This window comes from Suncus etruscus, chromosome 18 (genome assembly GCF_024139225.1).
Source record: "Suncus etruscus isolate mSunEtr1 chromosome 18, mSunEtr1.pri.cur, whole genome shotgun sequence".
In the NCBI taxonomy this organism is placed as follows: domain Eukaryota; kingdom Metazoa; phylum Chordata; class Mammalia; order Eulipotyphla; family Soricidae; genus Suncus; species Suncus etruscus.
This window is the reverse complement of record NC_064865.1, coordinates 2,287,798-2,344,940: the sequence shown is the minus strand read 5'-3', so window position 1 is coordinate 2,344,940 and position 57,143 is coordinate 2,287,798. Positions and strand designations below refer to the sequence as shown.

Here is a 57,143-nt window from a genome sequence, read left to right as displayed (position 1 = left end):
CTGGCTATGCGCTCAGAAATCGCCCCTGGCTTGGGGGACCATATGGGACGCCGGGGGATCGAACCGCTGTCCGTCCTACGCTAGCGCTTGCAAGGCAGACACCTTACGTCTAGTGCCACCTTCCTGGCCTCGCTCTTTTTTTGTGTGTGTGTGTGTGGTTTTTGGGTCACACCCGGCAGTGCTCAGGGGTTTTTCCTGGCTCCATGCTCAGAAATTGCTCCTGGCATGCACCGGGGACCATATGGGACGCCGGGATTCGAACCGATGACCTTCTTGCATGAAAGGTAAATGCCTTACCTCCGTGCTATCTCTCCGGCCCTGGCCTCGCTCTTTTTTTCTTTTCTTTTAAATGCTTTTCTTAAGTTCTCTTTTTCTTTTTTATTTAAATTGGTTTTCTTAAATTTATTCCATTCTTTTTTTTTTTTTTTTTTGGTTTTTGGGCCACACCCAGTAACGCTCAGGGGTTACTCCTGGCTATGTGCTCAGAAGTTGCTCCTGGCTTGGGGGACCATATGGGACACCGGGGGATCGAACCGCGGTCCGTCCAAGGTTAGCGCAGGCAAGGCAGGCACCTTACCTTTAGCGCCACCGCCCGGCCCCTATTCCATTCTTTTTTATTGTCATTTTGTGTGTGTGTTTTTTGGGTCACACCCGGCAGTGCTCAGGGGTTATTCCTGGCTCCAGGCTCAGAAATTGCTCCTGGCAGGCACGGGGGACCATATGGGGCGCCGGGATTCGAACCGATGACCTCCGGCATGAAAGGCAAACGCCTTACCTCCATGCTATCTCCCGGTCCCAAATTTATTCAATTTTCTTTTTTTTTTTTTTTTTTTTTTTTTTTTTTTTGTGGTTTTTGGGTCACACCCGGCAGTGCTCAGGGATTATTCCTGGCTCCAGGCTCAGAAATTGTTCCTGGCAGGCACGGGGGACCATATGGGACGCCGGGATTCGAACCGATGACCTCCTGCATGAAAGGCAAACGCCTTACCTCCCATGCTATCTCTCCGGCCCAAATTTATTCAATTTTCTAAACAAACCACGAGGAAGGTTTGTTAAAACTGGTGTAATAGCTCAATAGAATAAGTATTACAGATTTTGGGAGGGATGTAGGAGGTTGATATTCAGAACCCTTCACCAGAAACCCCCAACTTGATCATAGTGCAGGCAAGTGTTCTGAAAACCTGTCAAAGGGCGCGTGAAGAAAGGCCCCGCCACTGCAGCGTGGCGCAGGAAAAAGTCCCGTGCATGCTCTCTGCGCATGCGCGGAACTCCCCCGGTTAATTTCGGGAGCCACTTGCTTTCTCTACGCATGCGCGGAATCTCCCCGGTCAATTTCAGGCGCCATTCGCTTTCTCTGTGCATGCGCGGAACCTCCCCGGTTAACTTTGGGGCGCCGTTCGCTTTCTTTGCGCATGCGCGGAGCCTTTCGGTCAATTTCAGGCGCCAGTCGCTCTGTGCGCATGCGCGGAACACCGAGGGGACCCCCTCACATCGCTCGCCCTGCCCCGAGAGGAAGCGGAAGTGATGCATGTGTGCGCCGGAAGTAGTTTCTCGGCGCCGGAAGTCGCACCCTAGCATCCTCCAGGCCGTCTGCTGTCATCATGGCGCTGGCGGTGTTGCAGCTCCTGGATCCCTTCCCTGCCGACGCGCCCCCGCTGGCGGTGCTGGTGCCGCCGGGGGGTCCCTGGCCCGTGGCGGGGTCGGGGCCGGGGCAGGGCTCGGTGCTGGCCCTGCGGCCCGCCGCGGAGAGCCCCACGGGCCCGGCGCTGCTCGTGGTGGCCCTGGAGGCGCCCTCCCGCAGGGACGCCGAGAGCGCGGGCCCGGGCCTCGAGCCGCCGGCGCTGCTGGCCAGCCGCGCGCTGCTGCGGCTCTTGGCGCTGCGCCCCGGGACGTGGGTGCGGGCGCGGCCCGTGCGGAGGCCCCCCGCGCTCAGCTGGGCCCTGCTCGGCGCCGCCGCTCCCGGCCCGGGGCTCGCCCCGCGGGTCGGGCCGCTGCTGGTGCGGCGCGGAGAGACGCTGCCGCCCACGCCCGGACCCGGGCCGCGCGTGCTGGAGACGCGGCCGGCCTTGCAAGGTCTCCTGGGGCCCGGCACGCGCCTGGCTGTCACCGAGCTCCGGGGCCGAGCCAAGCAGGCCCCGGACACGGGGGGCACGAGCCGGACCCCGCCGCAGCCCCCGCTGGTGTCTTCCTTCGCGGCCCCCCGCCGTGCCCGGAGGGTCCGGGGCCTTCTAGGAGGGATCGGGGAGTCGTTGGGGGTGAGCCGGCGCTGTCTCCGCAGCCTCGGCCTCTTCCAGGGCGAGTGGGTGTGGGTGTGGGTGGCCCGAGCCCCAGAAGCAGCCGCCGATCCCGGCCAGCCACGCCTGGCCACCATAGAGGCGCTCGAGTCTCCCTGGGACCTCTCGAAGCGGCTGGGCCCCAGCGCCGGGCAGCTGGAAGAGCCGCTGGCCGACGGACTGGCTCTCGTGCCTGCCACTCTAGCTTTTAACCTGGGCTGTGATCCTTTGGAAGTGGGAGAGCTCAGGCTACAGGTAGGACCCAGGGCCGGGTCAGGAATGAATCCCCTTCCTTCTCCCCCCGCCAACCCAATTAACTCCTGGTTGGTGCTTAGAGAACCATATAGATTGCTACCCAGTTCAGTACCTCTGTGGCCTCTGCTGCTGCTTTTTGTTTTTGCTTTTGGGTCACAAACGGCAGCGCTCAGGGGCTACCCCTGGATCTATGCTCAGAAATCACTCCTGGCAAGCTCGCGGGACCATATGGGATGCCCGGATTTAAACCACCATCCTTCTGCATGCATCCCTTGTAGCCCTACCTCCATGCTGTCTCTGGCCTCGATAGTTGAGTTTTAGACATACATTGTTCTAGCACCAGTCACACCATACTGACTTCCCTCCACCAGTATACCCAAGTTCCCTCCCACACCCAGCCTACCATCATGGAATTATTCTTACTTATCATTTATTTTGGGGGCTTGAGGGCCGTATTTGGCGGTGCTCAGGGCTTACTCCTTGCTCAGCACTAGAATCTCTCCTGGCAGGAGACTCGGGACCATATGGGTGCCAGGGATAGAAGTCTGGTGCAAAGCAAAATAGCCTCTATACTATCACTCCAACCTGGCAGACACACTTTAAAATTGGGTGGTTGTCGTTTGGATCTTCTATTTTCAGTGTTGTTGACTCTGTGGTTTAGATATAAAGCTGTACTCCCCCACATCACAGACTGTACTCCAGGCCGCTGACTAATTCACTAGACCAGAGCTGGTGAGTGGAGGACCTCAGATCTTAGACCTTCCATTCACTCTCCAGTTTTGTAATCATACTGGCATCAGCCTGTGCCTTGTGACTGTGCTTGAGAAAGGCTTTCATCCATTTGGGTGAAAGGTTAAAATTGCAGGCTGTGTATTGATCTCAGTTCTTTTTTTTTTTTGGGGGGGGGGCCACACCCAGCAGTGCTCAGGTGTTACTCCTGGCTGTCTGCTCAGAAATAGCTCCCGGCAGGCACGGGACCATATGGGACACCGGGATTCGAACCAACCACCTTTGGTCCTGGATCGGCTGTACTCTCTCTCCAGCCCCGATCTTCTCAGTTCTTGGTTGAATCACAAGTATATTAGGCCTGGGGCCGGAGCGATAGCACAGCAGCACACGGCTGACCCAGGACAGACCCAGGTTGGATCCCTGGCATCCCTTATAGTCCCCCAGCCTGCCAGGAGCAATTTCTGAGCACAGAGCCAGGAGTAACACTTGAGTGCTGATCGGTGTGTCACACCCTCCCCCCCCAAAAGAAAAACCCAAGTATATCAGGCCTTGTGCATGGTAATCTGGAGAATACTACTTCAATTCATTTATTCTTGTTTATTTATTTTTTTTTTTAATTTTGGTGGCCAAACTTTGCTGTACTAAAGGCTTATTTCTGACTTTATGCTCAGGGTTTACTCCTGGCAGGGCTCAGGGACTATACAGGGTGCCAAAGATTAAACCTGGGCCTGTTATGGACAAGACCTATCTGCTCTTTTCTCTCTCTGGCCTCTACTCTTGCTTATCTTTGGCCTCAAAGTCCTTCCTATTCTAGCTTCCTTATCAAATCCTTTCTGCTTTTTCTAAGGTCCATTTAAAAATGTCACTTTTTTAGAAGGGTTTTGTTTTGGTTTGGGGCCACACCTGGCTCAGGGGACCAGGGATTGCTAGGGTTCCCTGAACATTTGTGGGATGTATGTAAAGCAAACGACCTACTCCCTGTACTATTGCTTGGACCCTAATTTTTTTTTTTTTGTGGTTTTTGGGTCACACCTGGCAGTGCTCAGGGGTTATTCCTGGCTCCAGGCTTAGAAATTGCTCCTGGCAGGCACGGGGGGTGGGGGGCATATGGGACGCCGGGATTCGAACCGACTACCTCCTGCATGAAAGGCAAACGCCCTACCTCCATGCTATCTCTCCGGCCCCTGGACCCTAATTTTTTTTAAAGATGGGCCACTCCTGATAGTTCTTTACCATGTGCTCTGTCATGCCACTTGAGCTGTCTCCCTGAAGCTCTTTTATTTTTTTCTTTAATCAGGTTCACACCTGCAAGGCATGTATATGCTCTACTGCTAAACCACATTGCTTCCCAAGATGCAATTCCATAAAGCCTTGCATAACTTATTGTCATACTTTCACAGGACTTACTTCTCAGAGAATTTTTGTCACTGTCTTAGGGCATTTATTTAGTTCTGCCATAGTAGAGAAGACATGAGTCAGTGTAGAGCACATGCCTCAAATGAGCATGAGTTCCATACTCAGCATTGCAAAACAAAAAATAAGATCTGGGGCAAGGAGTGGTAGTATAGTGGGTAGGGAGCTTGCCTTGCACTTGGCCAACCCTGGTTTGATCCCTGGAATCCATGGGTCTAACTCCCACCAGGAATAATTCCTGAGTTCAGAGTCAGGAGTAACCCTTGAGGATAGCAGGGTGTAGTCCCAAAACAAAATCAAGAAATTGTTAGCTCGAACCAGAGAGATAGCATGGAGGTAAGGTTTTTACCTTGCATGCAGAAGGTCGGTGGTTCGAATCCCGGCATCCCATATGGTCCCCTGAGCCTGCCTGGGGCGATTTCTGAGCGTAGAGCCAGGAGTAACCCCTGAGCGCTGCCGGGTGTGAACCAAAAACCAAAAAGAAAAAGAAAAAGAAAGAAATTGTCAGCTCCTAATTTGAGATCCACCCCCACAAAGACCACCAAAGAGATGCAAAGAGATGAACAGCACTGTAATAAGGCATTCCTGGCTCCATGCTCAGAAATTGCTCTTCGCAGGCACGGGGGACCACATGGGAAGCCGGATTCAAACTGATGACCTTCTGCTTGAAAGGCAAACGCCTTACCTCCATGCTATCTCTCTGGCCCCCTAAGTTGATTATTGTCTAGTGTGTTTCTTTTTGGGCTAGATATCTAGAGTGGAATATTGTGGTTTTAGGGCTTTGGAGGCTGTGTCAGCTGAAGTAGTAGAGGAGAGTCTTGGGTGCCCACTGGACACTCATGACCTTATCTACCCTCAGGCCCCTGGATGTTGCTAGTTTAGCTGTTTTGGTACATGCCCTCAAAGTTCCTGGAACTAGCTGTTCTGGCCTAGTCTCTGTTTTTTTTTTTTTTTTTTTGGTTTTTGGGCCACACCCAGTAACGCTCAGGGGTTACTCCTGGCTATGCGCTCAGAAGTTGCTCTTGGCTTGGGGGACCATATGGGACACCGGGGGATCGAACCGCGGTCCGTTCAAGGCTAGCGCTGGCAAGGCAGGCACCTTACCTTTAGCGCCACCGCCCGGTCCCTCTGTTTCATAAAACTTGAGCCTGTCATGGCTGTACTAGCTAAAGCTAGGTTACAGGTAATTCTTTTTTTATTTTTTTTGTTTTTTGGGCCACACCTGGCGGTGCTCAGGGGTTACTCCTGGCTGTCTGCTCAGAAATAGCCCCTGGCAGGCACGGGGGACCATATGGAACACCGGGATTCGAACCAATCACCTTAGGTCCTGGACCAGCTGCTTGCAAGGCAAACACCGCTGTCCTATCTCTCCGGGCCCGGTAATTCTAAATCAAACTTTATTTTATTTTATTTTTGGTTTTTGGTTCACATCCAGCAACACTCAGGGGTTACTCCTGGCTCTATCTATGTTCAGAAATCGCTCCTGGCAGGCTCGGGGGACCCTATGGGATGCCGGGACTCAAACCACCATCCTTCTGCAAGCGAGGCAAATGCCTTACCTTCATGCTATCTCTGGCCCCTAAATCAAACTTTAGATCCTAACAGAACAATAATACGCACTGGCTTTAACTTCTGTACTAAGATGATGCTGACTATGCAGTTGATTTTGGTTCGAATCCCCAGCACCTTATGGTTCTCTGAGCACCACTGACTGGTCTTCCAAGTGTTGATAGAACAGTAACCTAGGATTATGGTAGAAGAGGGAATAAGAAGCAGTGGCAGTGGGGCCGGAGAGATAGCATGGAGTTAAGGCGTTTGCCTTTCATGCAGAAGGTCATTGGTTCGAATCCCCTTGTCCCATATGGTTCCCCGTGCTTGCCAGGAGCAATTTCTGAACATGGAGCCAGGAGTATCCCCTGAGCACTGCCGGGTGAGACCCAAAAACCACACACAAAAAAAAAAAGGCAGTGGTAGGAGCCACTTGCTTGTGGCCCATCCAGTTTCAATATCCATCATAACATATCCTCACTGTTCCCCTCTGAGTATTAGCCAGGAGTTACCCTTGAACATCGCCAAGTGTGGCCCAAAAATAATTAAAAAAAAAAAAAGCAGTGGGGTTGATTGTATGTGGAGGATAGTCATTGACATGCTGGGGACTGCTACAGGAGCATTACAAGTATAAAATACACAGAAATTGTTGTAAGCCACTTTGCCTCCTGGGGGAAATATTTTCTTTTCTTTTTTTTTTTTTTTTTTTTTTTTTTTGTTTTTTGGGTCACACCCGGCAGTGCTCAGGGGTTATTTCTGGCTCCAGGCTCAGAAATTGCTCCTGGCAGGCACAGGGGACCATATGGGGCGCCGGGATTTGAACCGATGACCTCCTGCATGAAAGGCAAACGCCTTACCTCCATGCTATCTCTCCAGCCCCGGGAAATATTTTCTATTGGGGTTGGAGTAAGCACTGCTGGCTAAGTGGTTTCCTTACTCTCAGCTGAACTGGGTTATAATCCCTAGCATCTTCTAGGTCCCCTGAGCTCACTATGAGAGATCCCTGAGCACAGAGATAGAAGTAAGCCTTGCATTTTAAAGAATGTGGCCCCAAAACAAAAGATCTGTATCCTTGGGGCCGGAGAGATAGCATAGTGGTAGAGTGTTTGCCTTGCAAGCAGCCAATCCAGGATGGACGGTGATTAGAATCCTGGCATCCTTTATGGTCCCCCATGCCTGCCAGGAGCAATTTCTGAGTGCAGAGCCAAGAGTAACCCCTGAAAGCAGCCGGGTGTGACCCCCCACACCAAAAAATAGATCTGTATCCAAGGGGCCGGGAGCAATCCCACAGCATACGGGTATTTGCCTTGCACATGGCTGACTGGGGTTCAATCCCTGGCATCCCATATGGTTCCCTGAGCCTGCCAGGAGTGATTTCTGAGTGCAGAGCTAGGAGTAACCCCTGAGCATTAGCAGGTGTGGCCCAAAACCAAAACAAAAATCTAAGATTAGTTTTCTTTCTGCCTTCAAAATTTTTTCAAGACCAGAGTGATAGCACAGTGATAAAGCATTTGCCTTGCACTTGGCCAACACAGGATGAACCCCAGTTCAAATCCTGGCATCCCATATGGTCCCCTGAGCCTGCCAGGAGCGACTTCTGAGCACAGAGCCAGGAGTAGCCCCTGAGTGCCGCAGGATGTGATTCCCCCCCCCAATTTTTTTTTCAAATTGAAAATTATTCCAAATTGTATTTGGGGAGATAAATACAATCTAAGGTTTTATTAAGCGTCTAGAAATAGATTTATGTCTGCAAAGACCAGCATGGAAAACCACGAGCCACATTGTGTCTCTAAATTAAATCAAGTTAAAACCTGAGGTCCTTGGGTGGCTTTAATCACATGTCAAGTGTTAGTTGCCACATGCAGATAGATGCAAAACATTCCTGATACGTTGATCCATGCTGGCAAAAATCAGGTGATGTAAGCACCTTCGGGATGGGTGTGAGGTGTGGGTTTCCTGGAGGGAGGAAGAGCTACTGTAGAGCTCACAGCAGAGATCAACTCCTTCCATGTGGCCACACCCTTCCCCACAACCTGAATTTAAAGTTCACAGTAGTGCTTACTTGCAATCAGTCCTACGGGCTGGCTGGTGTCACTATAGGGAAGCAAGAAGGGGAGAGGTCTTTACCATCTCACTGACCCTGGGATAACTAACCGAAGGTGTTCTAGAAAAGTGACATTTCTCCTGGCTGGGCTCAGAGGACCATATGGGGTATCCAGAATCGAACTCAAGTCAACTGCATCTAGTGTCCTACCCTCTACTCTCTCTCCAGCCCTTCCTTGGTCTCTTCTGTTTTCTCAGGCTTATGGATTCAGCCCTGGGCCAGCCGGCCACACCTCCACGTGCCAAGTGGTTATAGGCAGGCTCGGGATTGAGATAGATCAGTGTGTCAGAGAGGGCAGAGCTGGCCGTTGGGAGGCAGGTTATGAAGTGGCAATTATTTCTCTGATAGAGGTACTCGGAAGGCAGCTGCCCCCCTGAAGGACAAAAGAAGCCTGCTCTGTGCTGTCGCAGCCCCCGTTTGCCAAAGAGCTCTGCACGTCGAGATCGTGTCCTTCCCCCATTACAGCACTCGAGGGAACTATGACCGAGTTCTCTACCGACACTTTCAGACACCCAGGTTAGCTGCACGCCACTTTCTGGAGGAATATGTTCTACCTTCGCTGCTCCCTCCTACCCCCGTCATTGGGCCTTCAGAGGGATCAACTTTTTTTTTATCACTTGCTTATTTGGAGCATCAGCAGTGCTTATGAGGCCTTGTGCCAGGGATGGAGCCGAGGGCCCTTTGTACATGCTGTGCCACTTCCTCGGCCTTGAACCTCTGTTCCTTTTTTGAGGGGTGGAGTGGGGCATACTTGACATAAATCAGAGCTCAGGTGCTTGGTGCTCAAGAAACCCACTCCTAGCAGGGTTGGATGCTGAGGATGGAAACCTGGGACTGCTGTCTGCAAGGCACACACCTTACCCACTGGGACTGTCTCTTTGGCCAGTAAACTTTGATTTTTGGGAAGATGGCGCAACCATGGTGTTTGGGAGTTAGTTTTATTTATTTATTTTGTCATGCCTGGTAATGCTCAGGGGTTACTCCTGGCTCTGAACTCAGGAATCATTCCTGGCAGGCTCAGGGGACCACATGGGATGCTGGGGATTGAATTTGAGTCTACTGCATGCAAGGCAAGTATATACCCACTATATTACCTTTCTGACTCCAACCTTTGATTTTTGTTGTTGGGCCATAACTGGCAGTGCTCAAGCATTATTCCTGACACTGCAGAAATCACTCCTGGCAGGCTTGGAGGATCACATGGGATGGCAGGGATCAAACCTGAGGTCAGCTGTATGCATAGCAAATGCCTTACCTCCAGTGCTATCGTTTCTGCGTAAACAACCTCTGATTATTTTGGGGGGGGGGCGGCCACATCCGGTGGTGCTCAGGGGTTACTCCTGGCTCTCTGCTCAGAAATCACTTCTGGCAGGCATGGGGGACCTTATATAGGTCCTGGGATGGCTGCTTGCAAAGCAAACACCCCTACAGTTGTGCTATATCCAACCAACCTCTGATTTTTTTTAAGAGGCTTAAAATTCTTGTCTTTGTTTTTTGAGCCTCACCCAATGCTGCTCAGTGTTTATTCCTGACTCTGCACTTAGGAGTCACTCCTGATGGTACTGAAGGAACCATATGGGATACTGGAGATTGAACCTTGGTTGGCTACATACTTATATACTGTTTTACTACTCTGGCTCTGAGGCTTAAAAACATCTTTTTAAGGAGCCAGAGAGATAGCATGGAGATAGGGCACTTGCCTTGCATGCAGAAGGGCGGTGGTTCGAATCCCGGCTATCCTGTCTGGTCCCCCGAGCCTGCCAGGAGTAACCCCTGAGCGCTGCTGGGTGTGACCAGAACAAACATCTTTTAAATACTATTTTGGATGCTGTTACTGGAAATTTTTTTACTATGTCAGACAGATAGTAGCAGATATCTGAACTATGAGGTGTTTCTAGATGTGTTAAGTTGAGATAAGCTTCTCTGATGTGAGAATCCAGAAGGAGCCAGCTTTGCCCCTGACTGGCCTGATCCTCCGCTGTTTCCCCAGCTCTATTTTTTTTTTTTTTTCTGTAGCTCTACTTAGGACTTCTGGGATGGAAAGGAAGCCCTTGAGGAGGAGGGTGCACCACTGAGGGTGGCATGGGGGAATTCAGTGCCAGTCCACACCCCTTGACTGCCTTTGGGAGCTGACTGGTGGCCACTGCTGTGTTGCAGGGCGGTCCAGGAAGGAGATGTTCTGTGTGTGCGACATTTTGGGCAAGTAGAGATCCTGGAAGGAAGCCCAGAGCAGCCCACCCAGGTATGCAGCTGGGACTTGGGGCAGGCATTCACACACACCCTCCTAATAAGTTGCACAGATCAATCCTATGCATGAGAACACTTTGTTACATACAGGAATTTTTGTTTGGTTGGGGCGCCCACTCCTCGAAGTATTAGAGGGTGATTCCCTGTGGTTCTAGGAGAGTTGATGGACTACCATCTGCAATACAAATTTCAGTCCTTTGAGTTATCTCCCATGGCTCTGTCACACACATTCTACAGAAGAGACGAGGTCTATACCTGTCGAATTTTCAAACATATGTCACAAAATTAGGAACCACTGACTTCAGAGCAGATTGCTGGTTTTTCTAGTAAAGGAAAGCACTAATAGTTTAATAGCCCAGGCCAGGAGAGATTCACTTGGGTTCAAAGTACAAGCATAGGGGCCAGAGCGGTGGCACAAGCAATAGGGTATCTGCCTTGCATGAGCTAACCCAGGACGGACCTTGGTTTGATCCCCCAGCGTCCCATATGGTCCCCCAAGCCAGGAGCGATTTCTGAGCGCATAGCCACGAGTAACCCTGAGGCGTCACTGGGGTGTGGCCCAAAAAGCAAAACAACAACAACAAAAAACTCCAAGCATAGTCTTGGGACCAGGATTTGGGGGCAATACCCCCGTATAGTCAGCCTGAGGTGTGCAAACAGAGTTCTCTGCCTCAACTGATGGATTGTGTACAGGTGCTTCTTGGGTGAGGAAGCTGTCCTGGACATTGGTACTGCCCTGGACTGTTCTTTCTCCCCAATCCTCCCCTGAGAGGGAATGTAGTGCCAAGCCAAGCCAAGCCAAGCCCCCAAACAGTGGCACCAGCCTTGCTTTTCCCCTTGACTCTGGCCACAGAGATTCTATAGACTAGAGAATGGTGTGGTGAAGCGACTGTGCCTTGAGTGAAGGGAGAACTGGTAGACCTGGGCCTCAGCCAGGTCTTCTCTTCAGGTCAGGTTTCCTATAGGGTCCTGATCACCATGTGAGGTGGCAGAAGCAGCCTGCCAGGAGCTTAGATGTGAGACTTGTGCTCAGAGCCTCTAACCTCACCAGGCCGAGAGTGAGTCTCAGCCTAAAACCCCTGCTTGGCCCTACCCAGTGTGGATCTGGCCAGTGTTCGGTCTCTTCCATCTCAGCATGCGCCACCCAGACAGCAGGGCCCTGTAACCTCATGTAGGCCCTGTGGGACCCTGAGCTTTCCCAGATCAAATATCTGAGACCTGGTAATAAGTGCCAGGCTGGCCCTTCTCAGTCAGTCACTACCCATTTCTATTTTTTTGGGGGTTGGGGGTGGAGGTGGGAGGCCCTTAGCTTTGTGCTGAGGAACACACCTGGTAGTACTTGGGTTCATCTGGGGGATTATATTGGGGTCAGTACACACAAGACAAGTACTTTCTCCACTGTCGTATCTCTTTAGCCCCCTATCTCCACTGTTTAGTTTTGTAGCCATACCCAGTGATGTTCAGGACTTACTCCTGGCTCTGCACTCAGGCTCCTTCCTGGTGGCTGGGGGTGCCGGGGATCAAACGTGGGTTGGCTGAGTGCAGTCCATTGTGCAGGCAGAAGGTTAGACACCCTGCCCATTGTCCTATAACTCCAACCCTCTATCTCCCATCTTCCTTTTTTTTTTTTTTAAACTAAATATGTGCTTTATTTGAAATGTCTGAAGAAGGAAAGAGTAAGTAATGTGCTCAAGAGAGAAAACTGACTTCTCTAGAATGGAAAGAGCCCCACTATACATCCTACCGTTAAAGTATGAAAGTACACACCTCAAGAAGGAAGGTAGGGTGACGGATGTTAAGGCAACACATGGGCTTGTGCAGCACATGCACACTACCCTCTGTCTTAACTCAGACGCATGTCTGTGAGCAGCTGCCTTCTGTAGGAAGACAGAATGCTCGTCCTTTGAGAGGGCATTCATTTTTTTGTTTGTTTCAGTATTCAGGTCATACCCAGTGGTGCTTACCATGTTCCATATCATGTGGGGGTCAGGGCTGGAACCTGGAACTCTTCCATGCAGACATGAGCCCCTAATTCCTCCGCAATCCTCATGCAAAGGAGGGTTACCCTCTTTGTACTTTCAAAGGAAAAGAGGTGCTCAGCTATCCTGAGACCTACCCACAGATCACTTTTGGTCTTGGAACTTTGCCATCGTAGTCTGGAGAGACATGACTCCTTTGGCTGGAGCCAAACTCAGTCGTTTGTCACAAGCTGGCCCTAAAGAGAGCAGGGTGGGATGGATGGGGGAGGGAGAGGAAAGATGAGCACAGAGTTGGTAGGGGAAGCCTGCAGAACAGTTTCTTGGGCTGCTAGGGAGGAATTTCCCTGGAAATTCACCTCCAGCCAGATCTGCGGGCCACATCTGGTTACCTCTGCTTCCAGGGAACACAGCCCATTTATTCCCCAGCAGTCTTCTTGTCCTTCTGTTCACTGAGGTGGTCTCTCTTTAGTCTCCCTTGCAGAACATTACCACCCTTTAGAATCAGTGTGCATAAAATTCAGGGTTCCCAACAAATCTCTCAGCACTGGGATGAATCACACACAGCAAGGCAGGCTTTGCTCCTGTCCCTTTCCCTGCTTTCTACAGCCACAGGTGCCTTTAAGTCTTTCAAGTCTCCCACTGCTATGAACCTAATGTGTTCCCTCTTCACATTGAGGCACCCTCATTTCCCCGCTGCCAGAGGGTGCAGCCTGGTGGCTGGGGGACACCGAGCAAAGGAACTGACCCCTCACTGCACCTAAAAGGTGTGCAGGTGAGTCCATCTCTGGCCTGCCTAGCTGCCCTGAGGATTGGAGAGGCTAGCTCATTTCTTCCATTTGGAAAAGCAGGCAAGTGACTGTTGCCTACCTCTGCCTGCTCACAGACCTATGAGTAGGATGAGGAACTAGCTGACCTACCAGCACTCGCCCTACCCACCCACACAGCCTTGCTTAGGGCGGGAGGAACTTCAGGAGAATGCATGTACCTGAATGCTGCTCCAGACCATTCAGAGCAGAATCGGGCAGGCCAGGACTGGAGAGAGAACACAGAGGTTACGGTGTTTGCCTCGCATGCACCCTAACCAGTTGTGATTCCTGAAACCACACATGGCCTCCTAAGCTCCATCAGAAGTGATCCCTAAGTGCAGAGAAAGAAGCACACTAAAAAAATGAAAACAGGAAAATGTAAAATTTAAGGACCAGAGAGATGGCTCAATGAACTGAGCACAGGCATGTAAGAAACCTGAATTGGATCCCTGGTACTGCACTGTCCTAAGTATTACATGTAGGACAGGTGAGGTGGAACAGGTTAACCTCTTGCCTTGCACGTGGCTGACGCTGGTTAGATCTGGCACAGCGTATCACTTCCTGAGCACCACAGATGATCCCCAAGTACCTCCAGGCATGGCCCAAACAGTCTTCCTTTCAAATAAAGTGAAAAAGTAAATGGCTCTTATGGAAATTTCAAGGTTACACAATCATTACTACTACTTTTAGCACATTTTCATCAGCCCCCAAAGAAACCAGCCCATTAGTATCACTTCTTATCTCAGCCCCTGACAGCTACTTATTTTCTGGATAAACATGTGAGAGATGTCAGTTTTCTACTTGAACATTTCTTAGATAATGTTAATGTGCCATTAGAATACAATTTGATGGCTCAGGGGTCTGGAGACACTTTGCAGGTGGGTTTTATTCCAGCACCACCAGGACTAGTTCTGGGAGTTACTGGGTTTGGCCCAAAGACCAAAATCCGAAGATGGAGAGGTATTACAGTGGGTAGGTCATCTGTCTCACATGATGCCAGCCTGGGTTCGAACCCCAGGACCCTACATAGCACCCCAAGTACCCCCAAAGAGTAATTCCTGTGCATGGAGCCAGGATTAAGTCCTGAGCCCCTCCAGGTATGGCCTAAAAAGGCAAAACAAAACTTGAATAATTACTCTTTAATGTTAGATGTCATTGAGTTTTGTGGATTATTGGTTAAAGGTCCAAGGATCTTAGGCTGGAGAGAGTATAGCAAGCAGATAGAGCACTTGCCTTGCACCCAGCATGATGCTGGGTTTGATCCCTTCATCCCATTTGGTCCCCTAAGCACTGCAAGGAGTAATTCCTGAGTACAGAGCCAGGAAAGTCTAAGGACCTTCCATAATGTTTGGGGGAGTGTAGATCTTTGAAGATCTTCTGAAACTAATGCAAGTGGTCAGACAGACCATCATGCTTAGGTGAGCAGTGGTCACTAGAACATAGGGGTAGATCCTTTACCCAGAGAACGGCCACAGGCGCGCAGGCCCAGCACCTGCCCTCAGTGCTTGTATGCAACCTGGCCCAGAGCTGAGGAAGCATCTGTGGTTTGGGGTTTTAATTTTGTTTTGGGGCTACACCCAGCTGTGCTCCAGATTTATTCCTGGCCCTGCACTCAGGGATCACTCATGACAAGTGCTCAGAAGACCATATGGGGTGCCGGGAATTGAACCCCAAGCGCTTAGCAAGTGCCTTACCACTGTATTGTCTAGTCCCTAAGACAGAATATGCCCCCTTCATGCCTGTGGGGATTCTTGCAGGGTTCCTTCAGAGGGCCTTGGTAATGGTGTGGGGAAGCTCTTCTCTTGGGCAGGGGCTCATTGAGGTCTCTCCACAGGTGGTGGTTTGTGTTTTTTAAAGTGAAGAAAACAGTTGGGGAAACTGTGACCGGGCCAGCCAGTGCCTACTTGGCTGACACCACCCATACTTCCTTGTACTTGGTGAGGCCTCAGGGCGGGGACCTGGGGAAGGGAGCCCCAAGAGTGTGGGAATGACCCAAGCTTCCTCCCACTTTCCCCAGGTGGGTTCTACCCTGAGCCGTGTTCCTTCCCCTCCGGCCACTCTCTGGAGCAGCTTGTCCCCTCCAGGCCTGGAGGTCCTGGTGACGGAGCTCTGCAATGCCCTGAGGCCTCGCCTCTGCCCAGGGTGAGTGAACGGCAGCTTGCAGCCAGCTGCCAGGTTGACAGGGTTTGGGAGGGCGTGACACTTCCTTCAAGTCAGGGGACCCAGTTCAGATCTTTCCCACCAGCAAATTTCCTGGCACCCTGCTTGGATAGTCTTCATCCATGGTAGACAGGTCATGGAGAGAAGAATGTTCCCCAGGGTGGCTGTTTCCTCTTGAGGAACCCTAGCCGTTCTGGCTTTCACTCCCTGAGCATCCCAGTATGGACAGCAGTGGAGGGTGGGGGGGCAGTGTCCCTCAGAAAGGGAGAAACGGAGTATGCGCACTCTAGAGCAGTGGGTCCTGTGTCTCTGGAAGGTTAGGACAAGCAGGTGTCTTTTCTCTGGATACAGGGGGGCACTGCTGACGGGAGTGGGTGCCGCCCTTGTGTGTGGGCCTCCAGGCAGCGGGAAGAGCACAGCCGTGGCTGCTGCCTGCAGTCGTCTTGGACTCCATTTACTGAAGGTGAAGGCAGCTGGGAAGGAGACCTCCCCCCGCCCAACATATCCGGCCCCACTTCAAACTCTTCCTCCCCCTTTCATCGACCAGCCTGGCTGGACCAGCAGATCAGGAAGGAGGGGTCATGATTTGGGTGGACTGTCCAAAGAATGAGGCTCATATGGGAGAGGGTCAAGAGGAGGTAGGACTTGGCCAGCGTTCTGGCTCCTCCCTTCAGAGGAAGGTGTGTGTCCTCAGACTCCTTCCCCCACTCTCCTGTCCCCCTACTCACCCTTGCTCACAGGCCTCTACTCCCCAGGTGCCCTGCTCCAGCCTCTGTGCAGACAGCAGCGGGGCAGTGGAGACAAAGCTGCAGGCCGCCTTCACCCGGGCCCGGGGCTGCCGGCCGGTGGTTCTGCTACTGACAGCTGTGAACCTGCTGGGCCGGGACCGTGATGGGCTGGGCGAGGATGCCCGCGTGGTCGCCACTCTACGCCGGCTGCTCCTGGACGAGGCCCCCCACACCAGGTACCAGACAGGCATCTGCCCACCTTCCTCACTTCAGACTTCTTTTGGGTCAGGGGAACCTGCTGGTGCTCAGTTCCAAACCCTGGTTCTGTACTCATTAGATCACTCCTGGCAGGGCTCAGGGGACCATATGTGCTTCCAGGAATGGAAACGAGGTTGGCTGCCTGCAAGGCAAATGCTCTCACTGCTGCACTATCTCTTAGGCCCCATCACCAGTCTTTCTTATTTTACTTTCTGTTTCTGTTGGCAGGGCCACACCCAGTGGTACTTGGTGGGTTGTGTGTGTGTGTGGAGTGGCTGTGTGGTGGTGATGGGATTTCAATCCAGAATCTCACTTGTGCAAGTCATGTTATTTGCTCCTGAGCCATCTGCCCAGACCCTCCCACCTCTGTCACCTCTGAGCTGATGATCTTAGGGAAATCCCGAGGGATGGGTCAGGGATCTTACATGTTTTTGGGGAACGTTGAATTGAAGATAAAAGGGAACAGACTTGGGCCCGGAGAGATAGTACATCGGCGTTTGCTTTGCAAGCAGCCGATCCAGGACCAAAGGTGGTTGGTTCGAATCTCGGTGTCCCATATGGTCCCCCGTGCCTGCCAGGAGCTATTTCTGAGCAGACAGCCAGGAGTAACCCCTGAGCACTGCTGGGTGTGGCCCAAAAACCAAAAAAAAAAAAAAAAAGGGGGGGGGGACAAACTGGAGTGACAGAACAGTGTGTGTGGGTGGTGCTTACCTGGCACATGGCCAACCAAGATTCAACCCCTGGTATCACATAGGGTTCTCTGAGCCCCTCCAGAAGTAACCAAGTGTAGAGCCAGAAGTCAGCCCTGAGCACCACCTGGTATGGCCCTAAAACCAAAACCAACAACAGAAGAGAATAAAGGGGAGCCTCTGTCCTCTCCCACCTGGAGTTCATCCAGCAGCCTTTGGGGCACTCTCCCACACTCTGCCACCTCCCAGCCCTCAGTGCTGCCATCTGTCCCCAGCGGACCTCCCCTCATGGTGGTGGCCACCACCAGCCGGGCCCAGGACGTGGCCACCGACGTGCTCACAGCCTTCCCCCACGAGCTGGAGGTGCCGGTGCTCAGCGAGGGACAGCGGCTCAGCGTCCTGCAGGCTCTCACTGCCCACCTCCCCCTCGGCCAGGAGGTGAGCCTGGCACAGCTGGCACGGCGCTGTGCGGTGAGTACTGAGGCTGGCAGCCCCCTGGCACTGGGTGTCTGCTATGGTGGAGGAACAAGACACACACACTCCCCCTGTTTCCTGCCTGCCAGGCCGGCTCAGCACCCTCTCCCGTTCTTCCCCAGGGCTTCGTGGTAGGGGATCTCCAGGCCCTGGTGACCCACAGTAGCAGGGCAGCCTGCAGCAGAATTAAGCACACTGGGTGAGGAAGGTGGTGGAATGGCAGTGGCAAGAGCTGGGGGGCTGGCTGGGGAGGAGGGGAACTGGGCCTGGGCTTGGTAGGGAAGAGGGGGACTGTCTGGACCCCAGCAGTTTTCCTGGTCTCCCTCTGCAGCTTGGTGGGCAGCAAGGAGGAGGAAGGGGAGCTGTGTGCTGCCGGCTTTCCCCTCCTGGCCGAGGACTTTGGGCAGGCCCTGGAGCAGCTACAGGCCGCTCACTCCCGGGCCATCGGAGCCCCCAAGGTAGGGAGAAGAGCCGTGGAACGTGCCCTGCTCCTGCTCCCTGCCAGCATGACCCCAGCTGCTCACTGTCCCGCCCATCCTCCAGATCCCCTCAGTGTCCTGGCATGACGTGGGCGGGCTACAGGAGGTGAAACGGGAGATCCTGGAGACGATCCAGCTGCCCCTGGAGCACCCGGAACTGCTGAGCCTGGGCCTGAGGCGCTCGGGCCTGCTGCTTCACGGGCCCCCAGGCACGGGCAAGACCCTGCTGGCCAAGGCCGTGGCCACCGAGTGCAGCCTCACCTTCCTCAGGTGGGGTGCACAGGTCAGGGGAGGGAGGGGCTGCCGAGAGGCCCCGGGCCTCACTGCTCTCTGTCCTCTCACTCAGCGTAAAGGGGCCTGAGCTCATCAACATGTACGTGGGCCAGAGTGAGGAGAACGTGAGGGAAGGTGAGGCGGCGGGGCGGCCACTCGGCCTCCTTTATCCTGGCTCGGTTCCGGTTCAGTGGGGTACCCAGGATGCTTGTGCGGGATGGTCAAGCCTGGATTTTCCACATCAAGCCCCTCTGAGCCACTTCCCCCGAACACTCTCCTCTCTGCTCAGTGTTTGCCAAGGCCAGGGCTGCAGCTCCCTGCATCATCTTCTTTGATGAACTGGACTCCCTGGCCCCGAGCCGGGGGCGAAGTGGTGATTCTGGAGGTGTGATGGACAGGTGGGGCCTGAGGGAAGTCATCTGGGTGTCAGGATGTGGGGATGTGAGACAGGGACCTGTGAAAGGTTTCGGCTGTCTTGAGAGCCAAGTTCCTGTATTACTGTCCTGAATTCCCAAAGAGGCCCTGCCCATGTGTTTGGGGGTGGGCCATGAAGGCGTGCGGGCAGAGGCCTGAGAGGAGGAAGAGCTGGGTGGAGCAGGCTTGTGGAGAGGCCAAGTGAGGCCCCAGTATTTCTGCTTTTTCCCTGCAGGGTGGTGTCCCAGCTCCTGGCTGAGCTGGATGGACTGCACAGCACTCAGGATGTGTTTGTGATCGGGGCCACCAACCGACCTGACCTCTTGGACCCTGCCCTTCTGCGACCTGGCCGGTGCGCACCCCAAAACGCCCCCCCTTTTCCACCTCCCCTGCTCCTGCCTCCATCAACCAGCCTCATTTGGGCCAGTCCCTAAATCCCAGCCCCTGCTGTTGCCTCTCCCACTGGGAGTCCTGGCATGGACCCTGTCTCTTCCCATAGGTTTGACAAGCTGGTGTACGTGGGGGCAAGTGAGGACCGGGCCTCCCAGCTCCGTATCCTGAGTGCCATCACGCGCAAGTACGTCTCAGGGCAGCCCCAGAGGGCAGAGTGGGGAGCCAGCAGGAAGCTCAGCCCTTTCTCTCCGTGTCCTCCGCAGGTTCAAGCTGGAGCCATCTGTGAGCCTGGTGAATGTGCTGGACCACTGCCCTCCCCAGCTGACGGGCGCCGACCTCTACTCCCTCTGTTCGGATGCCATGACCAGGGCCCTCAAACGCAGAGTCCAGGAACTGGAGGACGGTGAGCGGGGCTTTAAAACCAGGCGCCCATCTGGGTACAGGTGGGGGTGGAGGGTTCGGGTTAGGGACTGGGGAAACTCGGGGCAAGAAGGTGCTTCTCCTGGGACCCTATCCTGTGGGGCCTATGCTGCCCAGCTGAGACGAAGCCCCCAGCCTCATCTGCTCCTTGTCCCCACCAGGGACGGAGTGCGGGAACTCAGCCCTGCTGGTCACCATGGACGACCTGCTCCAGGCTGCGTCCCAGCTGCAGCCCTCCGTGAATGAGCAGGACCTGCTGCGCTACAAGCGCATCCAGCGCAAGTTTGCCAACTAGAGGCCTCAGCAATGTGACAGCGTGACCTAGAGTGTCGAGCGTGAATTCAAGCCCTAGGACTGCAGGGACATCATTGATCAAGTTTCCCGGGTACTATTGGAGACTGATAACTGAGAGCTCTTCACCAAACACTGGAAGGCTCCTGCCCCACCAGGAGCGCCTCTGACCACCTGTCCCTCCTCCCAGGACAGCCCAAGACTGAAGCTCCTCTCCAGAGGAGGACGTGGGCCTGGGGTGCTTGGGAGGGTGCGCTGAGGGAGTGTAGCTGAAAATAAAGTGTCTGCTGCCCCCTTCTGGAAATGTGCTCTGAGGGGTTGGTGGATGGGGAAAGGGGAGGAGCCCAAGGCTGTGGGCAGCAGAAGCCCTTGAGGAGAGGGCAGGGGGGCACTGGCATCATCTTTATTTTTTCTTTGGCTTTAGGAAACATACTCAGTGGTGTGCAAGGCTATTACTTAGGAGCAATCGACCCCTGGCAATAGTAGGGACCAGAGGTGACTGGGACTGAACCAAGGTCAGCCGCATGCAAGGAAAGAGCCATAAACGCTGAACCGAGAACCCCATCTTTAGACATACACATAGGCACGTGGGAGCTGGAAAAGTGCAGGCTATTATATATTGGTCACCCTTCAGAGGCTGGAATCTAAACATTCGCTCCTTGGTTGTCAGCTGTCCCCACGCCTCCAGGATGGGCCAGGGGTGACAGAGCTTGACGCAGGGCTGCAGGTCTTCGGCCTCTCAGGACAGCACCTGAGGCCCCGCTCAGCCCGTCCTTTTGAGCACGTGGATGAAGTAGCAGGGGACGTAGGTCTGGTCGGGCTTGTAGGGCTTGAAGTCACCCAGGACGCTGTGCTGGCACTTGCCCCCGAAGGCCGCACGAAGCAGCTCCGAGAAGGATGCCAGGCAGTGTGGGTAGTAGGAGAGCCGGAACTTGCTGCAAAGGAGCCCCGGCAAACCTGAGGACAGTCCCCGGGCGCCCCTGCCTCCTCCACCCCCCCTCCCCCGTCGAGTCCATGGGATACCTCAGGTCAGCTCCGGGCACCTGCACCGTATAATCCAGGGTGACCATGTGCGCCTTGTTGTTCACAGTCAACACCGACGTGGTGATGTCCTTGGTCAAGTCACTCTGCAGATGGGGACACGGAGGGAGGGCGGCCTCAGCCTCGGCCGCCTCTCTGGGGCCTGCACCCCAGATAGCACCTCCCCTGGCAGCCCCACCTTGTAGTAGATGTTCTTGCCGGGGGGCGCACAGCCTGTGCTGAGGATGTGGTCGTAGTTGCGGTGGTCGATGACCAGCACGCCCCCGGGCCGCACCATGCTCGCGATGTTCTTCAGGGCCACCCGGTGCTCGCTCTGGTCCCCTGAGCTCCAGGTAGGGGCAGAGGCAGCGTCGGCTCTGGGCCCCTGCACCCTCCCGTCTCCCTCCCAGCTCTCCTCCCTGGGAGCACGGTGGGGAGCCTTGCTGAGAAGGAGGGCACAAAGGCTGAGTGCTGTGGCAGGAGTGTGGGTCTCCGGAGTCTGTGGGACGTGGGGGAGCCAGCGCTGGGGCCCTGCCCAGATTTCCTACTTGTTCCTACTCCCACTCACCTTTGCTGTCCGGCAAGTGGGCAAAACTGTTTCCCAGGCAGATAACGGCATCAAAACCACCCCCTGGAGGCCGGGACACATCTTTGTCAAGGGTCATCCAGTTGGCTTCGTCGATGACTGGGGCCATCAAGGGGAAGAGAGATCAGGGTGGGACCGCTGCCCTAGCCCACATATCCACCCAGTGTAGTTTTGCTTCAGTTTACCCTCAGACACATGAATCCCATTTAAGATGTGAGAAAGGCCATTGAAGGGAGGAGGGTGGAGTAAGTGGGAAAGGCGGGTTTTGTGTTTAGGGGTTTGGGGAATAGGTTTTGGGGGGGGACCCACACCTCGTGTTGCCCAGCACTCACTTCTGGCTCTGCGCTCAGGGGAGACTCCCACTGGTACTGGTACTCGGGACCAATCATTTGGGGGCTGGAGCAAACCAGTGTCAACCCCGTTCAAGGCAGCGCACTATCTTTTGTATTTGTTTTTGTTTTGGGCCACACCCAGTGATGCTTAGAGACTACTCCTGGTCTGCATTCTAGAGTCACTCCTTGGGCTCAGGGGACCATATAGGATGCCAGGGATCAAATCTAGGACCACTGCGCGCGAGGCAAGTGCTATGCCCTCTGTGTTATGGCCCTGGACTGGCAATATGTTACCCAACCCCTATGCACTATCTCTCCAGCCCCTTTTAAGGGTTTTTACTGGAGAAAACCAAAATGCTATATTGTTAACAGTAGGAATCGGTATAGAAACATTGTATGCGTGAAACCCAATCATGAATAACACTAATATTACAGAGACTATAAACAAACAAAAACAAAAAACTGACCCCTCAGTGGAGCAGGAGAGATAATCAGGAGGGAAGGTACCTGCCTTGTATGTGGCTGACTTCAGACCCCCAGAACCACAAATGGTTCCCTGAGCAGAGGCAGGAATAGCCCCTGAGTGCCACTAGCTGTGACCCAAAAGCCCCCAGATTACAATAAACAATAATAATAATGGCCCCTTATACTCTATAACTCATTCCTGTGTAGACAGCTGACATACTTGGTCTGAGAACTGTGCATTGAACCTCATGCACCTGTCTAGCACATTTTTCCATCCCCTTGAAGAAAGCAAAAACTCTGTGAGATAAAGAAGTGCGGTACAACAGAGACCCTATCCCGGAGAGCTTTGGACCCACCAGCTTACCCCACTTGTCAAAGGCAGGCTCATGGCGTCGATTCCAGCGCTCCTTCAGCGCATACTTCAGCATCTTGTCGCTCGCGTCCACGCTGGTCACACTGAAACCCTCCTCTACCAGCATGATGGAGTCCACCCTGGGAATGGGCATGGGGTTGGGGTGGGGTGGTCAGGGCACCCGGGAGGCAAGGAGGAAGCCCTGGGCGAGTCTCAGCTGGGGAATTCCTGCCTCTCTTCCTTTCCCAGATTGCAGGAAACTCCTCAATCTGTGTCTTGCTGCCCAGAAGCCTTTACTGGGAGGAGCCGCACAGAGAAAGAACCCTCTGGGCTATCCTGGAGGGAGATGTGCTGTCCCCATTGGGAGGAGGGAGGAGCGAACTGAGGTAGGTGCCTGTTACAGATGCCAGGTCTGTGCTGGAGTGAAGCAAAGTGGGTGCGCTCTTGGCACGGCCCAGTGTGTGTGTGTGTGTGTGTGTGTGTGTGTGTGTGTGTGTGTGTGTGAGTGATGGGGTGGGGGGTGGACTTGGGCCCCTCCAAGATAGGTTTTCCACACCTTGCCTACCTCGTGGAGTTTTTACCAGGCTTTTAAAAGCCACGGGTGGGTCCAAAGCTCTCGGCCCCAAGGGCTGGCTGGCTGGCACGGGCCGGGCAGGGCAGGGCCGGGCAGGCAGGCAGACGTAGCCAACAAATGCCAACCGGGAGCACCGACCAAGGCCAGCCAGCCAGCCAGCCAGTACCCGGGGCCAGAGCCAGCACGCAGAGGCCAGCACCCCACTCACGTCGGAGCCTGTCGGGGCTGCCTCTGGGCCTCGGCCCCCCGCGACCCTCGTCCGGAGGATGCGCCCTGCGCCCTGTGCCCCGGGGGTCAGGCCCGGCCCGGCCCTTCTCCCCGGCTCTGCTGCCCCAGGAGGCCTCGTCCGGCCGGCCCGCTCACCCGGTGCCGCAGGCCACGTCGAGCACCTGGCGGCAGCCGTGCTGGCGCAGCAGCCCGAGCAGCCAGGCCTTGTACTCGGCCGTGCGGCTGCTGGTGTCCCCGATGTACAGCTGCCACACGCGCGCCGCCTCCCCGTCGGCGTACTGGTCGGGCAGCCCCTCGGCCGCCACCCCCAGCGAGCGGGTCCGGTACACGCTGTCCTCCATCCCGCCACCGCCGGCCCGGCCCGGCCGGACGCGCCTTTATACGCCGGCCACCCGCCGGGCCCGGCCGCCCCGCCGGCCCAATGGCAGGTGAGCGCCCCGACACGCCCCTGCTGGGCGCCGGGCCCGGTGCCCGCCGCTGCTGCTGCTGCGGGGAGGATCGGATCCGGCCCGAGCCCGGTGCCCAGCCTGCACGGCCGGGCCAGCCAGGACAGCCACCCTCTGCCCCCCCCGGCACCGACCCCCGCTGGCGGGCAGCGGGTCCCGTCCACTCGCGCCGCTTCCAGCCGAGGGACCGGAGACCCGTCAGTGACTCCCCGACCTGCTCTGCGCCTCCAGGAACAGCCAAGGGCCCCTGGAAGCGAGGTCCGGGCAGTCACCCCCCGGGGCAGGGACCGACCTACCTACCTGGGCGGCTTGCGGGACACTCGCTGGCCCGGCCAGCCGAGTCCACGAAGAGTTCTGGACCAGGAACTAGTCGGCCCACGGCATGGCAGGTGCACCTCAGTCGTGCGGGTGACGCGACTTTCTGCCTTGAGCCACAAAAGGGGCCCCTGGCTGCTCCCTCCTTCTACTTCTCAGCTCCACTGAGCATCTCCTGCGGGCAGAGCGAGCACGAGTTCCAGCCCTTGAAGCCGTCTCTATTTGATTTATTTGCTTAGGAATCGGTCTGGAGACCACATCAGGCAATGCTCATGGCTCTGCACTAGGAAACTACTCCTGAAGGTGCTCGGGGAACCATATGGGGTGTCAGGGATGGAACCCGGGTCAGCTGCATGTATGCAAGCCAAATACATGCCTGCCCCTTGTACTCTCTCTCCAGTCCCCTGTCTTTTTGTATTAAACGTTATTGGCTGTGCTGTTTATTTCATTTTGAGTTTTGAATTTAGCAACTTTGATTTACGATACGTTAATAGTAACATTTCAGATGTACAATGTTCTGGAGTTATTTTCGTTTGGGGCCCACAGGGGCCACTCCTGGCTCTATATGCTCAGGGGCCAAGACAATGCCGTAACTTCTGTATTCTTTCCACCCAGAGCATCAACATCCTCCCACTGTCTCTGAGAGAGCCCTGTATTCACCAGACCCTTTCGCATACTCAGTTTCATAAATCAACTCTCAGAGGTCGCAACTGGCCATCCAATGTCTTGTTTAACTTTTAAATGTCTCATAACCTGCCAATATAACTCCTGTAGAAAGGAGCAAATTATTTTTCCTTGTCGGTTTTATTGGCTATTCCAATTAAACACCATTTGACATTAGTCTTTATTTGCTCACTTGCGCTCTCTCTCTCTCTCTCTCTCTCTCCCCCCCCCTCTCTTTCTCTCTCCCCCCCTCCCTCCCTCCAGTGTGATTCATCCATGTGCTTTACCAATGAGCCACATGTATGGTATCTTCTTTTATTGTTGGGAGGAGGTGTTTGGGTCACGTCTGGTGGAGCTCGGGATTCTCACTCCTAGTGCTCGGGGATTACTCCTGGTGGTGCTCAGAGGAACAACATATGGGGTGCCAGCCTTACACAGTAGAAAGTGCCTCTAGGCTATCTCTCCAGTCCCTCTTTAAATTTCCTTTTCCTACTTGTTTTGTTTGTTTGTCATAACTCGTTGTGCTCAGGATTTACTCCTGGTTCTGCATTCAGGAATCTCTTTTAGCAGAGTTTAGAGGACCATATGTATGCCAGGGACTCAACCCAGGTCACTCATGTGCAAAGCAAATGCTCTATCTGCTGTACTATCACTCTGATTTTTTTTGATGGGGAAGGAGGGAATACCTTGCTGTGTTCAGGATTTATTTCTGGTTCTGCAGTTAGGGATCATCTCTGGAGGGACTCAGGGGCCCATATGTGGTGCTGAGGACTGAACCTGAGTGAGCCACGTGCAAGGCAAACACCCGACCCCTGTGCTATCTCCTCTCCTAACTTTTCATTTATTAAAAAAGTATTATTCGGGGCCGGGTAGGTGGCGCTGGAGGTAAGGTGTCTGCCTTGCAAGCGCTAGCCAAGGAAAGGACCGCGGTTCGATCCCCCCGGCGTCCCATATGGTCCCCCCAAGCCAGGGGGCGATTTCTGAGCACATAGCCAGGAGTAACCCCTGAGCATCAAACGGGTGTGGCCCAAAAAACAAAAACAAAAAAAAAACAAAACAAAAAAAAAGTATTATTGAGGGGCTGGAGAGATAGCATGGAGGTAGTGTGTTTGCCTTGCATGCAGAAGGACAGTGATTTGAATCTCGGCATCCCATATGGTCCCCGGTGCCTGCCAGGAGCGATTTCTGAGCGTAGAGCCAGGAAAAACCCCTTAGCGCTGCTGGGAGAACCCCCCCCCCCAGAAAAAAAAGTATTCTTGGGACTGGAGTGGTGGTGCAAGCCATAAGGCATTTGCCTTGCATGCTAGCCTAGGACAGACCGCGGTTTAATCCCCCAGCGTCCCATATGGTCCCCCAAGCCAGGAGCAATTTCTGAGCGCATAGCCAGGAGTAACCCGAGCATCACCGGGTGTGGCCCAAAAAACAAAAAAAAAAATTTTTTTTTGGGGGGGAACCATATCCAGCTGTACTCAGGTCTTACTCCTGATTCTACGTTAAGGAATCAGTCCTTGCCGGACTTAAGGACCATATGAGATGCCAGCGATCAAAACTGGGTTGGCCCTATGGAAGGCAAGTGCTCTACCCACTATGCTAGCTCTGGCCCCACTTTTTTGTTAAACTTGAATTTCCCCTTCCTTTGTGGTTGTGATGACAGGAACCTTATGCTCATCAGCAATGGGCCTGCCTTTTCCTTTGTTTCCTTGTATTTTGGGCTATACCTGGCCAAGCTCATGGCTTTCTCCTGGCTCTGCAATTAGGGATCCACTCATGGTGGGATTTGGAGGACAGGGTTGACATATGCAAAGAAAGCACCCTACCCGTTGTCCTGTACATGAGAAAAATCTTAAAAATGAACATCTTGGACCAACAATTTTCAGTGCCTTCTTGCAGATGCTTTAGGATCTTCTTTCTTATGGTCCTCATATAGCACAGCTGATGCTTGTTTGGGGTGCTGCCACCACCTGCAGCTTCTCTCAAGTGCGACCATATCTCCCCAAGCATCATCTTTCTTGCTTTCTCTATGTTTCTGTGCTTCCTTATGTCCATGAGGAAGACTGCATTATCATTTAAGCACATTTGACCTCTCTTTTCTTCCCTGCACATATTTCTGTTTTTGTTTTGTTTGATTTTTAGGGGGCAACAGTGACGCTTAGGGATTACTCCTGGCTATGCACTCAGAAATTACTCCTGGCTTGAGGAACTATATGGGACGTCAGGGGATCGAACCGAGGTCTGGTCCTAGGCTAGCACGGGCAAGGCAGATGCCTTACTACTTGGCGCTACCACTCTGGCCCCCCTGCACATATTTCTTTCTTTCTTTCTTTCTTTCTTCTTTCTTTCTTTTCTTCTTCTTTCTTATCTTCTTCTTTTCTTTCTTTCTTCTTTTCTTTCTTTCCTTCTTTCTTCTTTCTTTATCTTTCTTTCTTTTCTTTCTTTCTTTCTTTCTTTCTTTCTTTCCTTCCTTCCTTCCTGCCTTCCTTCCATCCTTCCTCCTTCCTTCCTTCCTTCCTTCCTTCTTCCTTCCTTCCTTCCTTCCTTCCTTCTTCCTTCCTTCTCCTTCCTTCCTTTCCTTCCTTCCTTCCTTCCCTTCCTTCCTTCCTTTCTTTCTTTTCTTTCTCCCTCCTTCCCTTTCTCTCTCTCTCTTTCTTCTTTCATTCCTTTTTTTGTGATTTTTTTTTTTGGTTCACACCAGGCAGCGCTCAGGGGTTACTCCTGGCTCAATGCTCAGAAATCGTTCCTGGCAGGCTCGGGAGACCATATGGGATACCGGGATTTGAACCACGGTCCTTCTGCATGCAAGGCAAACACCCTACCGCTGTGCTATCTTTCTGGCCCTGGTTTAAAATACAGTATTTTAGTTCTTCATCCTCACACTATGCTTTGTTTTTGTTTTTTTGGTTTGGGGCCATACCTGACAGTGCTCAGGGATCACTTCTGACTGTGCTCAAGGGAATATCAATGCCAAGGTCTGCTGACTGCAAAGCAAGTGTTCTAACCTACTGTACTATTTTCTAGTCACTCACTCTCTATAATTTTTTTTTGTTTTTTTGTTTCTGTTTTTGGGCCACACCCGGCGGTGCTCAGGGGTTACTCCTGGCTGTCTGCTCAGAAATAGCTCCTGGCAGGCACGGGGGACCCTATGGGACACCAGGATTTGAACCAACCACCTTGGTCCTGGATCGGCTGCTTGCAAAGGCAAACGCCGCTGTGCTATCTCTCCAGGCCCACTCTATAATATTTTTACAAAAAACTTTAGCTGATAAATATGGTTACAATTGGAAAAAACCAAAGCTATTCCTAAGACCCTAGGATGGTGTGCTGAAGTGTGTGTTTATGCTGTAACTGCGCATGGGAGACACAGCAGATGTGAACTGTAATTCTTCTTACTTTTCTCCTTGCTGCTATTGCAGTTCTGGCAGTTGGGGGAAGGGGTGCACACACATGCTTGGGGGGTCATGTAAGTCGTTAGCTATACATGTATGCTGAAGAAGGGGACATTTTTTGCTGGTGGTGTTCTCTGGAGGCTGTTGCAACACTCACAAACTTGTTTACTGGACAGTGAACTCCTGATCCATTGCTTGTACCTCTTCTTTGGCTGTCGTGTTGTAATGCTCACAGAAATTGCTGGAGGCGTCGGGGTCTCCGAAGGCAGGGCTGCCTGGATCACACCCTCCACCCAGGGGAAGCACCAGGGAAGAAGTCCCAGCCTGACACTTGCAAAGCAGTTACAGGAGCCATGGAGCCATCTCCTGCACCCCTAGAAGTTCATTCCCTGAGGCACACACCAGGAGCAAACCCTGAGAGCGGTGGGTGTGGCCCCAACACAAAAACAAAAAGATACATACAAAGGGTTAGGAGAGGATAGTGGGTAAGGACCTTGCCTTGCACACAGCAAACCCAGGTTTAGTCCCTGGCACAGGCATATAGTCCCCCTGCCAGGAGTGATTCCTGAGCACAGAGCCAGGAGTAACCCTGATGCCGCCAGGTTGTGTCCCCCCGCCAAAACAAACAAAAAACTGATTCCACAAAACTGAGTTAGGTGGTGTGGGGGATTGGGAAGGAAATGTGAGTTGGATTCTGGGGGAGGGAGGTGAGCTACACTAGCAAGGGGGGTGGAGTTGGAATTATGTACTCGGGAAAGTCACCACTAACTATTGGAAATCAGTGAACCTTAAACAACAAAATAAGTTCCTTTTTGGGGCCAAAGAGATAGCACGGAGGGTAGGTGCGTTTGCCTTGTATGCTGAAGGACGGTGGGTTCGAATCCCAGCATCCCATGTGGGTCCCCCGAGCCTGCCAGGAGCAATTTCTGAGCTGGAGAGCGCAGGGAGTAACCCCTGAGCACTGCTGGGTGTGACCCAAAAAGCAAAAAAACAAAACAAAACACGTTCTTTTTAATTGGATCACACAGGGAACGCTTAGGTGCTTACATCCTGACTCTGCACTCAGTAATTGTTTATACCTGCTGTACTGGCTGGCTCAGGGACTCTTACACTTTTTTTGTTTGTTTTTTTTTGTTTTGGGACAACAGCCGGTGATGCTCAAGGGTTACTCCTGGCTATGTGCTCAGAAATTGTTCCTGGCTTGGGAGACCATATGGGATGCTGGGGGATCGAACAGGGGCCCGTCCTAGGCTAGCATGTGCAAGGCAGATGCCCTACCACTTGTGCCACCGCTCTGGTCCTCTCTTTTACACTTTTAAATATGCCACTTAAAGACTCAATCTGCTTTAATGAATTTCCAACAAATACAAATACAAATACAAAGCAGGTCCCTCTATCAATTGTTACACTGCACTGCACCAAGACTTAGGGCAACTGTGAGAGCTCTATTACCATGTACAAAGATTCTCTTTGACACATCATTAAAACTATAGCTTGGGGGCCCAGCGGCGTTTGCCTTGCAAGCAGCCGATCCAGGACCCAAGGTGGTTGGTTCGAATCCCGGTGTCCCATATGGATCCCCGTGCCTGCCAGGAGCTATTTCTGAGCAGACAGCCAGGAGTCACCCCTGAGTACCACCGGGTGTGGCCCCCCCCCCAAAAAAAAACTAGGGCTTGGGGGGGCCGGAGTGATAGCACAGTAGTGGCCAACCTGGGACAGACCCGGTTTCAATCTCCGGCATCCCATATGGTCCCCCAAGCCTTCCAGGAGCAATTTCTGAGCACAGAGCTAGGAGTAACCCCTGAGTGCTGCCAGGTGTGCCCAAAAACCAAAAAACAAACAAAAAACAACAGAGGTTTGGGTTTGGTCAGAGAGATGGCACCAGCAGGCAGGGCTTTGAAAATGGCCAATCTGGATTCAATCCTCAGAACCCCATATGTTCTCTCCCTAGCCACATCTCCTTACAAGAGAAACACAATCACCTTATTTTAAGTTTTTGGGGTCACACTTGAGGGTGCTTATGGCTTACTCCTGGCTCTGCACTCAGGGATCATTCCTGGCAGGGCTTGAAGGATCATATGGAGCGAAAAAGATGGAACCCAAGTCAGCTTCATTCAAGCCCCTTACTTACTCATTGCATTTCTCTCTAGTCATAGAATTGGATTATTCTTAGACTGCCAAAAGTAGCCAGTTCTTGGCTTACCGTTATCAACAAGCAAACTCTGAAAAGTTCTGGTTTTTTTTTTTTTTAAAAGCACCCTGAACTCATTCGAGTTGGGTTTCAAGGTCCAGCAAGGACATAAAAGGACGATTGGACAGAAGCTGCACTGCCTTCAGGAGGGAGAGCCCTCAGTGGAGGCTTGTGCCAGCCCACAGCTCAGCACTGACATCATGGCCTTGTCCCAGGACACTGAAGCCGGGGGCAACGGGGCCCCAAACCTGCTATGGTCGCTTACTAAGTGGCCTTGGCCAGTTATTGAATTTCTGTGTTTTTCTTTCAACAGATACTAAGCAACTCCCTCTGCACTCTGCTATCTCGGGCTGCGGAGATAGCAGGGGACAGGCAAGAATTCACTGCACTGTACAAGTATGTACATCTTCATTCTTCATTTCTGTGCTTTGCATATATATGTATATATATAATGCATTAACTTTTTTTGGGGTCATGCCCAAAGTGCTCAGGCTTACTTCTGGCTTTGCACTCGGATCACTTCTGGTAGGTTCAAGGGGCCATAAAGGATGTCGGCTGTGTGCGAGGCAAGAGCATCACTCACTGTACATTTGCTTTTGGTCCTAATATATTAACTTTTTTCTTTTTTTGGTTTATAGGTCAGACTTAGCAATGCTCAGAGATTACTCTTCACTCTGCACTCAGAAATTACTTCTGCAACAACAACAAAAGGGCCAGAGGGCTGAAGAGATAGCATGGAGGTAGGGCATTTGCCTTGCATTCAGAAGAACGGTGGTTCGAATCCTGGCATCCCATATGGTCCCCCGAGCCTACCAGGAGCGATTTCTGAGCTGAGAGCTGGGTCAGGAACCCAAGCACTGCCGGGTGTGACCTAAAAACAAAAAAGAAAAAGAGAAGAAAAGTTACTTCTGGGCTGGAGCAGTGGCACAGGCAGTAGGGCTTTTACCTTGCATGCGCTAACCTAGGACGGACTGCAGTTTGATCCCCTGGAGTCCCATATGGTCCCTCAAGCCAGGGGTGATTTCTGAGCACATAGCCAGGAGTAACCCCTGAGCTCACTAGGTGTGGTCCAAAAAGCAAAGAAAAGGAAGGAAGGAAGGGAGGGAGGGAGGGAGGGAGGGAGGAAGGAAGGAAGAAAGGAAAAGGAAGGAAGGGGGAAGGAAGGGAGGGAGGAATGGAGGGAAGGAGGAACAAAGGAAGGAAGGAAGGAAGGGAGGGAGGAAGGAAGGAAAGAAGGAAGGGAAGGGAGGGGAGGGAAGGAGGGAGGGGAGGAAGGAAGGGAAGGGAGGGAGGGAAGGGAGGGAGGGGAGGGAAGGGGGGAGGAAGGAAAGGAAAGGAAGGAGGGAAAGAGGGAAGGAAGGAAAAATTACTAAATTATGGGATTTTGGGGATCAAACCCAGGTTGGCTACTTGCGGAGCAAACATCTTACCTGCTGTGCTGTCACTCTGACCTAATAACTTTTTTTGTTTGTTTGTTTTGTGGGTCACAACCAGCAGCGCTCAGAGGCCACTCCTGCTCTATGGTCAGAAATCGCTCCTGGCAGGCTCGGGGGACCGTATGGAATGCTGGGATTCGAACCACCGTCCTTCTGCATGCAAGGCAACCGCCTTGCCTCCATGCTATCTCTCCGGCCCTTAATATATTAACTTTTAAATGGAAACTACCTTTAGGGATGGGCCAGAGAGAGAACACAAGGTAAGACATTTGCTTTGCGGGCTGCTGTGGTGGTGGTGGCGGAGCACCTCGTTCAAATTCCTAGCCCCACTCATGGTTCCCTGAAGACAACCAAGGGTCATTTCTGAGGATAGAGCTGGGATGGCCCAAACTTCTCCACACACAAAGGAAAGTAGCTGAAAAAATAGCACAGCAGGCACTTGCCTTGCACACACAACTTGGGTTTGATCGCCTGTACTACACAGGTTTTGTTTGTTTTGCCCAAAATAAAAACAAAAGATAAAGAGGAAAGAGAAGAAAAAGAAATTTTACTATGTGGTATTGGGGATCCAACCTGGAGGACATCACATCTGCAAGGGGGTTACTTTACCATGAGCCATTTCGCTGGGCCCTGTATGTGTGTTAATATTGTCGTTTGCTTTTCTTGCGGCCACACCCTGCAGAACTCAAGGGTGACTCCCTGCTCTGAGTTTGGGGGTGCCTGCAGTGCTGGATGGAGATGCAAAGCCTGGGTTCAGCCCTCTCTCCGGTGAGGTGGTCAAGTTCTCATCTCTACAAAAGTAGAAACTTAGATTCTGGGCCCTTTGCTTGTCCTGAGGACTAAATTGAACTTGGCACAAGTTCCCTATTTGACAAGCTGACGGTGGCAAAATCTTAGGCACACGCAGCCTCAGGCACTGGCTCCCCAATGTGCTAAAGGTTGATGGCACCTCTTTTGACACCTGCTCTATTTTTGGTCACATCCAGTGGTGCTCAGAGCTTACTCTGGCAGTGCTTGAGTGACCGACCATATGGGTGCCGTGGATCAAACCCAGGTTGGCTGCATGCAAGCTTAGTCTCCTACCTGCTATACCATTGCTCTGACACCAACACCTGACAACTTTAGCATAGAATGCCCAGATTGTCCTAAAATGAAACTTCCTGGAGAGATCACAAAAACGTAATCCAGGGGCTGTAGAGATAGGACATCAGGTAAGGCACTTGCTTTGCACGGGTTTCAAGCCTTGGCATCACATTTGGTCCTCCAGCACCACCAGGTGTGACCACACCCAGCGTGGTGTTCAGGGATCCATATGTAACCTGAGTTGACTACAAGGCAAGCTCCCTACCCACAATCTTATTTATCTGGTCTCCCAAGGGTAAATGTTTGTGGTTTTTTTTTTTTTGCCAACCCTGCACTATGTCTCTTAGGATTCACTTATGTCCATGATTGGCTCCTACTTCATCTGGTCCATGAATATTAAAAAAAATATGGGGTGGCGGTCACACCTGCCTGTACTCAGGATTTTTTTTTTTTTTTTTTTTTGTTTCTGGGTCACTCCCAGCAATGCTCAGGAGTTACTCCTGGCTCTCTGCTCAGAATTGCTCCTGGCAGGCTCAGGGGACCATATGGGATGGGATGCCAGGATTCGAACCACTGGCCTTCTGCATGCAAGGCAAATGCTTTACCTCCTTGCTATCTGTCTGGCCCCCAGAGTAAACGTTTGGGGAAATAGTGCAAATTATTTCACTAGTGCAAACTAGGCCAGCAGGGGATCAAGAGATTCAAGGGCCTAGCGCCCAGGATTAGGATCCTTCCAATAACCAATCAGCAGTGGCCATTGCAGTGCATGACAAACAGGCTTATTTTTCTTTTCCGACCACTAACTCATAGGGCTTTTGTTCACACATGGAATGATGCAGATACTTCTCTGTACATCTGGGCAGGTGACTGCCAGCACGGGACCTCACTGATGTGGCTGGTACAGTGTGAAAGGCCATTCACAACCTTGTCTCACAGGTTTGAATATTTGTTTCAGCTTTGGGCAGTTCTAAGACCATCAAGAATCTTACTTTTTTTCTCCTTTTTGGGCCACACCCAGTGGTACTCCGGGCTTACTCCTGGCTCTACACTCAGAAATTACTCCTAGCAGTACCCAGGGATTCTGGTAATTGAATAAAGATTGGCCACGGCTGTGTGCAAGGCAAGCACCCTACCCATCTTATCACTCCTATAAAGCCCCCAACTTTATTTTTTGAGTTTAATTTTTTTTCTTTCTTTTGGGCCACATCCAGTGATGCCCAGGGGCTACTCCTGTCTATGCTATCAGAAATCTATCCTGGCTCAGGGGACCATCTGGGATGCTGGTGGATGGAACTGTGGTCCGTCCTAGGCTTGCTCCGGCAAGGCAAATGCATTACTGCTCCGTGCCACTGCTCTGGCCCTGTAAATTTTTCTTTTTAATCCTAAATCTTGGTTTTGTTATTTGGGCCAAACTTGGCAGGGTGCAGGGCTTACTCTTGGTTATGTGCACAGGATCACTCCTGGCAGGCTCGAGACCATACGGTTTGCCAAGGATTGAGCCTAGGTTGGCTGCATGCAAGGCAAGTGGCTTACCCACTGTTCTCTCTAGCTCCATGTAAGGTACCTGCTAGTGGCCCTATGGAGCATTACCAGGAGTGATAATTCCTGGCCAGGAATAAGCCCTGAGCACTGGGGGAGGGGGATGACCCCAAACAAAATGAATATGCGAGGTCCTGTGAGAGAACACAGGGAGCAGGGTACATATGAAGCACATGTCAGGAGCTGACTTCCCTCCCAGCACCCCATGGACCACTCCCTGCCTCCCCAAGGACATGTAGTCCTTCCTGGAAGCCCTCCCTGAGCACCCCAATCATTGAACTGTCAGGACCAGTTGGCCAAGAATCCCTGGGAGTAGCTCCCAGGACCCCTGAGCATCGCTTGGGAGGCCCCTCAAACGGAACAACAGAGCAAGTACATAGAGCCCTGAGGCAGCCACCTTGGAGACCACCCCACAGGGCTCTGCCTCCGGAGACAAGACTTTCAGGATCTGAAAAATCTGGCTGAGGGGTATTGCCAGCTGAGTTGCCAGCAAGTTCCGGCTGCTCTGGGATCACTAAAAGTGCACCCCACCCTGTGGCCCTTGGTCTGCATGTTTAATATGTGTAATGGGCAGAGCCCCACCACCAACTGGAGCTCCAACTCGTGGGCAGGAGCTTGGAAACCTCCCTTGCCTGGTAGAAGGCAGGCACATGGGCAAGGCTGGCAAGGGAGGGGGGAGAGGCCGAGAAAGGACACCCCAATCTTGCCTCCAGCCCTTCCAGGCTGCACTGAGCTGAGTGCTGCATACCTGACCTGTGGGGGAAGCTAGGGGTGCAGGTTATGCTCACATCAGCAGCCACAGGTCAGAGGCCAAAGAGCAAAGATGAGGCAGAACAGGCTCATCCCCTATGGGGGTGGGAATGGGGCCGCCTGGTCACTCCCCAGTGCCAGGCCTCTGCCTTGCCCTGCAGCAAAGGGCCAGTGAAGCTTTGAGGACAGAGTGGCCAGCACCACAGTGCTGCGTGTTAGTGACAGGAGGGGAGGAGACACTGGCCCAAATCCCGGGCAAGTCTAGAGGCTCAGCTGGCTCCCACGTTCAGTCCAAACAAAAGCCAGAAAGGTGTTTCAGTTGAACCACCAGCCTCTTGAGCAACACTGGTAAGGGTAGTTATCAGTCCTGGAAAGGTGGGTAGCTAGAAACACCCCTCTGAAGAAAGAATCCGAGGACTGGTGCTAAGCCATTTAGGCCAGGAGACAAAGCTCTGGCAGAGTCCTGAGCAACATTCAGCAGTGAGGGCCTTGTCTTCCTTGCACGTGGCCCACCTGGTTTGATTCCCATATGATCCCCAAGCCCATCAGCAGTGGTTCTTGTTTTAGTTTTGGGGCAACACACAACAATGCCCGGGGTTAATCCCGATTCTGCACTCAGGAATTACTCCTGGCAGTGTTTGGGGGAGCCATATGGGATGCAAGGGTTCGAACTCAGATTGGCCGGCCAATGTGTAAGGAAGTGTCCTACCCACTGTACTATGACTCTGGCCTCTTGTCAGGAGTGATTTTTTTTTTGTTTTTGGGCCACACCTGGTTATGCTCAGGGGTTACTCTTGGCTATGCGCTCAGAAATCACTCCTGGCTTGGGGGACCATATGGGACGCCAGAGATAGAACCCAGGTCCTTCCTGGATCAGTTGCATGCAAGGCAAACTTCCTACCACTGCACCACCGCTCCAGCCCCAGGAGTGACTTCTGAGTGGAGAGCAAGGAATAAGCCCTGAGCTACTATTGCTGGGTGTTGACTGAACCCAGGCTGGGCAGGGCTAGGGATGGGGGTGTGTCTGGCCTCAAGACACTCTCTCCTCACAAGACCTAGCGGGGTGGGTGATGGGTATTAGTGTGGTGCCTGGAGAAGGGGAGCACAGTTCAAGGGCCCAACTACTGTGGAGTCTTCTAGGAAGTTTCCATACTCCTTTCTACCAAGTAGGAGCAGGAGCAGGGTACAGTGGTGACAGGAGAGGGGACAAGGAAGTGTCAGGTGGGGGGACATAGTGTCCTCAGATATGGAGGACACCGTGGCTGAACAGTACGGAGGCTGGGGGCCACCGCAGCACACGTCAGGCCTGACGCCTAGGCTTCCTCTTCTAGGGGTGAGGCTGGATGTTGTAAGGGTCAAAGCGCAGGGACACACACGCAGCCTAGGTCATCACTCTTGGGTCGAGAGCTGCCCCCGGCCCAGGGTTGCCCTCCTGTTCCTCCTCTGCTCCTGAGAACATGATGTAACCAGCTCTCACGGGGGAACTAGGAGGCCCCCACTCTGGGTGGGCAGCGAACAGGAGTGGCCCCCAGGAACAAGGTTAAAGTTGAAGGCCAACAGGCCGAGCTGCTAGGTGGCGGGGACAGGGGCATGGGACACGAGTCAATACTTTACACATTACAACAGATGCCCTCGGGGGAGGGCTGAGGGCAGCCACCGGGTGTTCAGGGAGCCCTGGGGACCAGGCTAGTTGAGGGGCAGAGAGAGGACACACTACCCGCCTCCCCCTAACCTTGGCCCTCTGTCCTCTCAGTCATGAAAACAGTGGTGAGTGCTGCCCCCCGAAGCTCCCAAGACTGCCAGGCAGAGGCATGGAAAGGGAGTAAGGGGACTCCCCTCTGTGGGGTGGAAGAAGACTCAGAAATCGGAACAAAAAAGGCCAAAATGTTTACTCTGAGCCTGAACATGGCTGGGCAGAGCACAGGTGTCCAAAGCAGGGACAGAAATGGGGTTGGGGGTGGGCTGCAGTCTCACTTCACTGTGGGGGAATCAGGGGAGACCAAGGTCAGGAGGGCTCCCCTCGAGTTCCTGAGGGCTCCAGCCCCAGGGCCCAGCTCCAACACTTGCCCCTCAAGTCACAATCTGGGCGGGAGGCCGACCTGGGCCCTGCTCTTCGGGCGCCCTTTGCCAGAGGTCTGTGGTGCCTGCCAGGCCCGGCTGAAGCAGCCTGGCTCCAGGTCAGGGTCTCGTTCCGGGAAGGCTGGGTCCAGCTCAAAGCTCATCCAGGGGACTGTGTGTGAGGGGGGATGCCTTCTGGATGCCCTCCTCCTCCTCGGGGTTCGGGTCCCCCAGCTCCTTCCTCTGCTGGCTGCCGCCACTGCCCGATGCCTTAGCCTTGCTGCTCTTCTTCCTGGGTTTCTTCCCACCCAGCGCCGCGGTGTCCCCCTTCTTGCCCGACCACTGCTCAGCCAGGCAACCTGGGATGAAGAAGAGAGTGTCTGAGACTGGGGTGCGGAGCTAGGGAGGAAGCCCAGAGGGCTGGAGCAAATGTATGAAGCCGCAAGTCCAATCCTGGGCACCCTTATCCCTGGAGAACCACCAGGCATTACCCCAGTGGCTCCAGACCACTGGAGGGGTGCTCCTAGTGGCCCCCAACACTGCAGGGCCCGAGCAGCACCAAAGATTGGATGGTCTGACTCTGTCGGCAGAGTATTGCTGGGAGTTACCCCCAGAACCCCTAAAGTGGCTTAGGAGGCCCCTTCCTCTCACCCGCCAGAAAAGGGCTGACAGTTACATGTCCTGCGAGAACAGGGCCCAAACTGGATTCCTATGATGCCCAGCACTACAGGCATGGCTTGGTGGCCCAAGTAGCATCTCATGTCTGGGCCCACCCAGCTGAGCCGAGCTCATCAGGAGCTGTTCGAAGCACAGAGACAGCCACAATACAGGGACATGAGCAGAGACTGCGGGGAATGGTCATGGAAATGGGCTCCTCTGGGGGCTTTACAGGCCAGTCTGGGCAGCTGAGTTACCTGCATGGCATCTGGTCCTGATGCCATTTTGTAGGGGGTGAAGATGGGGGTTGGGTGCCACCTGACAGTGCTCTGGTTCTGTGCTCAGGGATTACTCCTAGTGGGGCTCGGGAGATCAGATCAGTGCTGGGGATTGAACCAGGGTACCAGGGTGGGGGAACCACACACACACATAAGCATGTGGTGCTAGAGATCAAATTTGGGTTCCTTTTTTTTTGGTTTTTGGTCCATAGTTGGTGGCACTCAGGGATTACTCCTGGATCTGTGCTCAGAAATTGACCCCGGCAGGCACGGGGGACCATATGGGATGCTGGGATTTGAACCACCGTCGATTCTGGGTTGGCAGCTTGCAAGGCAAACGCCTTATCACTGCACTATCTATCCAGCCCAAATTTGGGTTCCCTTACCTCACTTGGTCACCCTGTCCCAGAGATGCTACCATGTCTCTGACTTTAGTTCTTTTTTGACCACTCTCTACCCTCCTCCCTGAGGGCGCCAAGCCCTCTCTCCCGGCCCTGACTCACTGGTGTCCTTCCCCTTCAACACATGGTTGGCGCAGAGGAAGTGTGTCAGGTCCTCCTCCTGGTGGTTCCGGTACCAGTCCTCGATCACCTCCTCGAACTCCTCCACCAGTACGTCACACTGAGAGACACAATACCGGACAATGGCAAAGGCCCTTGGAACCAGCTCCCCTGAGGGGATACACCCCCACAAAGTGAGTGAAAGAGAGAGTGTATGTGTGTGTGTGTGTGTGTGTGTGTGTACCATCATATCACATTGAGAGAGACACAAAATGAGAGAGAGAGAGGAGAGAGAGAGGGAGGGAGAATGTGCGCGTAACATCACATCACACTGAGAGACAAAGTAACAGACACCGGCAAAGGTCCTGAAACAGTTCCCCTGTGGACAACTCCGTGTGTGTGTGTGTGTGTGTGTGTGTGTGTTTCCAGTGGCTCCTGGTATGTGTGTGTTTCCAGTGTGTGTGTGTTTCGTGTGTATGTGTATGTGTGTGTTTCCAGTGGCTCCTGGTGTGTGTTTCCAGTGTTGTGTGTGTGTGTTTCGTGTGTGTATGTGTATGTATGTGTGTGTGTTTCCAGAGGCTCCTGGGCAGGGCCCTACCTGCTTCTTGAGGTCGGCCACCTCTGCCGAGGTCTCGTTCCACAGCTCATAGGGGATGTCCATCACCACCTTGACCCCTTTGTGGACCAGATTGTGCAGCGTCTCAAAGGTCTCTGACATGCCCTGGAAGAGAGCAGAATGAGAGGCTGTAGGGGTAGGTGGGGGGAGTCACATTGGGAGCCCAGGGGCCTGGCTCAGAGAACCAACACCCAGCCGAGCTCCTCACCCTGGATCTCGCCCTCCTCTCAAAGATGGGCCTGCCTCCTGATGCTAACATGCCACGTGAGAGTTTCACTCTGTTCTGCTGCCTTTGGTTCATCCTCCCCAAGTCTTCTGTGGCCTCTGGAGCTCTGCAGGAGATGCCTTTTCCAGGAGACACGTTCGTCTCGATTCTCCCCTTTTTCCTCTTTCCTCATCGACATCCTCCAGCAGCAGAGCCTTCTTTTCGCTGCATGGGGTCACACTCTTACCTCAGCTTCCTCCTGGGCCCGTGCCTCTTCTCAAGGGAGAAGCAGGAAGGACCAAGGGTTGAACGTGATTCTTCCAAGAATGATAGTACAGTGACAGTACAGTGGATAAGGTCCATGCCTTGTAAGTGGCCAACCAGGATTTGATCCCGAGCCCTGCCAGGAGTGATCACTGAGCATAGAGTCAGGAGTAAACCTTGAGCACCACCAGATGTGGCCCCCAAAACAAGCCAAGTAGATTTCTTTTCAGAAACAGCATTTCAGAGAGGTCAGAAAAATCTACGCCAATATACAATAATGGCTGTGTTCTTCCTTCCTCCCACCCTGCTTCTTCTATGGGCAGTACAACTACTCGCACTATTCCACATGTGTGTATGTGCACACGTGCGGTGAAATCCAGGGACTCATGTACTCTATCACTCCCCGACAGCCCAGGCCTTTTCACTGTGTGTTACTTAAACATGTATCTGAGCAATAAGATGGCTCAAAGGCTCAAAGGCTGGAACATATGGTGTGCATAAGGAGAAGGGGATCTTTGGGTACAAACTTAGCACCAGTCCCCACAGACACTGGACTTAGTCCATAAACAAACCCACCCCCCAAACTAAAAGCTGACCTATAGGTGCCAGGGAGATAGCTCATGTTTTTTTTTTTTTTTTTTTTTTTTGGGGGGGGAGCACATCCAATAAGGTTCAGGGGTTACTCCTGGCTAAGCGCTCAGAAATCGCCCCTGGCGGGGCCGGAGAGATAGCACAGTGTTTGCCTTAAAGCAGCTGACCCAAGGTGGTTGGTTCTAATCCCGTGCCTGCTGGGAGCTATTTCTGAGCAGATAGCCAGGAGTAACCCCTGAGCACCGGGTGTGGCCCAAAAACCAAAAACCAAAAAAAAAAAAAAAAAAAAAAAAAAAAAGGAATTGCTCCTGGCTTGGAGCATCAAATAGCAGTCCGTCCTAGGCTAGCGTGTGCAAGGAAAATGCCCCACCACCTGCACTACTGCTCCGGCCCAGCTCATGTCTTTTTTTGTTTGTTTGTTTGTTTGTTTGTTTGTTTGGGGGCCACACCCAGTGACACTCAGGGGTTACTTCTGGCTATGCGTTCAGAAATGGCTCCTGGATTGGAAGACCCTTGGGACACAGGGGGATTGAACCGTGATCCATCCTAGGCTAGTGTGCTCAAGGCAGACGCATTATCACTTGCACCACTGTTCTGTCTCCAGCTCATGTCTTTTTGAGGATGGTGGGAAGATGGTTTGGGCTTCACCCAGCGGTCCTCAAGGGCTATTCCTGTCTCTGTGTTCAGCAGTAGCCCCTGACAGTGCTTAGGAACCATATGTCATGTGCAAGATGGAATAAACTGGCCACATCCCATACATACAACCCTCTCTGGATGGAGGTCATGTCTTGCACACGCAAGGACCCAAATCTGATAGCAGAAACTGCAAGGCCACCCAGAACTATGGGGAATGACCCCAGAGCAAGCACTGAGACCCAGTGCTGTAGCCCTCTAGCTCAGTCAGGTGTGACTCAAACCCCCTTCACCCTTGTACCTCCCCAACTTACACCTTGGGAAAAGTGGAGTTCATTTCAGAATATGCCTGCTGCAACTCTTCTTTTACAGCTGCCCAACAGGCCTGTAACTTGGGGCCAGATTAATGGAGCTAACCATCCCCCTGCTGGAAAATGGCTGAGGCTCCTTCTAATTTTTCAATCTATGGATTATAATTTATAACATTTTTACACTGAAGGAAACATGAACGTATTATAAAATCTGAGCAAATTTTAAAGCTAAGACCTAAATGTGTCATAAGATAAGTCCTCGGGGATGTGAACTCTTGAACCAGAAGGGTCCACATAGAGGGGCCAGAGTAATAGTACAGCGAATAAGGGCATTTGCCTTGCTCACAGCCAATCTGGGTTTAATCCCTGGTGCCCCAGATGGTCTCCCGAGCACCTCCAGGAATAATTCCTAAGTACAGAGCCAGTAGTAACTTCTGAGCATCACAGGGTGTGACTCAAAAAAATCTAAAAACAAACATAAAAATAGGGGTTCATAGAAGACGAATTGGGGGAGATGCTGGCACCAGGCCCTAAAGAGACCCTAGATGGAAAGACCCCAGAGACATAGTCTCCCCCTGGCTGGTGAGTCCAACGTCTCCCAACGTCTCTTCAACACATTCAAGAGAGGCCCAGGAGGAAGACCAGGGGCCACATGGGAGGGAGGAAGAGGGTGGTCATTATCTCTCGGTATCTTCCTCTATCACCTCAGAACCCTCTTTCCTATATGCCCCAAGCTCACTCTGAACAAATCCGTCCTGGCTGCCTATCCCCAGGGTCGCTGCAACTGCGCCTGTTGGCAGGGACAGCAGGCATGCAAAGTGCCAAGTGAGGCTGTGAGGGGGAAGGAAGTGGGCGTTGGGCACTGAGCTCCAACAAGGGCCTCCTGGTGGGGATGAGGGACGAGAACAAATCCAACCTTGGCAAAGCGGTTGCTGCCCGTCCTCTCCTTGTGCAGGCTGTAGTCCAGGAGCCTCTTGCAAATGGTCTCTGTGACTTCGATTAAGCGTAAGTCCCTGCCGAGACAGCAGCGAGAGAGAAACTGAGTTCAGCTCTGCGCCCCTGTGGGTCAGGGGTCCAACCCTCCATTCTTGCTACTGGAGCCCTGCGCATCACACTAATGGCAAGTTAGAGCTGGAGGGGTGGCTGGGCACCTGGTGAGGGGGCGGAGATGCTGGAACACAAACCAGAGAGACAGAACTGTAACAGCTCCACAGAGAAGACTGTTTATAAAGCTAAGGGAGTCAATGTGTAAGGTTTCTTTTCCTTTGTTTTGTTTCTTTTTTCTTTTTTTTTTTTATTGGTTTTTGGGCCACACCCGTTTGACGCTCAGGGGTTACTCCTGGCTATGAGCTCAGAAATCGCCCCTGGCTTGGGGAGACCATATGGGACGCCGGGGGATCGAACCGCGGTCCGTCCTACGCTAGCGCTTGTAAGGCAGACACCTTACCTCTAGCGCCACCTTCCCGGCCCCTGTTTTGTTTCTTAAATGAACTATATTGAAGTTGGATGTTAAAATACTACATTCTGAAAAAGTGATCATAGTTGATAGAAATCAACTTGGTTTTTTTTTTTTTTTTTGGTCACACCCGAAGGCTATCAGGAGTTACTCCTGGCTCTGTGCTCAGAAATCGACCTGGCAGGCACGAGGGACCATATGGGATGTCAGGATTAGAACCACCATCAGGGCCTGGAGAGATAGCTCAGCGGCATTTGCCTTGCAAGCAGCCGATCCAGGACCAAAGGTGGTTGGTTCAAATCCCGGTGTCCCATAGGGTCCCCCGTGCCTGTCAGGAGCTATTTCTGAGCAGACAGCCAGGAATAACCCCTGAGCACCACCGGGTATGACAAAAAAAAATAAATAAATAAATAAATAAAGAACCATCAGTTCTGAATTGCTTGCAAGGCAAACCCTACCACTGTGCTATCTTTCTGGCCCGGTTTTAATAGTTACTAAGGTCAGTTACTATGGACTGGGTTGCGGTTTGCAGTTGTGGGTTAAGAAAGGGGAAAGAAGAAAGGAAAGGAATAGTTCTGGTTTTAAACTCTGTTACTACATTAAATTCAGAGATCTGGAAGTGACTGATGAGGTCTAATAGTCTTTTGTCTTGTTTGGGGGTCACACCTGGTGATAATCAGGGCTTCCTCTCGACTCTGTGCTCAGAAGTCACCCCTGTTGGTACTTGGGGACCATCTGGGATGCCAGAGAGCAAACCCAATTGACCATATTCAAGCACCCTACCTGCTGTACTCTCTCTCCAGATTAGATCCAATCGTCTTGCTTTTATAGAAGAGAGCGTAGACAGAACTACTGAGTTTCTGACTATCACAAAACTGGTTGAGGGCAGAAGCAGTGGGTGAACAGGCCTTGTCTAGAGGGAGCACCCATGACGTGTGCTTCACCACAAGGATCGGGATCGAGGCAACTCAGAGGTCCCCGAAGCCTCCAGAACGAAGCAGGGTAGGCCCCTCTACTTACGATTTAGTGTACTTGACTCCAGATGCCTTCCGGTCCAGAATGCCGTAGCCCGTATCGATCACCTCCTTGGTCTTGCCGGTCTCCTCAAAGGCGGACTTGAGCTCCACTGCCACGTACTTACAAACTGTGGAGGGAGACAGCACAACCCCTGAGCATGTATATGCGTATGTGTGTGTGTGTGTGTGTGCGCGCGTGTAGTCACTCCCTCCCAGCAAACAGACCCCAGGGCTACTCACAGGCTGGGTCCATGCTGGGGCAGGAAGGGAGTTAGTCCAACCACTGTGGTGTTCCTTAGATGAATCAGATCCCCTGTCCATGCCTACTCTTGGCCCTAACCCTACTTGACTTCACTTCTCCCAAACGTTTCTTCCGCCCTTGCCCCTCATCATCACTTGAAAGTCTTCAAAATCTAAAGGCATTATGTAATCAATCCGTCACAGTCTATTTCCAATACATGATACAAAATGACCGGTTTTGCCAACCCCCTTTGAAAGTGGCAGAGCACACCTCATGTACCGCTGTGCGCTCTTTTGGAGTCCCCAAGAAGAGGGTCTTCTCCAGCATCACTGAACAACTAAGGGCATTCAGAAAATTGGCCAACATTCGTCCATTATCTAGCACTCAGTTCACATTCAAATTGCCCCGTACAGTCCCCAGATTCTCTTTTCTTCTTTCAGGTACTGTGAATTACAGTGACTCTTAATGACAGGGTTTTATGCACACATTTCCCAAATGTCTTTTTTAATTTTTAAGTCGTTTTGATCAAGGGGCAAGGCTATTTTTGTTTGACTTCAAATGCTGTTCCAACAGCTGCTCTTTACTCCTACCAATTTAATCTGCTCCGTTTTCTCCAGTGGTTTCTCCCTTTTGTACATATATCCTCTCATTTCTTTTCTTTTTCTATTTTTTTTTGGGGGGGGGGGTTACACCCAGTCTTGCTCAGGGTTTACTCCTGGCTTTACATTACAGGGATCACTCTTGGAGGACTAAGGAGATCATAAAGAGTGTTAGGGATTAAGCCTGGCTCATCTGTGTGCAAGGCGAGCATCCTGACCACTGTACTGCCATTTTGGGTCTTCATCCTTTGTCACTTTTAAGCAACTTGGCTGGGTGTCACACACTGTCTGGGGATCTAGACCTGGAAGCCAAGTATTTTCCCTTCAATCAACAGAACGGAAAGAAGTGCAAAAAAGTAATTACCATGGTATGAGGAGTAAGTGGGGCCCAAGACCTAGGCTTAATGCCTGCCAGGGGACTTCCTGCCCCTTCTCCCAGCATCACCCTAAAAGCATTCTCAGGAGGTCCTCTACATTAATTCCATCTGCTCTCAATTTTATCTGGCTCTCTACAGTCATCTCTCATCTCTTCAACTAGACTGCCATGGTACCTGAAACCGAGCATCACATACAGGACTTATTCCATCTTCCCCTGGTTCATGTGGGAGCCCTAACAAGATGACTGCTGTGGAGAGATTGTTTGTGATCGATCAGTTCCTGACGTTTCTGCAGGAAATGTTTTTCAGATCACAGTTTGCACTGTTACGATACTGACAGGCAGAGTTTGATGGGAAACCAATTTACCGCCAAAACAAATATCCTGGAGGCTTGCTGGGTGAGGTTTTATGGCGTATGCATTCATAGATGGTGAGGGGAACTCTGAGCACAAGAAAATGCCAGCCTGAGCGGGTGAGCTCAGAGCCCGAAAGGATCCCTCCCTCTCTGGCACCCGACCTGGGGACCATCTGGACTCCCATCCCCTCTGTCCTGCCCAGTGCAAGCTCATCATTGTTCTGGCTCCTTGGCTCACTTCTCCCACGTCCCCCACTTACAGTGTTCCAGGCCTGGAGGTGGGGATGGTTGGAACCCATCACCCCATACTTCTTTTACATCCATCACCCACAACCTGGCTTCTTTCCTCCTCAAGACTCTCTGGGGATCCCACCCAGAATGAGACTTGGAGAAGACTCATGGCACAGACCTCAGCCCTTCCAGACCTTCCTCCCACTCTCTCTGGGCATGTTCTCCTTCCCCTGTGCCTAGGCCTGCTCCACTCAGGCTTCTGAGCCAGGAGATGGGCTCTGGCCCAGCAGAAAGTGCATAAGCTAGTGCTACAGTGTTTGCATGATGGGCAGGGCAATTGCCTTGCACGTGGCCAACTTGGGTTTAAATCCCTGACACCCCCAAGAGTGATCCCTAAGTGAAGAGCCAGGATAAGTCCTGAGCACTGCTCTCTTTCTCTCTCCTGTCTCTGTCTGTCTCTCTTTCTCTCAGTCTCTCTCTCTCTCTCATGCTCAGTCAATCACCTACAGACAGAGGATGGGCTACAATGATTTCTACATTTCCATAAGCCTGTGAGGGTTCTCAAGTGAAAGAACTGTCTTAGAAAGTGAGACTCACAGGAACCGGAGAGGCCCTGGGGCATGAGAATGAGATAGAAAGGCAGAGAGAGAAGAGGAAGTGAAACCCTCCAAGAATAGCTTGAAACCAAGAGAAAGGAAAGCATCATCATGCTCTAGTTGTAGGCAAGGCCTGACCCAGAAGCATCTCATCCTCATCTGCCCTTTAATCCTGCAAATCCAGCTTTACTTAAATTCCACTCCCTCTCTGTCCCCTGTGGTGCTCAGGGAACATCTGGCCTGCTGGAGAGAGGGTTTGAATTGGGATGAACAGGATTAATCGCCAATTTGGGGGTGTGGGCAGGAGGTAGGAGGAAAAACAGAAATGTGGGGAAGAAAAGTAGGCCCTTCAGGTGGATTGCTCCCCACCTCCAGTGAAGCTCGGGCTTAATCCTGGTTCTGAACTCCTGGAGAGGCTGGAGGGGCCCTATGGGGTGCTGGGGATTGAACCTGGGTCCAGGTGGTGGACATGGCTCGGATCCTACTGCAGGATCTCTAACAGGCTGCGCTTCCCCACTGGTCCCAAGAGACAGGGGGTGGGATAAGGTGACAGCCAGGGGCCACATGGGAGGAGGTTGGGGTCTCAAGGGAACGAGGTGTCTGTGATTTAGGTGCCTCTGCTTCCCCAGACAACTAGTCAGAAGGCTCTCTGAACTTCCTCAAACGCCATCTGAGCCTGACAGAGGCCTCTGGTCTGCGGCTCATGAGCGGGACCCTCTTTTCTTCTTCTTCTTTTTTTTTTTTTTTTTGGTTTTTGGGCCACACCCTGCGGTGCTCAGGGGTTACTCCTGGCTGTCTGCTCAGAAATAGCTCCTGGCAGGCACGGGGGACCATATGGGACACCGGGATTCGAACCAACCACCTTTGGTCCTGGATCGGCTGCTTGCAAGGCAAACGCCGCTGTGCTATCTCTCCGGGCCCTTTTCTTCTTCTTTTTGATTTCACATTCCATCCCTGGGCTGAACACTGGCTCTCCTCCGAGCTGAGGCCCGGCCTCCCCTCAGCTGGGGTGCAATTCGATGCTCCCTGGTCTGACCCCAGCTGAGCTTGGTCACAGCATCCATCACCTTGGAGAGGAGAGCCAGTGGTCCTCCCTGGAAGTGCCGGTCCCCAGGGCTGCCTGGGAGGGAGGGGCTGTCGCTGGCCCCTGGGCATAGGGGTGCAGGAGCTCTGGGACCCTCCTCCCTTCTCCTTTCTCCAGCCTCCCTCCACCTTCCTCCCTTCTTCTTCCTCCCCTCCCGCCTCCTCCCTTCTCCTTCCTCCCTCTTCTTCCTCCCTTCTCCCTGTTCCTCTTCCCTCCTCCTTTCTCCTTCCTCCCTCTTCTCTTCTTCTTCCCTCCTCTCTCCCTCTCCCTCCTTCCCCTCCCTCTTCCTCCTCTTTTCTCCTTCCTCCCTTTTCCTCCTCTCCCTCCTCCCTCTCTTCTCCTTCCCTCCTCTCTCCATCTTCCTCCCTCTCCCTCTCCTTCCCTCCCTTTTCCTCTCTCCTCTTCCTCTTCTCCTTCCCCTCCCACCTCCCTTCTCCTTCCACCCTCTTCTCTTCTTCCTCCCTTCTCCCTCCTTTCTCCTTCCTCCTTTTTTCCTCCTCTCCCTGTCCTCCCTTCTCCCTCCTCCCTTTTCTCTAATCCTCCTTCTCCCTCCTCCTCTTCCTCCCTCCTCTCTCCCTCCCTTTTCCTCTCTCCTTCCTCCCCTCCCTCTTCCCTCCTCCTTTCTCCTTCCTCCCTTTTTCCTCCTCTCCCTCTCTCCCTTCTCCCTCCTCCCTCTCTCTTCTCCCTCCTCCCCTTCTCCTTCCTCTTCTTCATCCCTTCCTCCTCCCCTCCCCCTTCCTTCCTCTTCTCTTCTTCCTCCCTCCTCCCCTCCCTCTTCCCTCCTTCCTCCTCCCTTTTCTCTAATCCTCCTCCTCCCTCCTCCTCTTCCTCCTCCCCCTCCCTCTTCCCTCCTCTTCCTCCCTCCTTCTTCCCCTCCCTCCTCCCTCCCCCTCCCTCCCTGGCCCCGCCCCCGGCCCCGCCCCTCACCCTCGCACTTGCTGGGCAGCCGGACCCAGTCGGTCTCCTCGGCGCGGGCCGGGCGCGGGCCCAGGCCCAGGCCCAGGCCCAGGCCCAGCTCGGGGCCGGGCAGCAGCAGCAGCAGCAGCAGCGGCGGCGGGAGGAGGAGCAGCAGCAGCAGCGGCGAGGCCGGCCGGCCGGGCCCGCGCCCGCGCCCGCTCGCCCGCGCCATGCCCAGCGGCGCCGCCAGCCCCGGCCCACTCGACCCGCGCTGCCTCCGGGCTCCGGCCGGCCCGCTTCCGGGGTGGCTGCGCACGTGCCGCGCGTCACCACGGCAACGCCGGGCCACGCCCCGCGTCGGGCGGGACACGCCCCCGGCGCGGCGCCGGCCAATGGGCTCCCTCGGGGCTCGCCCGCCGGCCAATGGGAGCCGCGAGCCCGGCCCGGCTCGGCCAATCGGGGCGCGCGCGGTGTCTCCGCGACCCGAGGCCGACGGTCCGCTCGGCCCAGCCTCGGATGCCGTCAGTCGGGCGGGGCGGGAGCCGGAGGGAGCGCGGGCCTTGCCGACCCTATCTCCCTTGCACGTCGCTGCCCGGCCGTGGCCTTAGGGCAGCGTGCTCGATTTATTTGATTTATTTTTATCTTATTTCTATTTATTTATTTGCTTTTTTATTTCTATTTTATTCTGTTTTTATTTATTCACTTATTTTATTTCTATTTAATTAGTTAACTTATTTTTATTTCTATTTTATTTGTTTATCTTATTTTTATTTTTTATTTCTATTTTATTTACTTATTTATATTTATTTATTTATATTTAATCAACTTATTTATTTGGATTTTATTTACTTATTTTTTTATTGTAATTTATTTATTTGGTTTTTGTTTTGGGGGTCCACACCCGGTGACGCTCAGGGGTTCCTCCTGATTCTGCGCCCAGAAATCGCCCCAGGCTTTAGGGGACCCTATGGGACTCCGGGGGATCCAACCCAGGTCCATCCTGGGTCAGCCACACATGCAAAGCAAATGCCCTACCATTTATGCCCACCCCTCCAGCCCCGTTTTATTTATTTTTTTTAATATCATCGCAATTGTTGCCGTTGCTGCTGTTATAGTCAGTCACCCGAATCGAATCGGCGCTGTGATCCCAGGAGGATTCGCTCAGTCTTCGGCCTTCGAGTTCCCTGACTCTAGATCTGTCCCACTGAGAAGAGGACCCAAATCAGCTCTCTAGCCTGTTTGAACTCGAAGGAGAAGAACATGTCCCTCTTAGATGCTATTCAAGGCTGGGAAGCGTAAATAGGTCATTGGAAGTCATGATAAAAGTCATGTATGAATTTCTTCACCAAGGGCTGGCTGCCAGGAAAGCATCAGTCCTTTCTGCCAGAAGTCTGGGATGTGGGTAATGGGCCTTGCATTCCACCTTTCCAGCAACCACAGGGTGCCTGGCTGAAGGAACCCTTTACCAGGCCCCCCATCGCTGTGCCCTCCAGACTGGCAGTGAGCACACAGACCAAGGCTTTCTTTCTCAGGGAAGCAAATGCCAGTTTGCGGAGTGGGGTGCTGGAGGCCTCACCTTGCAGTGCTCCTTGTTTACTCCTGGCTCTGAGATCAGAGATCCTTCCTGGTGGTGCTCAGGGTCACCAGATGTGATACCAGCTATAAAACTGGGGTTGTCGGTGTGCAAGGCACCAGAGTGAGCCACCCCCAGTCAGCACCACAGCTAAGCATGTGTGCTCTGCAAGCAACTGTGGGTGCAAGTCCCTGCACAGGTCTTGGGAAGCAAGGCTTTATTTGAGTACAGGGGGCATGTGGTACAGGGGGTCCAAGCCATGACCTCACAGATCCTTTGAACTGCCTCCAGGGCTAATTTTGAGTTTTCATGAAATACCAGCTGATGAGGTACAGAAGCTCTGGAGGGGTCTTTGTGTATTTAGGGAGGAATGCATTAGGGTACCACACCCCACTATCCACGGGAGAAGATGATGGGAGTGTTGACCCAGAGACTATTCTGTGCTGCACAGGGCACATCCAGGTTCATGCAGGAGTCCCCAGAGATTCTCCAGGTGCTTCTTAGAGGAACCCTGGGTAAGAGTTGACTTCCTGCCAGCCCCGAGGGGACCTGGCACTCAGACCCCTTGGATTCTGTAAGTTTTGTAAGTACTAGAACTGCGGGCACCTTGGATTCTATAAGTTCCACAAGAACCCTCTTAGGACACAAAACAAAAGACCTCTTGAGTACTTGGCTCCAGTGGCTGCTCAGTGAATATTTGTTGGATGAGTAAAGGCCCTTCATTGATTAATAACGTGTAAGTTTGGAATTGCCATTCACGGTCTTGGCTCTGGACATGAGACTGTGACGGGGGATTCTGGCACTGCTCACTTCTGTCGAGTCTGCACAAGACCACACTTCAGGCCTAGCATCCCACCTCCATGCTCCCTGGGCTCCTTGCCCTGACCTCTCACAGAGGTTGGCCAGGAGAGGAGATTTGAGGGTGCTGAGGCGAAGGCAGAAATGGGACAAGTACCCTCCCCAAACCCCAAACTCACTGTGCAACCTCCCAGATCCCCTTCAGGAAGCCCTTTCCTCCAGGGAGACCACTAATATTCTCACTCCTTCAAATCGGCTAAATTCTTTCCCCCAGAGCACATATGAGTTGAGAGTTCGTTTATTGTTGTTTATTTTATTTAACGAGCATGTGACAAGTAGTTCTCCTCTAATTGTTCTTAAGTGCTTCGGCTCTTGAGGCATCATCTTCCCTCAAAAATCTGCCAGTCTTGGGCAGAAGAAATAGTACAGTGGGTAGGGCATTTGCCTTGCACAAAGCTGAGCAGAGTTCCATCCCCAGCTTCCCACCCATATGGCCCCTCCAGCACTGCCAGGAATAATTCCTGAGTGCAGGGCCAGGAATAACCCCTGAGCACTGCTGGGTGTAACTCAAAAACAAAAGAAGCTGCCAGTCTTGGAGCTGGAGCGATGGACAGGGGCACTTGCCACCTGGGTTCAGTCACGGGTATCGTATATGGGTCCCTGAGCATTGCCAACAGTGATTCCTGAGCACAGAGCCAGGAGTAAGCCCTGAGCACCAGTGTGTGGCAAACAAACACAAAGCAACAACAACAAACAGTCTGAAGCGAGAGACAGCCATTTTCTTCCAAAAACCTAACATCTGAGGGAGAAGACAAAGGCCAGACTGAGGGAGGCGACGGTATCCTGGGAGATCCAGTCTGCAGGAAGAGACAGGTTGCATACAAATGTTCCGAGGCTCCAGGCAGGAGTTCTGGTTGCCTGACATGTAGACCAGGCCCCTACATGGTGTAAAAATTTTAAACCAGTTTTTTTGTATTTTTATGGGGTGAGGACCACACCTGGTGATGCTCAGGGATTACTCCTGGCTATGGCTCAGAAATCACTCCTGGCTCGGGGGACCATATGGGACACTGGGGAATCAAACCACGGTCTGTCCTAGGCTAGCACAGGCAAGGCAGATGCCGTATCGCTTGTGCCACTGCTCCAGCCCTTTGAACCAGTTTTTTTTTTTTTTTTTTTTTTTTTTTTTGGTTTTTGGGCCACACCCTGTGACGCTCAGGGGTTACTCCTGGCTATGCGCTCAGAAGTTGCTCCTGGCTTCTTGGGGGACCATATGGGGCACCGGGGGATCGAATCGAGGTCCGTCCTAGGTTAGCGCAGGCAAGGCAGGCACCTTACCTCCAGCGCCACCGCCCGGCCCCCCTTTGAACCAGTTTTTAAGCCAGGCTCCTGGCCTCGGAATTCCGCTGATGAGTGTGAACCCTGCAGCTGATCTGGGCTTTGCAGCGCTGGCAGATGGGCCCCTTCGAACCCACAGTCCTGAGGGGGCCCATCACAGTGGGAAAGGATGTCGGTGGGGGTCTGTTGGTCTGCACAGGCGTCGGCAGGAGAGGGCCGCAGGTCAGAATCACATTCAGCAGCAGCAGCTTGAAAAGTAGCAGCCGTAGCACCCCCAGCCGCAGCACCAGACCCCGGGTCCCTGGGAGCAGGAGGAAGGATGTGAGTTCGCAGAGGGCCTGTGCACCCCTTCCCCAGAGCCTGGAGGAGCCCCACCTGGTGCTAACACATGCTCTTAAGGGTCTCATGAGCAGGGGCTCTGGAGCAGGAAAGTCACTCAAATGACAGAGTACATACCTGTATGTGGCAGGCCTTGGTACACACCTGGCACCACTGGCGTGCCCACCCCACTCAGGAAGAGAGAAATTCACAGCAAATTCTTTTCAGGCCTCAGTGGTTGGGGGGATCAAGGACAGGGTAGAGGGAACCATAGAAAGGCAGGAGTTATATTCGCAGAGGGGAGTAGCCAGTTCAATTTTTTTTCTTTTCTTTTTTGCTTATTTTACTTGGGCAGAGATGCTTAGGGCTTACTCCTAGCTCTGTGCTCAGGGATCACTCCAGATAGTGCTCAGAGGACTATATTTGGTGCTGAGGACTGAACTTAGATAGTCCATGTGCAAGGCAAACACCTATCTGGTCCCTTTTTGTTTGTTTGTTTGTTTGTTTGTCTGGCTCATACCTGGTGATGCCCAGGAGTTACTCCTAGTGGTGTTTGGGAGACTATATGAGATACCAGGGATAGAACCCATGTCGGCAGGATGCATGCAAGCTCCCTGTTACACTATCTCTCTGGCCCCATCTCTTTTTATTCTTTTTTGTTTGTTTGTTTCTTTGTTTTGGGACCCCACCCAGCAGTACTCAGGAATTACTCCTGGCTCTGCACTCAGAAATCACTCCTGGCAGGCTCCGGGGACCATATGGGATGCCAGGAATTGAACCCAGGTCTGTCCTGGGTAGGCTTCGGGCAAGGCAAATGCCCTGCCCTGCCCTACCGCTGTGCTATCTCTCCAGCCCCTTTTCTCATTCTTCCCTTTTTCCTTCTTTTCTGTATTTTTGCTTTCTTCTTTCTTTCATGTGGTAGATGGAACCCAGGGCTTTGCTTTATATTATTTCATATATTTTTTTCATTTGTTTTTTTTTTTTTTGCAATGCAAGGAAGGAACCAAGGGCCTCACATTAGAGCAAGGCAAGTGCTCCAGCCCCGTACCTCTTCCCTGGCCCTCAGAATTCTCTGCTTGGGAAGCAGAAAATATGCCTTCATAGAAGTCTAGTGCCTCCTCCAGATAGGGTCCCCCTTCCCCACATTTTCTCCCATAAGTCTAATGCTAAGACTCTGTCCCAGAGGGGTTCTGCAATATTCATCTCAGCTCTGAACCTGTTGTATCCAGGAATTCCTCAGGGGTCAGGAGATTCACACCCCTCTTACATATGGGGGAACTGAGGTCTAGGCAGCAGTCCCCAACCTAGCAAGGCAGCCTCATGAAAGACAACCACCTGAATCCAGAGGGTAGTACAGTGGTTAGGGCACTTGCTGACTCAGGTTCGATTCCTGACTCCCCATATGATCCCCTGAGCCCTGCCAGGAATGATCCCTGAGCACAGAATCAAGTGTAAGTTCTGAACACAATTGTGAGTAGCCTAAAACAAACCAGAACAAAATAAAGACACCCACCCTTCAGGCCAGAACTAATCAGCTCCTGAGGCTGTGACCCCCCAAAAAACTCACCCCTGAGAGCTTCCCAGACACAGGTCCTGGCCGAGGAAGCCTTTCCTATGGGGTAGAGAGAAAGAAGGGAGTGAGTGTTTGGGGGGGGTGATGCCCAATCGCTATCCCTAGTGCCAGGTGCAGTTCAGGAAAAGGGGGGGGGGCAGTAAAATGAAGCCACAGCTGCCAGGGAGCCTCTTTGCTCTGCATCTCAGCTCAACCCTGCCTGACTGCCCCGTGGGCCCTGTTCTGTGCTGGGAGGAAGGCAGGATGTTTATTCAGCAAACATGTCCATTGGGAAGAAGACAAATGTAATGTGATCCAAAGAGAAGGAAGCAAGCCAGCTGGGGGTATGTAAAAGAGGTGGCTTGGGACATGTTATTTAACCTTCCTGCAAAATGAGAAAAATATATGACAGCTTATAAATGGTAAGTGTCTAGAACAGTGGTCGGCAACCTTTTTTTTTTCAACTGAGCCAAATCTCACCAAAACCACGATTGAAATGTATTTTGAGAGCCACACAGGGCGCGCACTGACAGAGGCTAGGAGCAGAGTCTTGACTCCTGGAGCAGCCGCCCGGCACACAGGAGAGCCAAATTAAAAGTGGAAAGAGCCGCATGTGGCTCGAAAAACGCAGGTTGCTGACCATTGGTCTAGAACAATGCTGTCTACTTGGACCTATATATACATATATATGTGTATATAAATACACACACACACACACACATATATATATATATATATAATATATATATATATATATATATATATACAGATACTGCTAGGAGATAACAGAGGGAACTTCTTGCAAGCCATGCATCAGAGCTTAGAGTGGGATGACAGATCACAGGACTCAGCCCAGAGCCAAATTAAAAGTGGAAAGAGCCGCATGTGGCTCGAGAAACGCAGGTTGCTGACCATTGGTCTAGAGTGCTGTCTACTTGGACCTATATATATGTATATATGTGTATATACATATATATATACATATATATGTACAGATACTGCTAGGAGATAACAGAGGGAACTTCTTTTTGTTGTTGTTGTTTTTGTTTTTGTTTTTTGGGCCACACCCTGCGGTGCTCAGACGGTACTCCTGGCTGTCTGCTCAGAAAGAGCTCCTGGCAGGCACGAGGGACCATATGGGACACCGGGATTCGAACCAACCACCTTTGGTCCTGGATCGGCTGCTTGCAAGGCAAACGCCGCTGTGCTATCTCTCCGGGCCCCAGAGGGAACTTCTTGCAAGCCATGCATCAGAGCTTAGAGTGGGATGACAGATCACAGGACTCGGCCCTGCATTCTCCTGTTCTGAGCCAAAGTACACAAGCACCACCTAACCTACAACATCTGCACATGGACACCCTGGGGACCCCTGACTCCCTCCCAGCAGGGCTTGGCTCGGCTGTGGAAGGGGCAGGGCACATGCCCAGAGTCCCGGGCTCCACCGATTCCCACCTGACAGCTGGAGTGGCGGAGTGCTCCAGCTGTGGTTCCCCGCCGCAGGCCCTGTGTGGCACACCAAGGTCTCCCAGCCTGCCAAGTCCTCAGAGGACAGGGAGAGCTGAGCCAGGCCAGTCCAGGTGCCATCCTCTGCTGGGGAAGGGCTGTAGGTGAAGGCGTCCAGTGTGCTGCCATTGCCAGCTGAGAACCAGATGGGCCTTTCAAGGTCAGGGGCTGCCATATTGAGGACCAGGCAGACTACCAGAGTCAGTGGCTTCCCGTCTCGCAGCAGTGTGATAGGTGGGGCCAGGGAGGGAAAGGGGCTGCCACCTACACCTGCAAGAGAACATGCAGCTGTGGGGACCACTCCAGCCAGGTTTCAAAGCCAGCATCTCACTGTGCTCCTATCCTGCCACTTCCTAGCATTCCTCAATCCATTCTTTCTGCAACTTACTCAACCCTCTCTGCTTGCATTGACCCATCTAATCACCTTCTCTCCCCCACCTCTCCACCCCTCTCTCTATCCAGCAGCATCTTTCCCATGACTGTTCTTTTCTTTTTTGTTCTTTTGAAGACACACCCAGCGATCCTCAGGGCTTACTCCTGGCTCTGGGCTTAGGGATCATGCCAGATGGGAACCAGGGGACCATATGTGGTGTTGAGGACGGAACCTGAGGCAGCAATAATAAAAAAAAATAAGCACCATAACCTCCATACTATCTCTCCAGCCCACATCTTTCTAGCTTTCATCTATGTCTCTATTCATCTTCCCATCTCTGATCTTATCTGAACTTCCTGTGCCAGACACTAGGGATAGAGTTGGGATGACAACATCGATGAAGATTGTCCCTGCTGTCCAGAACTCAGTCCCACGGGAAAGACAGCAGCTGCCTTAGCAAATGTTTCTCATACCTGAGTGTGTCAGCCTCAGGAGTGTGGTTACCTCTGGAGAAGATGGAAAGGAAACAGGATCTGGAATGAGATCAAAGGGGATTGCAAGTTTTTGTTTCTCAGGTACAGAGGTGGCAAAATTTGCTATTATGAGATTATATATGTGTGTTTATTCTATTATTTTATGTACTTTATTTTGGGGCAAAGAGCCACACCCAGTACCAGTACCCAGTGGTACTCAAGGCTTACTCCTGGCTCTGTGCTCAGGGATCAGTCCTGCTGGGCTTGGAGAGATTGAGCCCAAGTCAGCCATATGAAAAGCAAATGCTCTACCCTCTGTACTATTGCTTCTGCCCTTATTCTCTGTATTTTTTTTGTGTGTGTGTGTGGGGGGGATAGTCAAATCCACTGGTTCTCAACCGATCAGGAGCCATTCCCACAAACATTGCAGGGATCAAACCTGGGGCTCCCATATGCACCCCAGACATTTAAGCCATTGTTCTGGTTCTATTTTCAGTTATTTTGTGTCTACTGTACTTTTTTTTTGGGGGGGGCACATCCAGTGACACTCAGGGGTTACTCCTGGCTATGCGCTCAGAAATTGCTCCTGGCTTGGGGGACCATATGGGGTGCTGGGAATCAAACCTCGGTCTGTTCTAGGTCAGCGTGTGCAAGGCAAGTGCCCTAATGCTTGCACCACCGCTCCGGACCTTCTACTGTATTTTTGTTTGTGTTTAGACAATATGCCTGGAGGTGCTCAGGGTTTACTCTAGGCTCTGTAGTCAGCGTTCTCTCCTAGTGGTACTCAAGGGACCATGCACAGGGCTGGGAATAGAAGAGGAATGGGCCACTTGCAAAGCAAGCACCTTATCTCTTAACTATGTTTCCAATCCACTAGTGTTTTTAAAAGCAGGATCATCTGGGGATCAGAGAGATAGCACAGTAGATAGGACACTTGCCTTGCACATGACTAAC

General features: G+C 52.6%; 3 protein-coding genes across 3 annotated transcripts; 1 reads left to right on the top strand and 2 right to left on the bottom strand.

Annotated features, from left to right (window-relative positions):
- The first annotated feature begins 1,601 nt into the window (after positions 1-1,601).
- Positions 1,602-20,237, top strand: PEX6 (peroxisomal biogenesis factor 6). Its single transcript, XM_049764938.1, is given in 19 exon segments — positions 1,602-2,528; positions 8,671-8,700; positions 8,703-8,750; positions 8,753-8,838; positions 10,480-10,551; positions 15,177-15,291; positions 15,372-15,496; positions 15,866-15,977; positions 16,270-16,478; positions 17,465-17,660; positions 17,786-17,862; positions 17,995-18,121; positions 18,207-18,412; positions 18,489-18,550; positions 18,705-18,813; positions 19,065-19,181; positions 19,329-19,406; positions 19,486-19,625; positions 19,804-20,237. Coding segments are annotated over 19 exon segments (2,970 nt in total). The 3' UTR covers positions 19,938-20,237.
- Positions 20,238-20,535: 298 nt separating this feature from the next.
- On the bottom strand, positions 20,536-23,831 carry GNMT (glycine N-methyltransferase). Its single transcript, XM_049764930.1, has 6 exons — positions 23,626-23,831; positions 22,701-22,828; positions 21,522-21,638; positions 21,153-21,295; positions 20,957-21,060; positions 20,536-20,868 (listed from the first exon to the last, which is right to left on the bottom strand). Exons 1-6 carry the CDS (start codon positions 23,829-23,831, stop codon positions 20,697-20,699), a joined length of 870 nt encoding a protein of 289 aa, XP_049620887.1. The 3' UTR covers positions 20,536-20,696.
- A 13,329-nt stretch (positions 23,832-37,160) lies between these two features.
- CNPY3 (canopy FGF signaling regulator 3) lies at positions 37,161-48,493 on the bottom strand. The gene is made up of 6 exons (XM_049765208.1): positions 48,292-48,493; positions 43,886-44,009; positions 42,326-42,422; positions 39,388-39,510; positions 38,793-38,910; positions 37,161-37,713 (listed from the first exon to the last, which is right to left on the bottom strand). Exons 1-6 carry the CDS (start codon positions 48,491-48,493, stop codon positions 37,508-37,510), a joined length of 870 nt encoding a protein of 289 aa, XP_049621165.1. The 3' UTR covers positions 37,161-37,507.
- Positions 48,494-57,143: the final 8,650 nt, after the last annotated feature.

Coding starts and splice junctions, on each gene's coding strand:
- GNMT (XM_049764930.1), bottom strand. CDS start 23,831: ATGGAGGACAGCGTGTACCGGACCCGCTCGCTGGGGGTGGCGGCCGAG. Junction 22,829..23,625: donor GACGTGGCCTGCGGCACCGG/GTGAGCGGGCCG, acceptor GCCCATTCCCAG/GGTGGACTCCATCATGCTGG. Junction 21,296..21,521: donor CCACTTGCCGGACAGCAAAG/GTGAGTGGGAGT, acceptor CCTGGAGCTCAG/GGGACCAGAGCGAGCACCGG.
- CNPY3 (XM_049765208.1), bottom strand. CDS start 48,493: ATGGCGCGGGCGAGCGGGCGCGGGCGCGGGCCCGGCCGGCCGGCCTCG. Junction 44,010..48,291: donor GCTGCCCAGCAAGTGCGAGG/GTGAGGGGCGGG, acceptor CTCCCTCCACAG/TTTGTAAGTACGTGGCAGTG. Junction 37,714..38,792: donor GTTGAAGGGGAAGGACACCA/GTGAGTCAGGGC, acceptor TCTTCATCCCAG/GTTGCCTGGCTGAGCAGTGG.